At 43.0% G+C, this 72089-nt stretch overlaps 1 protein-coding gene across 2 annotated transcripts; it reads left to right on the top strand.

The window, feature by feature from the left end:
* The first annotated feature begins 21971 nt into the window (after nt 1-21971).
* LOC147859098 (5'-nucleotidase / magnesium ion binding protein) lies at nt 21972-45175 on the top strand. Of its 2 annotated transcripts, XM_087326532.1 has the most exons (11): nt 21972-22101; nt 22190-22250; nt 22356-22488; nt 24541-24664; nt 37192-37248; nt 37350-37446; nt 44249-44311; nt 44387-44456; nt 44544-44604; nt 44681-44733; nt 44888-45175. In XM_087326532.1, coding segments are annotated over exons 1-11 (828 nt in total). In that variant the 5' UTR covers nt 21972-21993; the 3' UTR covers nt 44889-45175. The 2 variants fall into 2 exon arrangements, with proteins under 2 accessions (XP_087182658.1, XP_087182657.1); XM_087326531.1 differs by having other exon boundaries at nt 44249-44456.
* The last annotated feature ends 26914 nt before the right edge of the window (nt 45176-72089 follow it).

The following is a 72089-nucleotide window of genomic DNA, read 5'->3' as shown; positions in this document are numbered from 1 at the left end:
GTGCCGTAAATTCACGTCGGATGCCGCGTTGTCGGCAGAATTTGACGAATTCTTCGGATTTAAACTCTCCCCCATTGTCTGTCCGAAAGCATTTCAGCTTTCGGTCGGTTTGATTTTCCACCATAGCGAGCCAATCGGTGAAGATCGAGAAGACCCGATCTTTGGTGCGAATTGGATAAGCCCACACCTTTCGAGTCGAATCGTCAATAAAAGTGACGAAGTAAGAGGCACCGCCGAGAGACTGATGCGGCATTGGGCCACAGACGTCCGAGTGGACCAAATCAAGAGGTCTCGTTTCTCTTGGTGCTGATGTCGGGTGTGATGCGGCTGCTTGTTTGCCATACTGGCAATGCTCGCAGAATTGATGGTCGGAGAAGGAGAGTTTGGGGATGTATCCGGCTCTAGATAGGTGCGTGATGCCGGCCTTGCTGAGGTGTCCTAATCTTCGGTGCCATAGTGATGACACAGGGATGTCCACCAAAAATAGGTTACCCTCTCTGAGCGTAACATGTAACGGATACAGGGAGTGTATCTTGGGTCCTCTAGCAAGCAAGAGGTTCCCCCTGTGGAGTGTCCACCCTCCCGAAGAAAAACCGGCACGAATGCCGTCTTCATCTAGTTGTCCGACTGAGATCAATGGCCTTGAGAGCTCGGGTACATGTCGGACATTGTGGAGTACAAGTGTAGAGCCACCTGCAAGGTTGAGCTCTACTGTGCCGATTCCGATGATGTCACAGTGTTGTGAGTTGCCGACTCGAACTGAGTCGGAGTGACGGATCGTATATTGCCGAAATTGGGATCGATGAGGAGTCACGTGAAATGACGCGCCCGAATCCAAGAGCCATGTGCTCGATTCTTCAGTCGTGAGCAGAACTTCGGATCCGACTGGATTTTCGATTGACAGTATATTCGGGTCGTCCGGTAGTACATCAGCCGAGAAGCTGACGTAATTGATCTCCTCATGCCGGCCACTCTTCTTGTTGTTCTTGTTCTTGAGTGCGCGGCAGTCGGCTTTGATGTGTCCGGGTTTCTTGCAATAGTTGCAGATTCGGTTATCCCGTGACTGGCTCCGTCTTCGCTGATTGTTCGGCGGCCGTGAGGAATCTCGTCCTCGTATGTTCGATCGGTCTGTCGAACCTTGTACTACGTAGGCGTCGTCTGTTGAGTCTTTGGCGAAAGACTTTCTCCGAGCTGCTTCGGTCAGAATTGCGCTCGTGATTTCGGAGTATTTGACAGCCGTGGTTGACGCGTTGCACACGGTTGTGACGAAAGTTTCCCATGATGAGGGAAGGCTGCTCATGAGTATCATTGCTCTGAGTTCATCCTCGATTGCCGTCCCCTGTGACGAGATTTGGGAGCTTATGCTTTCGTACTCATTGAGGTGTGCTTGAACCGAGTCGGATTCTTTCATCCGCAAGTTGTAGAGGCGCCGGATCAGAAACATCTTCGTTGCGGCGACCTTCTTTTCGTAAGTGTCCGACAGTGTTTTCCACAGTTCGAATGCTGTCGTACACGATTGCACCGTAAAGTATACCGATTCCGATAGGTGCATCCGAATCGTGGCGCGGACGATTCTGTCCAGCTTCTGCCACTCAATTGGTTTGTATCCTTCTGGAGGTTCTTCATTTTCGATGGGATCGATTTGCCCCTTGACTATGAGATAGTCCTGCATTTGTTCCTTCCAGAAGTTGAAGTTCGATCCATCGAACTTTCGTAGACTCATTTCTGACGAGCCGGATGTTGATGCCATCAAATTCGGTTTTGGTTGACGAAGCTCGGTTCGGAGTTGACTGGGAACCTTGTTGGAGTGCAGTCGGTTGGCTCACCCGATATCGTTCTAGTCGGATTTGAACCCGAGTCGGTTCGGCTTCGGATGTATTGTTGAACTTGCTCGAATTGACTCCGGTAACTTGAGGGACAGAACCGACTGGTCTTCCCGAATGTCGCCGAGTCGGAGCCTGGTTCGTTTCGGATATATATGCCGAATACCGATTATTAAAACCGATTATCTGAGCCGATTTTGCTTCGGTTGACTGCAGCGACGAGAGAGACGGATCCGACTGATCCTCCCGAATGTCGATCAGCCAGATGAAGCACGAATTTGGGTTGTTGTCAGAGTTGCACAAGGGGATTTCACCTCGAGCGGTTACGATCACGGGGAGCGGAGTACAACCTGCTGGCTTACTCCAAACAAAGATGATCTAACGCGATGAGATGCAAACCTGGTTTTTCTTCTTCTTCTCTCTTCTTCGAATGACGCAGGAAACCGAATGCAGAGACGACGGCCGACAGCGGATTGAGGGACCGACTACTGTGCAGGCTCTGATACCAGATGTTGGAAGCAATGTCGTCAGTGCGGAAGATCTTGAAGCACTCGATTCCTGTTTATTCCCTGCGTATGACAGAATGTAGGTCGTTGCACAGAGAGAGAGAGAGAGAGAGAGAGGCACAAAAGAACTCTTTATTTCATAAAGCAACAATACAACAACCAACCTCACAAAGAGGTTACAAGGTCACTATATATAGTGACCGACTTAGGGCAACTGCCCTTTATGCTAATTACATAAATGGCCAAAACGGGATGGTGTGAATACGTCCATTATACACAGGTATTCGACACTGACAATCCCATCAGCCATCCGGATCCGTACTTTTCCTATTCCAATAGTTTTGCATGGAGTATTATTCCCCATCAAAACTACTCCTCCATCAATAGACTCGTATGATGAAAACCAGTCTTGATTGGGACACATATGATAAGAACAACCAGTATCCATAATCCACACATCATTTAGCTTGATTGACTTTTCCGTCACAAGGAGCACATCAACATCGCCTCCCACTTCAGCAACAATAGCTTTACTTGCATCCTCATTTCTATCTTGTGGAGTATTCTTTTTTCTCTGCAACTTATCACAATTCTTGCGAACGTGGCCTGGTTCCTTACAGTGCCAACACACAACAGATCTACTTCTAGATTTAGATCTAGATTTAGGCCTATCTCTATTGTTCCCTTTTTGTTTAGATCTACCCCTTACATATAAACCCTGTGCCTAACTATCACTAGTTTGTCCAGTGATATCATGATCAATCTTTTCTTTAGTTTCCAAAGAAAATTTAACATCTTTTAGAGAAATAGTATTTTTCCCATACAACATAGTTTCTCTAAAATGTCTATATGAATGGGGTAATGAACACAACAACAACAATGCCTTATCTTCATCATCAATAGTAACATCGAGATTTTGCAAATCCATGATAATAGATTCAAACTCATCAATATGAAAATTGAGAGATGAGTCATCCGTAGTGAATACAAGCACTGTTTCTTATAAAGCTTGTTCGTCAAAGTCTTTTTCAAATAGAGAGACTCCAAATTTTCCCATAGTGCCTTCGATGTCTTCTCGGAGATTACCTCCCGCAAAATTTCATTTGCCAAAGATAGTTGAATAGCTGAGCAGGCCTTCTCGTCTATATCCTCCCACCTGGTGTCCGTCATACCGTCGGGCCTTACATCTAAAGCCTTCTGAACTCTATTCTGCACAAGGATCTAGTGCATCCTTACTTGCCAAAGAGAGAAGTTGATTTTTCGATTGAACTTCTCTACATCAAATTTTGTTGTCAACATCTTGACTTAACAAGAAAATACCAAAACTAATGTACTTACAACCAAGGCTCTGATACCAATTTGTTAGGTTGACACTCGGATCAAATAGTACATTAGATTAAATAGAAAACAATAATATGATAATATAGGAGCAGAGAAATAATGACACGAATATTTACGTGGTTCGACTAAATTAGCCTACGTCCATGGAAAGGAGAGAGATTCCACTATAAGAAAATGTAACAGAGAGTTTACAACAATTAGAGAAATTATTCTCTAATTAAATCCAACACCCAAGAGAATAACCTCACAATTCTCTCACAAGAATTCTCTAAAATGGTGTTTCCCAACTCTCTAATTCTCTCAAATGTCACAAGCCTACAACTCTTGGTGATCATTATTTTTAAATGACTAAGGCTGCCTTTATATATATAGCCCTCACTTCACTAACTTTTGCATGATAATGATGCATGCATGGGCCTTTATATAAACTTCATGCAGATGAGAGACGTGGCTTTTCATAAACCACAAAAAATAATTCAAGTCATTTAACAATAAAGAATAAGATGCGAGAGGATGATTCGATGGCACGGTCCACAAACGAGCACTGACAGAGGTGCCACCGCCTATAGACTCTAGTAGGGCTTATACATCAAAGATCACATTCCATGAGATTGGATAGCCATATCTCACTTGGCCTCAGTAGTTGTGTGTAGATCAACAGAGAGATTCGAGATCGGAAGCAAAATCCGAAACAAGGTATGGCAGTGTAAGAACAGTAGCTACAGTAAAAGGGCATGAAGAGGAGAGCCCCCTAGTATCATTGTGGCAACAGAGAGGATTAATAATGGCAATGGATTCAAGAAGTGGCAGTGATGGAAGGGGTGTTGTAGGGATTAAGAACGGATGTTTGACAGCGCTGCAGGGAGATGGAAACAGAGTCAACGTGCATTTGTGTTTCGATCCATGTCGATGCGAGGAGCAACAAGCTCTTCATCTCATCCGCCTATAGGGTATATTGTCATGGGATGTGCGATCTGTGGAGCGGCTTCTCTTGTTGGGCCACTAGTAGTAGCAGCCGCCATGGCTCCACCTCATGCTCCAACTTCTTCTACATTGCCCCACTACACATGTAGGTTTAGGAATCAATTGCGCCTAGAGGAAGCCAAATATTACAGCCATGACGTTCTTCCTACAGAAGAGGAAGTGTCATCATCCTCATAGGTGGGGGTGAAGAAGAACGCAGGCAGTCACGGATTTGATGGATCCTACAACAGTCTCAGTCCGAGTCGTATTAGAGAATGACCATCAGATTGAACCGTGGGTGCGGCATGCCATGGCATTTTCATTATCTCTTTCTCATCATTTGATGAAAAACAAAACTGAGAAGCTACATTCACTATTTCTTGTGAGTTTCTTCTTCTTCAGGAAGCAAACACAGACACATAAAGACAGACAATCACACAAAAGAAGGGGAGAGAGGGACTGAGAAAAAGGGGAGAGTGACTTCTTCTCAAGAGAATAATGTTGAGATCTCCATTACAGGTTGGCTCTCATACACACAGTCCATGCACAAATCCCTCTCTCTAACACAAATACAAACAGAAATACAGAGCGGAGTAGATAGAGATTAGTGATGGAGAGGGAGAGTGAGGGATAGACTTCCTCTGAAGGGAGGGTCAGCCATTCAGGCGTGCCAAAAGTGTTGATGGGTGGGGGGTGAAGCCTAGAATGGCTTCAGCCCCCTCCCAAAGGGGATTGCGTGTGAGGGAGAGAGAAAGAGAAAGAAAAATAAGAAATGACACAAAAATGAGAGGGGCAAAAACTATCTTACATTATGCCCCATGGGTGGGGTTTATATAGTACAAGAGGTAATTGTTACAAATAAAGAATGAGACAAGTAGGGAGTTACATTACTTACCCACTTTCTCACCTTTGTACACATGCACACGAATGTGCATGTGTTCATACACATACTCATCCTCATACACTCATTCATATTACACATACACATGAACCACATTATTGTTACGGGTAACACTTTCGCACATTTCTTTTTACATGATATCAGAGTGCAAGGGTTGAGAATCCTCTACAACCGACCGAAAAGCAAAGACTACATAGAGACATTCCTTCTTCCAGATAAACAAAAATATGGATAGAGGCATGGGCAACTCGCTTCCGACAGAGAAGATCAACAGAAGCAACTATGCATCTTGGTCGTACAAGATGCACCAATATCTCCTTGGACACGAATATTGGAGCTACGTCGAAGGAGCTAATGATGCAGCACCAGAGTCGACACACAAGGACTTTCCAGCATGGGAACATGCGGCCAATGTTTTGTATTGCTTTGCATCCTGTGTGAGTGATCAACTACTGAGCTACATCCGTGATGCCAAGACGCCGAAAGATGCATGGGCGAATCTAAAACGGATTTTCGCCACGAGCACGACGCCCAGAAAGTTGCAGCTCAAACAAGAGTTGAGCAATGTTCAACAAAAGGATTAGTCATGTTGAGAATCAAATCTCCAAATCTATGAGAAAGACTTACTTTGAAATACACAATACACACTGAAACAACAAATGCACAATACAAGGTGATTTATGTGGAAACCCTAAACAGGGAAAACCACGAGAACAAAGATTCCACTATACAGAGAGAGTACAGGATGAGATCAGAATACAACACTCTCCACTCAGAGTGTATTAGCCGCACAGGGCTCTTGGCGTCAAACCTCGCTCGGCTATGGCACCGCTCTCACTCTCTCCCTCGCTCACTCTCTCCTCACACACACTGTCTTCTCTACCACTAGCACCAACAAAGGCACACACTCTATATTGTTCAACAACACACCATGTTTGCCCTAAGTGTATTTATACTTATAGACTATATGGGCTATTTACAAATATAGCCACTACTACACATCACTACTATTATTATCTATAATAATAAGTAGCCATGAGCCGACTCTAGTGTCAACTGTCTAGTTGGTCCGACTAATCAGCTTGGTCTTCAACTTGGATCTCCTTCATGCCGGTTCTCGCAATCGACTCTTCGACAGCCGGCAGTTCTTGGTCGAACCAGTCGGCTCCTCCCACTAGAGGGACATATTCCCAATAAACTCCACCTTCACTCCAGTGGGTGGGAGTCGGTCAGTCCTGTCTTTTGTCGACAGACATTGAGTCTGTCCATTGGTAGGTTCTTTGGGAGCATGTCGGATCCATTGTTGTCGGTATGGATCTTCACGAAGGAAAACTTTCCTTCATCTACCTTCTCTCGCAACTAGTGATACCTTCTTTGTATATGCTTGGTCGGAGAGTGGTATGCAACGTTCTTTGCAAGATGTATGCCACTTTGATTATCACAGTGGAGCAAGCATTCTTCTTGCTTCATCCCGAGTTCACTGAGGAAACTCTTCATCCAAGTCAACTCCTTGCCGGCCTCTACCGATGCCATATATTCTGCCTCTGTAGTCAACCAGGTCACAGACCTTTGCAGTTGTGACTGCCACGACACTACTCTCCCTGCATAGGTCATCACGTACCCTGACGTGGATCGGTTCGAGTCTACATCCCCTGACATGTCCGAATCGGTAACACCTTCGAGCATGGGTTTTCCGACGCCATACCTTAGGCCTTTTAAGTACCTGAGTATCCACTTCACTGTTGCCTAGTGTTCTCGTCCTAAATTACTCATATATCAGCTTACTGTTCCCACAACAAATGCTATGTCTAGTCTCGTGTAGATCATAGCGTACATTAAACTGCCGACGATTGAGGCATATGGTACTTTCTTCATCTCAACCTTTTCTTTCTCCCTTCTCGGGCATTGGTTATCATTTGACTTGTAGTTGGTTGGTAACGTAGAGCCAACCGGCTTTACTTCCGACATGTTGAACCTCTTTATGACAACCACAACACTTTCTTAGTTCTATCTCGAACTATGTGCATCCCCAAGATCTGTTTAGCCGGTCCAAGATCTTTCATGGCAAACAATTTGCCTAGGGCTTTCTTCAAGCTCTCGATCTTCCTTGTGTCTTGACTGACTATCAACATGTCATCTACATATAATAAGTGAATCAAGAAATCACCGTCTTCATACCTTTTGACGAACACACAGTGATCAGCCTGTGTTTTCTGCAACCGATGTTCCGTCATGAAGGATTCAAACTTCTTGTACCATTGGCGTGGAGCTTGCTTCAGACCATACAAGCTTTTCTTCAGTTGACACACCAGGTTCTCTTTCCCTTACTCCCCAAAGCCTTTGGGTTGCGTCATGTAGATCTCTTCATCCAACTATTCGATCTCTAGGTCCATGTTGGCAGCTATGCTCAGAACAATTCGGATGGATGTCATCTTAACGACTAGTGCAAATATCTCGTCGAATTCGACACCCTTTTTCTGTTGGAACCCCTTCACCACTATGTGGGCTTTATACCTAGGCACGTTGTTGACTTCTCTAATCATCCCTTTATAGACCCACTTGTTCCTAAGTTCTCTCTTACCTTTCGGTAATTCTACCAAGTCGTAGGTGTAGTTTTCATGCAAGGAGTCCATCTCATTTTGCATTGCACTCAACCATATTTCTTCGTGCTTGTCAGCAATGTCTTCGCCATAACACGCTGGTTCACCTTCATTAGTCAAGTTGATGTATTGATTGGCATATGTTGTTGGTGCTCTTCTCTCTCTGAGAGGATATCTCTTTCCATTCGTCGTTGGTTGTGGCTCGAATGTCTCTGCCAACTCTTCTCTCGGCTCAGGTTCATTCATGCCGATCAGTTGTTGGATGTCCACTGACTCTGATTCGTATTCTTTGATCGACTTCAATAGGTCCGTCAATTCCAACTCATAGGTTGGTTGCTCTAAGTCGACGGACTCTAATTCAGCTCTTCCATCTAGCTATCTCCGATTAACCGACTGTGTCGGTTCAACTAGTCTTAGGGAATTGAAGAGTTTGGCAGAAATGGCTATAACCAAAGTCACAAGCACCGTCACAGACCATAACATCATACCTGAGAACCAATATACTGAAATCCATATACCAACTCAGCCCCACGGAACATATTGCGGATATTATGTAATGCAAACAATTTGTATGTTTGTCGAAGAGTTCACTTATGGCCTCAAATCACCAAACTTCCTAAGTATCTTATTATTTCCATTTTCTATAGTCGTCCTTGATTATTGGTTCTTATACATCCTATTTGGTAGGGGTCTAAGCATTGGTACGATGATGATGACGTCTACCTTCTACGCGTTATGATTGTTAAGTGGGCACGACGTGTTTTGGGTTTCTGAACTTGTAACCTGATCCTGTTTTTTGCCATCCTCTATATGGCTTGTACATGTTTATTATTGTTGAGATACAAGCTCAACATTGGGTGCGTAAACGGGTGCGTAACCTAGTGCGTAGACTGGTTGCGTAAAACCGTACGCACAAAGGCCGTAACGGTGCGTAAGCTGAGAGGTCGTTAGAGCGTTATTTCTTGTACGGAATAATTTTGGGAGTTAGTGTAGGAAGCTCATTAATGAGTATTGAAGTATGTGTTAGTACTCTAATAGTACTTCTGTCTGTCCATAAAGACTTGTATAAAAAGCGCCGATTGAGCACATCTTGTATAGAGTGATTGAGAGTTATTTTTGAATCTAAGTTTTTTGTGTTCTGCTCACTCTCTCTCTCATTCTTTGTCTCTCCTACATACATTGTGTCGTGTTCAAAGATTTCCATTAAACCTTCTCTTCGTCATCTATGTTACACGGTTGTGTCTGTTACACTTCCACACACACGCTATTCTTTTACATGGTATCAGAGCACAAGGGTAATCCTCTGCGGCCGACAAACAAACAAACATCACCGTGAAGAACTGAAGAGAAATAAGAATGGATAGAGAGATGGCTAGCTCACTTCCTACAGAGAAGCTGGACAGAAGCAACTATGCATCTTGGTCGTACAAGATGCACCAGTACCTGCTTGGGCATGACTACTGGAGTTATGTCGATGGAGCTAACGCACAACACCTGAATCGACACACAAAGACTGCCCGACCTGGGAACAAGCGGCAAGCAGAGTTCTATATTGCCTTGCGTCCTGTGTGAGCGACAAGCTCTTGAGCTACATTTGGGATGCCAAGACGCCAAAGGACTCGTGGACAAATCTCAAGAGGAATTTCGCCACAAGCACAACGGCCAAGAAGCTGCAACTCAGACGCAATGTCCGATGCAATGATCTATCTATGGCCGATTACATGGCCCGAATCAAGGAAATCTATGATTCTCTCACCTCCGTCAACATGAACGTCAAGGAAGATGAAATGGTGCACGTGTGCGTTGGAGGGTTAGCGTCCAAGTTCAGAGCTTTCCGAATGGCGGTCTGCACAAGGGAGAATACACCATTGTTCTTCGAGCTTCAATCAATGTTGCTCGTAGAGAAAAATCACGTGGGTGCGTCAACGAGTACGCATGCCAACAACAAAATGGTGTACACGGAGGACGATAGGCCCCATGGTCGTGGCGGTCGAAAAGAGTAGAACGTGCGGCATAATCAAAATGTCAGAAGCAATTCCGAACCCTCCAGAAGCAGTTCCGAACCCTCCAGAAGCAGGGGGAGTCATGGTGGCCCGGAAACTGGCAAGAGAAGGCCGCGACGGATTGCTGGTACTGTGGCAAGAAAGGCCACAAGGAGAGTGAGTGCTAGAAGAAACGAGCCGATTCCAACAAAGTTGGATCGAGCCGAAGAGACGCAGAGAGGCGTCATAGGTCGCACTACGCGGAAAGCTCCGAACGAGCCGGAAATGGATCGGGCCCAGCCTTTGTAATGAAGAACAAGGCTAATTTAATGGCCATGAACACCTTGAGGACAAACAAGGTGTGGTATGTTGACTCCAGAGCATCAAATCATATGACAAGTCGCGAGGAATGGTTCTCGTACTTGGAGAAACCGGAAAAGCAAGGAGTGGTCGAAACAGGAGACGACACTCTGCATACCATCGAACATGTCGGTGAAGTTCCCCTTAGTCATGTTGGACAAAAAGGGAAGCTCATGAACGTGCTACACGTCCCGACAATAACCAAGAACCTGGTGTCGGTCGGCCAGATCGTTGACCAGGGGATGCAAGTTCGATTCACGCATCACGGGTGCTTCATAGAAGAGGAAGGCAAGATAATCACGCAAGGGCACCGTGAAGGGAGGATGTTTATCCTCGAGACCAATGACGTAGGCACTGCTATGTTCGCGAAAGGAAAAAAGGTTGAATCAACTATCGACTTGTGGCACAAGCGGTTCGACCACGTCAATTTCTTGAAGCTTTGAGAAATGCAGACGAAAAACATCGTTTTCGGCATGCCGAAATTTAGTGGCCGAAAGGGCCAAGTTTGCGAAGCTTGCCAGTTGGGAAAGCATCACCGACTTCCATTCCCCAATGAGCGTAACCGGAGTCGAAATACGCTCAATGTGATCCATTCGGATGTATGGGGACTGGCACAAAACGTGAGTCTCAGTGGAAGCCGATATTTTGTGACTTTCATCGATAACTTCTCTCGACACACTTGGGCATGCTTGATAGGGAAAAAGAGCGAAGTCTTCACGTATTTCTTGAAGGTAAGGAGCCTTGCGGAAAGGGAAACTGGGCATAAGATCAAGTGCCTACAATCCAATGGCGGGAAGGAGTACTTCTCCGACCAGTTCGTGAGTTATCTACAAAAGGACGGAATTCAACGCGAATTCTCATGTAGATACACGCCGCAGCAGAACGGCGTGGCCGATCGGAAGAATCAAACAATCAAAGAGGCAACAAGGGAGATGCTTGAAGAGAAGCATCTACCGAAGCTCTATTGGGCTGAAGCAATCAGAACAACTGTCTACCTGCACAATTGGACTTCTGCCAATGGAGGAGTGTCGCCACATGAGCTGTACTTCGGCAAAAAGCCGAACTTGGCACACTTGAGGGTTTTCGGTAGCATCGTGTATGTGCATGTGCAGAAGGAGACAAGAGGAAGCTGAACGCCAAAGCCAAGAAGTGTATATTGGTTGGCTACTCGGACGAACAAAAGGGTTATAAGTGTTATAACCCCCGAACCAAACAAGTTCGCGTAAGTCGAGATGTTGTGTTCGACGAGTCCGCTTCGTGGTACTTGTCTTCGCCCCCAGTACCCAATGACTCCACTCTGAATTTTGAAGAAGACCTCTGAGAGGCTGAGATGCCTTCACGTGATGAGGAGATCGGAGCTCTGGGGGAGAGTCTGATATGATTTCAGCTAAGTGGACCAAGTGAGGAGTTGAGCCGAGATGGTCAACCGTGTGAAGAGCCGGTGAGTAGTGGAGACTCGGTCGTGTTGTCCCCACATAAGGAACCGAGGAGACGGTTTACGTACAGAGAGATGGGGAAGAAGAAGATGCAAGAGTATGAGTTCAGCAGTGCCAAGTCAGATTGGAGCGAATATGACTTCGGGCCAATTGAAAAGGAACCTCTACAGAAGAGGTCGAAGTCGGCCGAGAGGGCCACAAAATCGGCTAATCACGAATTACACTGATCTACCCGCCTAAAGAACTCCGTAAAGAGATCCGGGTCTAATGAGTACATGGCGCACCATTATGCGTACATGACACGAGTGGCGGAAGTGAGTGAGCCGGAGAGCTACGTGGAAGCGGCGAAAGACGCAAATTGACGTGTCGCGATCAAGGAAGAGATGCGCGCGTTATCGGACAACGAGACTTGGGACCTAGTTGACGCATCGAAGGGTGTGAAGCCGATTAGATGCAGACGGGTGTATAAGGTCAAGTACAACTGTAAAGAATCAAGAGATGGATTTTGTGCAGCGGAATAGATATGAACAATGTGTGTGTACGAGAGAGAGAGAGAGAGAAGGAGTAAGACACAGAGAATACGCAAGGTAAAGTATATTAACAAAGGAGAAAGACTCAATGTTATACAAGGTGGGAGGAGGGTGCTTTATATAGTCACCCTCTCTCTTCATTAACTACAAGACTCATGGAGCATGAGGAATGTGAAAGCTCATAAGTTATGTGTCATAGAATATGATTCTATGACTCATACAAAATGCTAGAATACAAAGTGGTGACATAATGGTGACTCTTGACCGTTGGAGTGTCTATTCACTCTCAAGGTGAGTTCACACAATAGACCAAGTTGAGCTTGATTCTCAACACGCCCCCTCAAGCTCAAGTCGGGTCAGTTTCAGATGGTATCCGAAATCCGCTTCGACTCGCGTTCCGGAGTCTGCGTCGACTCGCATTTATACGGAGTTGCGGAATCCGTGCTCCAGCTTGCATTGTGCGTAGTTGTGAAGTCTGTGCTTCAGCTTACGTCTTTCTTCGCGGCTTTGCGCGATAGATCGGTTCTTCGCAGCTTCGTTGTGCAGTTGCGAAATCCACGCGTTATTGTGTAGTGTCAGGGGTCGTCAATCCGATTCAGTACTCCCCCTCAAGCTTGGCAGGTCAGGGATCGTCAATCCGAGATCGGTCATGAATTGCCATAGCTTGTCGGCTCCTAAGGCTTTAGTGAAGATGTCGGTTGTTTGAAGATTGGTGCTAATGTGTTGTAGGTCGACATCGCCAACTAGAACGCCCTCTCGGATGAAGTGATAGTGCACTTCGATGTGCTTTGTCTGCCTGTGGAACACCGGGTTTTGAGCCAGATAGATATTGCTCATGTTGTCGCAGTAAAGGGAAGTCAGATCCTTTATGGGTACGCCCAAATCCTTGAGTATCCTTTTGAGCCATACGGCTTCGCATGCGGCCACTGTCATGCCCCTATATTCCGCCTCTGTGCTCAAAAGAGCGACGGTTGGTTGCTTTTTGCTGCTCCAAGATATTGTTCCGCTGCCGAGGGAAAAAACAAATCCAGAGGTTGATCTTCTATCGGCTTTGTAGCTGGCCCAATCGGCGTCTGTGTACCCCTCGAGTCGTATTGGCATCGCGGTCTTGTAGAGGATGCCGCAATCCATTGTGCCACTCACGTATCGTAGAACTCGCTTAGCGCAATCCAAGTGAGTATCACGCGATGTTTGCATGAATTGGCTAAGGAGACCAACCGGATAACTAAGATCGGGTCGAGTGATCGTGAGGTAGATGAGATTCCTAATGAGTTGTCGATACTGAGTCGGCTCACATGCTTTGGTACCGGAGTTCGCATCTAGTTTGAGATTGCGATCGAGCGGGGTTGACGCAGATTTGCACTCAGCCATCCCAAACTTGTATAACAAGTTGAGGATGTAGTGCCATTGAGAGATCATGATTCCGGTCGGAGTCCGAATTACCTTGATGCCAAGGAAGTAGTGGAGCTCCTTCATGTCCGTCATCTCGAACTTGTCGAAAAGGAGGGATTTGACCTTATTGATTTCGACGAGTTGCTCACCTCCAATGACTAGGTCATCCACATATAAGATGATGACGATTGGACTTGCGGAATCGCTTTGTATGTAGAGGGAGTTGTCCGATTTTGATATACGAAAGCCGGTTTGATGAAGATATTGCATTATCTTCGAATGCCAAGCACGTGGTGCTTGCTTGAGGCCGTAGAGTGGCTTCTTGAGTCAGCATACAGCTTTCGGATGGGTGCTCGAGTTTTAGCCGGGTGGTTGTATCATGTACACCTCCTCTTCTAATTCGCCTTGTAGAAAGGCGTTCTTGACATCCATTTGATGGAGGTGCCACCCTTTCGCCGCGGCAAGCGCAATTACGGTCCGTACCATCATCATCTTTGCCACTGGGGCAAAGGTCTCTTCATAGTCAACATCGTGTGTTTGTGCATAGCCTTTCGCGACGAGTCGCGCTTTGTAACAGTTGACAGAACCGTTAGCGTTGTACTTCACTTTGTAAATACATCTGCATCTGATCGCCTTTTTGTGTGGTGAGGTGGGAACGAGATCCCATGTCTCATTCTTGCGTAGTGCCTGCCTGCATCTCCTCATTCATGGCTTCGATCCATCGCGGATCCTTGGCCGCTTCGGAAAATATTTCTGGCTCATGTATTGTCGCCACCTTCATCATAAAGGCATAGTGATATGCCATGTAGTCATTGTAGCCGAAGCGGTTGACTGGATTCTTTTCACGGGTGGAGCGACGGAGCTTTTCATTTGCAGAGATGAGGGCTTTCTTAGCTCCGATTGGTACCTCAAAGCCACCGAACTCATTGTCGAGTGAGTGAGTCGACTCAGTGTCATCGAAGCGATCGTCTTCATATTCCGCCATTTTCGCCTTGCCTTTGTCCATCTTCGGGCTAAGTCGTGATGTGCTTTGATCGCTCAAAGGCTCTTGTGGTCCGCTCAGTCGGGTCGTGATCAGACTTTCTTTGAACATGCGTGTAAGGCGATCTTCATCCTCTATCTCTTGTTCAGCGGATTCCGGGTCGAGCAGAGTCGGAGTCAAAGTTGTCTCTGGTGCGTACCAGGATGCGGATCGTCAAAAACGACGTCCCGACTTACTCGAGATTTTCGAGTTGAGGGGTTGTAGCACTTGTACCCCTTTTGCTCCAGTCAGTATCCTACGAGGATACGTTTCTCTGACTTTGGGTCAAGCTTTTGACGCTTCTCGTCGGGGATGTGCACGTACGCTATCGCGCCGAATATCCGGGTGTGCGATAAGTCTAGCTTCTTTCCGAAGTATTTTTCGTGTGGAGTGACCTCGTGCACTCCGGATGTTGTGCACCGGTTCATTAGGTAGACGGCCATATTTGTAGCTTCGGCCCAATATGACTTGGGCATATGCTTCTCGTTCATCATGGCCCACGCTACTTCGAGGATGTGCCAATTTTTGCGCTCGGCTACTCCATTTTGTTGCGGAGTGTGTTGGCAAGTGAATTCTCGCCGAATTCCTTCCTTTTGGAGGTATGCCGTGAAGTCGTCCGAGAAGTACTCCTTGTCGCCATCCGATCGAAGGCATCGTACATGACGACCAATGGCTTTTTTGACTTTGTTTTTAAACCTTTGGAAGTGTCCAAACACTTCACTCTTTTTCCGCATCGGATAGAGCCACGTGTGCCTGGAGAAGTCGTCGATGAAGAGCACGTAATATCGGCATCCGCAGAATGTAGCCGTTTGCGCTGGTCCCCATACGTCGGAATGGACTACATCGAGTAGACCTTTGCTAACGTTCCGCTCTTTCGGGAATGGGTGTCGGTGTTGCTTGCCGAATTGGCACACTTCGCATACACCTTCAATCTCCTTCTCTTTGAATGTCGGGAGTCTGATGACAACTCCTTTTGATTTCATTGCTTTGAGTTTGTTGAGATTGATGTGACCGATTCTCTTGTGCCATAGCTCTATGTCGGAGTCGGCTTTCGTGCTTTTTGCGAACATGGCGGATTTCATCTCGTGTGAATTGAGAATGAACATCCGGCCCTCTCTTCTTCCACGCGCGATGATTCGGCCCTCTTTTTCGATGAAGCACCCTTCTTGGTCGAATTGTACTTGCATCCCTTGCTCAACCATTTGACCGACCAAGACCAAGTTCTTCGTGATGGTGGGAACATGCAAGACATTTTTAATGTATGTTTGCTTACCTCTTTCGCCGAACGGAACATTGTCGATGTGCCGAATGAGGTGCGTAGTGTCATCTCCGGTTTCGACATAACCAGGTCGCTCCGGCTCTCGAAGTTCGAGAAACCATTCTTTATGAGATGTCATATGGTTTGAGGTTCCGGAGTCAACAAACCATACGTCCTCCGAATTGAGGGCACTAGTTGAGGTAGAGGCCGACATACAGTTTGCTCTATGTTTCATCATGAACATTCCGCCACGGTTGGAGTTCTGTGCATACATTCCGCCACGATCTTCGTAGTCAGAGTTGTGCCCGTACATTCTGCTATACTCTTCGTAGTTGGAATTGTGCACGTAATTTGTGAGTTGTCGGCTTGTGGAAGTCGATTCACACATCTTCTTTCGGCACTCTTCTTCGTGGTGGCCGAACTTTCCACAATATCCGCATTCAGTTGTGTTTTGATGGCTCAGGCCGGAGCGGAAGCTCCCCCTTCTTGCGAAGGTTCCTCGTTGGCTTCCGTTTTGCGGCCAAATTTGGGAGTTGTTGTCATAGGTCATACCTTGTCCGCCTTGTCCTTGGCCGAATCGGCCTCTCGCTCGTTCGCGTCCTCTTCCTCCGTTCGAGTGCGTGTAGAGCATGTGGTCTTCCGACTCATTGCTCCTTGTACGCACGTGGTTTTCCTCGACCAATAGCATTGATTGGAGCTCGAAGAAGGAGGGAGATTTCTCCTTTTCTAGAACGGCGGTTCGCATTGCGCCGAACCGTGGTGCGAGGCCACCGAGGCATATTTACACCATCTCATCATCATCGATATTTACGCTTATCGAGCCGAGCGAGTCGCAAAGTTCCTTGATCTTCAAGGTGTATGTCGTGATGGACATGTCCCTTTGTTGAATGTTGTTCGACTCTTGGCGGAGTTGAAACCTTCTTGCGGTTGTGTTTGCCGTGAAAATCTTTCGTAGATTTTCCCATGCCTCCTTCGGCGTCTTGGCTTCGCGAATGTTGCCGAGCATGTGATCGTGAACACATGTCGCCAAGCAATACATCACGCGGCTTGCAGCTTGCTCCCATGTCACGTATCCGGGAGCCATTTCGACAGGTTGGTTTTCGTGCGCTCCTTTGATGTAGCTCCAATAGCTTTGTTCGACAAGGTATTGGTGCATCTTGTACTCCCAAGATGCGAAGTTGTTTCGATCCAACTTCTCGGTAAGGAGAGCGCTCCCCATTTGAGTATTCATTATGTCCATTCTTCTTCTTCTTCTTCTTCTTCTTCTTCTTCTTCTTCTTCTTCTCTCTTCGAATGCGAGCTATGTAGCGAAGCTACGATAGCGATGAGCCGGTTCTTCTTGAACGTCGGCGTAGAGCTCAACACACGCGGATGGGCTAGATGGAGCTACCAAACTGCTTTGATACCATGTAAAGAATCAAGAGATGGATTTTGTGCAGCGGAATAGACATGAATTGTGTGTGTGTACGAGAGAGAGAGTGTGTGTGAGAGAGACAAGGAGTAAGACACAGAGAATATGCAAGGTAAAGTATATTAACAAAGGAGAAAGACTCAATGTTATACAAGGTGGGAGGAGGGTGCTTTATATAGTCACCCTCTCTCTTCATTAACTACAAGACTCATGGAGCATGGGGAATGTGAAAGCTCATAAGTTATGTGTCATAGAATATGATTCTATGACTCATACTAAATGCTAGAATACAAAGTGGTGACATAATGGTGACTCTTGACCGTTGGAGTGTCTATTCACTCTCAAGGTGAGTTCACACACTAGACCAAGTTGAGCTTGATTCTCAACAACAAAACCAACGGCTCTGTCAACCGCTACAAGGTCCGATTAGTGGCGAAAGGCTGCGCACAAAAGCACGATGTGGATTACGACGAGACCTTCGCGCCAGTCGCAAAGATGACCATTGTGCGTGTTCTACTAGCCGTAGTAGCGACGAAGGGGTGGCATCTACATCAGATGGATGTGAAGAATGTGTTCCTACAAGGTGACCTTGAGGAGCAGGTGTACATGGTACAACCCCCCAGATTCTTATCCGAACAGAATACTTCGGCAATGTGCCGATTGAAGAAGTCGTTATACGGATTTAAACAAGCCCCGTGATCTTGGAATGCAAAGATTACACAATGGTTGCGTAAGGTGGGGTTTGCGCCATCGAAGTCAGACTCTTCATTGTTAGTTTGGCAAGGTCGATATGGACTAGTTTGTCTTTTACTTTATGTTGATGATTTAGTCATCGCCGGTGCCAACCTAGATGAAATCGGTCGCGCAAAGTCTCAGCTTGCGGCATCATTCAAGATGAAGGATCTTGGAGACCTTCATTACTTCCTTGGGATCGAAGTGATCCACACCCCCGAAGGCATATTGATCAACCAACGTCATTACGCGGTGAATATGCTCTTCAAGTTCGGGATGGCAGATTGTAAGCCCATCTCGACCCCTCTGGATAGAAACGTCAAGCTTCCCCGAGATTCGGAAAAGGCGTGCGACCTGATACGGTTCTGACAGATTGTCGGAAGCCTAATCTATTTGAGGATCACTCGGCCGGATCTCAGCTACCCGTCGGCCTAATTAGTCAATTTATGTCGCAGCCCACAACCGAACACTTACATTGCGCGCAAAGGATACTACGATATGTCAGTGGCACTAAAGACATGGCATTGCTATATCAGGTAGGTGTAGCCGAACAGTTAGTTGGCTACACGCATGCCGATTGGGCCGAAAATGCCAAAGATCGTAGATCCACATCTGGATACGCATTCTCAATGGGAAGTGTGGCGATCGCGTGGAGCAATAAGAAGTTGCCGATAGTAGCACTGTCGAGCACGGAGGCCGAATATCGAGGGGCGATTGTCGCTACGTGCAAAGTCATTTGGTTAAAATGGCTATTACGGGATCTACATGTGGAGGTGTCCGCTCCGACGATGATCTATTGTGACAACCTCAACAACATCCAACTTGTGAAAAACCCTGTATTTCACGCTCAGACCAAGCACATTGAGGTGCATTACCATTTTGTCCGTGAGTGTGTCCTTTCCGATGAAGTCGAACTAGCGTATGTTCCGACAGGTCGGTAGATTGCCGACATATTCACCAAGCCGCTAGGTCTCGACAAGTTATGACAATTCTCGGATGCACTTGGGTTGCACCACCTCGACACGCCGAACTTGAGGGGGACACTGGAACAGGAGCATGAGCTTGAAAGGAGAAGAAGTGATCATCGCGGCGGAATTGATCACCGCGATGCCGAGTCGGATGAAGAATTCGATTTCGGGTCAGTTGAAGAAGCCGAAGATGAGTACAGGGGCCGTAACCGTAGGGAAGAGCCGAAGACAACCGAAAAAGGGGGCAATAAGGCCAAGACCAAGACGTGGTCTGACATTGTCAAAGGCCTAAAGACTGAAGACGAACTGGGGAGAGCCAATTCAGACGTAAGCAAAAATGAATCGGAAGTGACCAATTCAATTGAAATGTTCAATTCGGACATGCTGAATCAACTAAGGGCCAAGCGGAGGAAAGGGCAACAAAAGAAGTGCCAACACCGCGACAACAAGGGAGCTAAGAAGGGCCACATGAGCAGACAAGCCAACCGGAAGGGTCGAGGCGCGCGGAATCGAACGGGTCAAGGAGCGCGTGCGAGGCGTGAAGCCACGAGAAGTCGGAACGAAGATCTGGAAGAGCAGGCGGAACCTCAAGTTGAGCTTGAGGGGGAGTGTTGAGATACAAGCTCAACATTGGGTGCGTAACCCAGTGCGTAGACTGGTTGCGTAAAACCGTACGCACAAAGGTCGTAATGGTGCGTAAGCTGAGAGGCCATTAGAGTGTTATTCCTCGTAAGGAATAAATTTGGGAGTTAGTGTAGGAAGCTCATTAATGAGCATTGAAGTATGTGTCAGTACTCTTACAATACTTTTTTCTGTCCATAAGGACTTGTATAAAAAGCGCCAATTGAGCGCATCTTGTATAGTGTTTGAGAGTTATTTTTGAATCTAAGTTTTTTGTGTTCTGCTCACTCTCTCTCTCATTCTCTGTCTCTCCTGCATACGTTGTGTCATGTTCAAAGCTTTCCATTAAACCTTCTCTTCGTCATCTGTGTTACACGGTTGTGTCTGTTACGCTTCCACACACACACAATTCTTTTACAATTATACCCCTCAGTATTATAATTGGGTTTTTTGTAATAGCCACACTTATATCTCGGAGACGTAATATTGGTCCATTTGTCAAAGCCATATGGCGTGTGTAAACAAACTTGTAGTTACTCTCGGTATTAAAGTCAATTGTCTTGCCATTTTGGGCAATATGAATGCCTTGTAGGTATTGTAAATTTCAGCATGTAATTTTGCCCACAATATATTGTATTTTACGTGTCAATACAAAGCAACACTTTTTGATCAATTCTTCTACATATTGTAGTTTTTGCTTCTTTCAATATTATGTTATAATTGCTCAAGTCCGTGAATCTTGGATTGTCACAAATGGTGAACACTCACAAACACGTTGTCGTCTTTTATTGTGTCAGTTCCATGCAAAAAAGTCATGGGTTGACAACTTATTGCCCAAAGTGAGTGCTGCCGAAAGAAACCCCTTGTATCAAAGGAAGTGCCAACTCATGCATTGCATTAGCGAATCATCCTTCAATGCTATGTGTGAGGAGGTAAGGCAAGAATACTCAGACAAACCTGACGTTTGGCAATATATTGAAGGTGGATAGTGTGGACAAACTTGTGTTTGGAGGAGTTTATGGATAGAGAACTAGAGTCAACACAAGAAGCAAAAGTCGAGATGAATGTAGAAATTGACGAAAGGGAAGAAATAAAGTTAGAAGCACATCAAACTATGGAAGCACTTCAACTTCTCAAGCAAGGGTGGAGAGCAATGAATAGTGCAACTCTTGAGCGTTGTCGGCAACTCATGGTAGATTTTCGAAAGGAATTGCTCTTATCTATGGGTGCATCAGCAAAAACCAATATGGCATCGGGAGGTTCAATACGTCGGAAGCAACAAATTGGTGCGAAAAGAGGAGCCATGCCCAACATTTCACAAGAACTTATTAGCAGCTCCCCAAACACGACTAGAACACACATTGGCAGACTACAAAGAGGTGCTCATCGTGCTAAGAGGCGGTTGCCAATATGTGACACTAAGAAGGTTCGGTGTTTGCATCGTGATGGTTTGACATTGACTTCAAGAGACTCCAATGCAAATTGCTGCAAAATTTGTGGGTGTATCTTGCCATGCTTTGAATAAGAGCCTTGATCTCATAGTTTTTATTCCATTACATCATGTGATTTTTATATGTAAAATCGTACAATTTTGTATTATAAAAATATATTTTTGAGTAATCTTAGCATCTTTTTTAAACAACGATCTCTTCAGAAATTTTAATCAGGTACCTGAGTTTGGTGCATGCACCTGGGTTAGGTTTGTGTACCTGTGTTAGGTTTAAGTTGTCAGGTTTTGTATTATAAAAATTAGGCTTGATATTTTTGAGTAATCTTAGCATCTTTTTTTAACAATGATCTCTTCAGACCTGGGTTAGGTTTGTGTACCCGGGTTAGGTTAGACCTGGGTTAGGTGTGACAGAGGCTTGTCAGACCCGGGTTAGATGTGACAAATCTGATTGTCAGACCTGGGTTAGGTTTTCGGCGTCCGCTTTTTGTGGATAGAGATCGAACGATGCAGATCACACGCGCCATTCAAAACGTGTCGTCTGTGTGCGCGATTTCCTCACCAGGCCTAATTATGATTTGGTTGCAAATAGAAACGAGCATATATGTATGCTATGTATGTAATAAATTATAATGTATGTATGTACGTATGTCATACGTACTCTATTCTACTGTGCTGTGCTGTGCTGCCTGCTGATAGCCATGGAAAGCTGTAGCAGCAGCAGCAGCAGCTTCATCCACCCCGAGCCTGCCAACCTCCAGTCCAAGGTCCATAGCATTTGCCATGGCGGTGGCTTCGCCAGGCTCCAGGTCCGTACAACACTTGTCATCCCGTAGAAATGACACGCACATAAGTCTCTGCTTCTCTCTCTCTCTTTTTCCTCCTACCTTTCTGCAGGTCATAGCTGATTTTGACATGACGCTCACCAAGTACAAGGTGAACGGAAGAAGAGGACCTAGTAAGATGTCTCTCCTCCCCACCCCCCCTGATATATCATTCCTTTTTTCACAATTGTTTCCTCATGAAGATGTGATAATACAAGGTGCTTGTGTGTTTGTGGTAGGCAGCCATTCGATTGTTAAGCAAAGTAACCCAGAGTACGATCTCAAACGGCAGGCGTTGTTCCAACATTATTATCCCTTGGAGATATCTCCAGATATCCCGCTTTGCAAGAAGTGCAAACTCATGGAAGAATGGTGAACTAATCTATCTGCATCATAACTTATTCGACTGGCTGGATTGTGTTTACTGTTGCAGAATCTTAACTTCTCTAAGGAATCATAGGAAATTCGGATGTGAACTGTTTATTTCAATCCCAGATCTTAAAATTTTATTAGACGGTATTTAAATACTTTAATTGCCGGTTTGAATCACAATTATGGTTCCATAATGCTTGAAAATGAACACTCGGAGCCTGAGTGCATCCAGCTTTATTATGAGTGAATCCATTATCCATACGCAAATCACTGTATGGAGAGTTATAAAGCAGGCAAAACTGTCACATCTTGAAAGTTTTTCTAGCCATCGATTAGGGTTGGATTTTGGCTTTAAAAGAAAATTTGGGATGCTGTCTCTTCCATCCAGCACTTCTCATCACCATATTCCTGATTTTGTTTCATTCTGTTTTTCATTCCGTTTACATCCAAAATCAGCCGATGATATATGCAAATTGTTTATTTGGATGGATCTCCATTGAAGGGCCCAGAGTCCAAGAAGAATCAAACTACCCATGATCCATCTAAAATGAAAAGAACAGCGGAATTGGAAGATGTAAAAGGTGCATCCCCTCTAATAAACAAATAATTATGAGGCATAGAAAATTGTGAGGGCTCTGAACTGAAATTGATCAACCTTAGGTGAGCCATTCGGTGAATCTGAACCTCAAGGGATACCGTAATTTCCCGGTGAATAAGTTGAAAGGTTGCAAAAAGGTTTGTTTTCTCTTCTAGATAAGCCATGAGTTACCGATTGAGAAGGCCAGAAATGGGCATCACAATGTCCATGCTATGACATAATTTGCTAATTAACTTATTTGGATTCTTTAATGGTGGTTTGCCATCAACCAGATTCCACCATGAGGCTATAATGATGGTGATATCATGACAGATACTATATATATTTCAGAACTTCTGATATGTTTGGGATTTAAACAGCTTTTTGCCTATATCTTGCAAAGGTGAATGGCACTGAATGGGAAAGGCTTGCTTAGGGGTTTCAACTGGCTCCTCTTCCATGGACTCTTGTGCACCTTCCCTTGTTATTTTGCCCATCTTTCGAGAGCATTCAGCCATATGAGATTATTGTACTGGAAAAATATCCCACGTTGAGGTATTCAAGCCATTCAGAATGATGCTTGCCCAAGGAGGACGAAAAAATGCAACGACAAATATTAATACAACTAAATCATTGTGCTGCAAAACTACCTCTCATTTGATTCTATAGCTTGAGCCATGCAAAGCATTTAGTGTGATTCTTACCAAGAAGGACTGAAAAATGCTGTAACAAAGGTTAATACAACTAAATTGCAGTGCTGCAAAAATACCCTAATTTGATTCTATAGCTTGAGGCATGCAAACCATTGGGTGTGATCCTTCCAAAAGAAGGAAAAATAAATTCTATGGGAAATATTAACACAACTAAGTCATTGTGCTGTAAAAATACCCTCCCTTGTTTGATCCTGTAACTTGAGGTATGCAAGCCATTCAGTGATTATTTATGTGGCACCCTTGCGAAAATAACCTTCATTTTATTTATGTGGTATACTAAAGCAATCACATCTTGTGTATCTATTCATAGTATTGTTGTTTGACAGTAAGAAAACCTTTCCTAACTGTAACGTGTCTTTGTCCAGTTGAAGCCCACATGACCAAGCGTAGACATTTCAATACAATCTCCAACCATGGGTTTCCATTTGACTGTTCTAAACCTTGAAACCACAAACCATTTATTGTCTCATTGACATTGGGTCTAAACCTTTGGTTTTATATAATGGCATTGGAGACCATATGAAGACTTAGTGAATTCACCATTCCCATGAGAAAGAGAGGAATTATTGATTGCTACTTCTTGGGATTCCCCCACACCTTATGGATTGTTCTGTTTTCATTCATTACGGATGTAAAATAATTGGTTGTGAATTTCAATGGTCTGCCATGGATAACATTTGAAATTGCTAGGGATAATAAAAATGCTGATACTGATTCTTTCATTGAGGAGATTTTTAAGTTCATCAAACTTTTGTACATTAGGTGGGAGAAGACACACATCTTACTTGTTGAAGGAGGTCTAACCCAGGAAGACATAATAGAATCTGTTGCTACTTCTGCAATTGAGTTTCGTGATGGAGTAGACGAACTATTCCAAATTTTGCAGGTTAAATATTTGCATCTTCCTCTTTTGATGAATTTTTGTGTGTGATTTCCTCTTCATATATTTTAATGTTTCTATAAGTTCGAATTGTTTGAATATTGTTTTGTCAAGAATGAAATCTGTGACTAAATTGGCAGTTTATGTTGGATTCTGCTGTTGCCATAGCATACAGGCATTAAAACCAGCAGAAAATGTGAACTGTTATGAACAGTAGTAAGATGCCAAAGAGGCTAGCATCAGCAGACAAAATAAACTAATTAACAATTGTATTTTCTATTAAGGGTCAAAGCATTTAAATATAAAAATGAGAGTAAAAAGTGCATATATAAAAGGGGATAAAAGTATGCTAAGCAGCATGGTGAGTTAAAGTAGTGGAGAGACGAAAACAGTGTAGTAAATGCTATAATGAAGTGGTAGGCTCAGAAAGTCAAATGGAATTAACACGGGAAGAAAGTACGTCTATAGAAAGGAAAATATGTAGAAAGAAAGAAAGAAAGATATATTAACGTCTTTTAAGAGGCCAAAATGGGCTATAAGACCAAATAAGAGATGACATCTTAAGTGTTGTCTCGTCTTGAGAACAAATCAAAATAAAATAAATATTACACAGTAAATATAAAAGTAAATAACATGAAAGGAAAATTAATGAGGGAATCTGGTTGTTGGCACATGTGAGGTCCTCAAATTAGGTATATTGTAGCTTTTGTCTTCAAAAGATCTCTATCATAGGTCGATCCAGAATGGAAATGTCTCCGAAGTGAGGGAAGCACCTACGATGGCGGGAGATAATGGATTTTATTTGTCGATGACAAGGGTGTCGAGCTCGTGGTCCATGGGGCCAAGGCCTACGTGCACAACAAATTACCATTGCCCGATCAATTGTAACCCCTTTGTTATGTCCTGGTCTGAAGCCCATTTGTGTATCCCGGGGTTGACTTCTAGCATTAGGAGTGATGGGGCTAAAGAAAGTTGTGATTGTTCTTTGTGGATGAGCTTGTGTGGCTGTATTCTTCAACAACTTTTCCCGATGTCTCTTCAGCTCTAGCAAGAAAAGTCCTAGGCATCGTTGGTCCTCATATTCCATTACCTTGCGTAGTGGGCCAAAGCCTTGTTTAAAGAGGCAATGGTATCTCCCTCTGATTTCATAAAAGACACTACAATGACAAACATAGTGTTCTTTAGATTCCACTCCTTGATGACACAATTGGCAAATTCTCTCTTCTAGAGGTAGTCGTGTATGCCTACCTCAATTTGTAGCTGATGTGATGAAGTTCGCAGCTGCCGTACCACACTATGCAGCGCATAGGATAGATGTATGTCCATATAAGGTGGCCTTATGACAAATCCATCCTCCGATGCATGTAAGAAGTGTGTCTTATAGTGGGCCATCTTTTTACCAAGTGGTATTTTGGGGCTGATCCATGTTATCTTGTTTTCTAAGTTAATAATATCAGTTCGGATCACTCTATTCTTTTCCACTTTGGTCATATTTAGATGGGGACAGTCCAAGCTATATTGGAAGGGGGGTAGTGCATTTATACTCATGCCATGTAACTCAAACCATTGCTGCATTTCAGCATACCAACAATGAGTGTCTCCATTTTCAGCCAGTTGTTTTGATGACATAAGTGCCAACCTTGGGTACCTTCGTTTAGGGAGCTCCTAAAGACGTTGGATAAATGTCACTGATCGGAACAACGCCCCGGTTATTATAGGTGCTGCTCCCATCTCTGCCCAGATTATATCGTGGGGCACTAATGCTTTGCTCCTTATCATGCTCCTTATATCGTAGAAAGAAAGAAAGAAAGAAAGAAAGAAATATTAACGTCTTTTAAGAGGGCAGAATGGCCAATAAGACCAAACAAGAGATTACATCTTAAGTGTTGTCTCGTCTTTGAGAACAACAAATCAAAATCAAAATAAATATTACTCAGTAAATATAAAAGTAAATAAGATAAAAAGAGACGAAGGAATCTGGTTTTCTGTGAATGTGAGATTCTCAAGTTAGATATATTGTAACTTTTGTCTTTGAAAGATCTCTAGCATAGTTCGATCCAGAATGGAGAGGTCTCTAGCATTAGTAAGAGAGACGATGTTCAAAGGAGAGATAAAATTTGGGGTTTTCACCCTTCAACACCTCTCAGCTACAAAATGGTGCTCCTTCATTGAAATAAGGAGCTGATTAATAGTGTCCCTAGCAAGTAGCTTGGTAAAGAGGTCCACCTCATTTCCTCAAGTTGAACAACGGTCAAATTTGATGATCTAATTAGCAAAAGTTCAATGTGCTTAATTCTACCTAGAGGGAGGAATTATGTGCTAGTGCATGAACACTTTGGTGATCGGTGAGAAGTTGAATAGGAGTGGCTTGTGGAATTCCAAGATGGTCAAATGATTTGTATTAGCTATATGCGTTCACATGTATCCAAATATACATGATATCCAAATATACACAACATAACAAAGGGGTTACAATAGGTCAGGCATAGCAATTTGTCGTACATGTAGGCCCTGACCCCATGGGCCACAATCTCACCAACGTTCTCATCAACAGATAAAGGCCATTATCTCCTGCCATCGTAGATGCTTCCCTCTCTTCAAAGACCTCTCCATTCTGCATTGACCTATGCTAGAGATCGAGTTCCATTCTCACAAATTTCTGTTAGAGACGCTTCATCTTGAGGCATCATGCATGGATGATGTATTTTCGAGTAGTTCTTCTAGCCAACGACCAACTATTATTCAAAATGTATTACGCGTACATCATCCTTCAACTAACCTACTCTTAGTTTCACGTATTACTGAACAAGGCCAAAATGGCCAATGTAAAGAATCTAACTCTCGTAGAGTTGGGGTATGCAGAAACGTAATGCATGTGTGAGAGTAGAGGGATAACAACTTATGCATTGAAGAGAAAACTATATTAAACAATTAAAGATCGTCAACTAAACACAATGAGCCAAGGGGGTTTTATATACAAGTCCTCAAGGGACTGCCACATTAAATGTGGTTGGTGGAATCTAATCAAGATATCCACTTTAGTACGATTCTGTTATAAGAATGCCACATTCACACTTGACAACTACATGAATTACAATAAAGTGTGCTCACTCTTTTTCAAACATTTTGCTTTTCTTCATAAGCACATGTTCACATGAGTTGAGCTTCATTCTCAACATGCCCCTTCAAGGTCAATTGTGTCCTCTTAAGCTTAGATGTCTTGGTGTAGTTGAAGACTCAAGTCGTAGTTGCTCAAATCGCTGGACCGTGATTTTCCCATTGCTCCTATGTACTCGATCTTGCAAATCCAAAATTTCGAGCTTGGCAAGGGTGTCGGCAGGGTCGGGCTTATCTCGAACTTGCCGGGTCCGACTAGATGTGCTTGGCTTACTTTGTCAATGCCGGTCTCAATCTTCCTCTTTTTTGGTGCTTCCTTTTTCCATCTGTTCCTTCGTCTTTGTACTTGTGAGAGTAGGAACCCTTCTGGAGTTCAAATGACCTCGGTGCCAAGAAAATAATGTTAAGTCATTCAGGTCCATCTCGAACTTCGTTGAAAGAAGCTTTTTAATCTTTTGTCTCGGCGAGGCTTTCTCCACCGATGACAAGGTCATTGACATACAAGATTAAGACGATGGGGCTGTTGTGATTGTTTTGGATATACAACGAATTATCAGATTCTGACATCCAAAAACCGATGTTGTGAAGATACAACGTGATCTTTGCATGTCATGTTCTTGGGGCTTGCTTTAGTCTGTAGAGCAGCTTCGTCAATCTGCAAACGGCATGTGGATGTTTGCTCAATTCGAAGCCGGGTGGTTTCACCATGTAAACTTTCTCCTCGAGGTCGCGTTCTTCATGTCCGCTTGATGCAAGTGCCAACCTTTCGCTGTTGTGAGTGCAATTACCGTTCTCAAGGTGGTCAGTTTTTCCACCGGGGCAAATGTTTCCTCATAGTCTATGCCATTGGTTTGTGCATACCCCTTGGCAACTAGCTGAGCCTTGAACTGATTGACCGTGCCATCCACATTATGCTTTATCTTGAACACCCAGTGACAACCAATTGGCTTCTTCTCGGTTTCAAAGGTTGGGACTAAATCCCAAGTATTGTTGTTGAACAACGCGTGCATCTCCTTCCTAATTGACTTGATTCACTAGGGATCTTTAGGCAGCTTCTTTTGTAAGTCTCGGGTTCTTGGTCGCCACAACCTTCATCATGAATGCATAGTGATGTGCCATGTACTCGTTGTACCCGAACCTTACTATTGGGTTCTCCCAAAAAGCTTTAAGTGCGAAAGGTTTGACTTTCTCCCAAAATACTTCTCATGAGGGGTGATGTCATGGACACCCTTGGTCATGTACCCATTGATGAGATACATGGCTGTAACTGCTACCTCTGGCCAATAGATCTTTGGCATGTTCTTCTCGTGCAACATAGTGCGGGCCATCTCAAGGATTGTGTGATTCTTATGCTCAACAACACTGTTTTGTTGTGGTGTGACCGGCAAGAGAATTCCTGGTGAATTCCCTTCTCTTCCAAAAAGGCCGTGAACTCGGTTGAGACGTATTCCTGGCATAGATTGACACATGTATGATATTCGTGATATTCTCCATGCGTGATATTCACAATATTCGAGAATAAGAAATGGCCCCAAGAATATATAAAACCATGTGACCGGCAAGAGAATTCTCGGTGAATCCCCTTCTCTTCCAAAAAGACCGTGAACTCGGTTGAGAAGTATTCCTGGCATAGATTGACACATGTATGATATTCGTGATATTCTCCATGCGTGATATTCACTATATTCGAGAATAAGAAATGGCCCCAAGAATATATAAAACCATGTGACCGGCAAGAGAATTCCCGGTGAATCCCCTTCTCTTCCAAAAAGGCCATGAAGTCGGTTGAGAAGTATTCCTGGCATAGATTGACACATGTATGATATTCGTGATATTCTCCATGCGTGATAATCACCATATTCGAGAATAAGAAATGGCCCCAAGAATATATAAAACCATTCGTTTTGCAAAATAAAATTACACAATAAAAATTTATTAATTCACTAATAAAAGAACAATCACTCATTAATAGATTATAAAAATATGATTAGTGTCAAATAAAAATATCCATAAAATTTGGGACACTAAAAAGGGGGAGTTTATGAACCTTTATTTTATTTTATTTATTTATTTTGGAATAAAAAACGAATATTTTTACATATATTATAGAAATATGATTAGTGTCAAGTCCCCTTTTTAATGCCAGATAAAAATATCCACAAAATTTAGGAGAGTAAAAAGGGGGGAGTTAATGAACCTCTTTTTAATTTTATCTTATTATTATTATTTTATTTTTTTATAAAAATAAAACAAAAACTTTTACATCTATCATAGAAATATGATTATATATACCCTTTTTATTGTTAAGTCTCCTTTTTTATATCTAGGAAACTAAAAAGGAGGGAGTTTATGAACTCAAAATGTTTTTAACGAATACTCTTTCATGAATTCATATTCGTATTCGTATACATTTGTGGAGAAGGCCCCGTGAATGCAAATATGTCAATATGATTCTTGTTTCTTGGCCACCATATAACCATAAGCATAAAATCTTGCGATTCATCTCGTTTGTTGGGGGATAAAGAAAGGCCCCAAGGACTCTCTTTTTTGTATATTTTTGACCCTTCCATGTGAAAGCTCCCTTCAATAGCTTTCTAGACACATATTTGCTATATTTTTTGGCCCCAATTTCGGGGGTTATAGGCATTTACATTATCTTTATAACTTTTGGTCATTGGCCATGTGTGAACATGCCAAAATGACCTAAACGTTTCTTGCGATTCGTCTCATTTGTTGGGGATAAAGACCCCAAGGACTCTCTTTTTTGTATATTTTTGACCCTTCCATTTGAAAGCTTCCTTCAAGAAGAAAGAAGAAGAAAGATATATTAACGTCTTCTAAGGCCAAATTTGGCCCATGAGACAATTGGTTTACAACAAAAATGAGTGTTTATCCAATCATCAAAACTAAAATAAAAGAAAATAGCTTAAGCTAAGAGAGTTCTAGTAGTGTACAAAACTTTGCACTAAGCCTAATCTCATTTCCACCCAAGTCTCTCAAAAAGAAGTGGGAGGTCAAAAGTTTTTGGTGTGGGTGTGACCCATGGTCCCGATGCATAGAGTGCCCTAGCCATGGCTTTTAGGCAGTGTAGTTCACGTTCCCTTATTTTCTTTATTGCTTCTACATCTCGTCGAGTTGCTTTGAAACCCGACATCCAAGGGCGTTTGGTTCTTCTTTGATTTTTTGCTTCATCAAGGAAAAGCCCGAGTGGTGCAGGTGTGTCGACATTCACTGTCTCCCCCTGTTCCTAAAAAACTTCATTTGTTACATGTTGGTAAACATTAGCACTATTATTATCAACGTTTTGTAACTTATTCTCTCTGTGTTGTTTTAATTCTAAGATGTATCTACCTAATTTCTTTATATCTAGTGTATCTAATAGTTTAGGGAGGGTGGGAGAGGAACCAAGTATGTCTTGGTATTTTGCCCTTATCTCGGCATAGGTGGGGCATTTGCATGTAAAATGGTACTCATCCTCTATCTCTATGTGGCATAACCTACATATCCTTTCCTCCCTAGGGACTCCATTAGTACGTCCATTCTCAATCTCAAGTTGGTGAGATGATATTCTAAGTTGACCAATGGCAACCCTTAGTGCATGTGGTAAGAATACATCTAGATATCTTGGTCGCGTGATAAAACCTAACTTAGAGAAGTGCATAAAGTGTTCCTTATAGTACGACATTTTAGATGGGAGTGGCTCTAGTTGGGTGATCCATTTATATCGAGTATAAATTTGCCATATTTCTTGGCGTATTACTTTATTACGGTCCTCATGAGAGATTAAAGTGTTATTAGTTGTGTGGTCGTACTTAAGGGGGGGGAGGTTATTAATGTCTAGACCGTTGGCAAGAAGCCAACTCACCATCATGCCATACCATGAGCTAGTATAGCCGGACTCATACAGTGCTCGAGAAGCCTTAAAGGCTTGATGGGATATTCTATCAAGTGGTTGGTTATGTATCCTGTGGATAAAGACTACAAGTTGAAAAAGTGCTTCTACTAACATAGGGGGTAGAGTGAACTCAACCCTAATAATGTCATATGGGACCGACGATTTGCTTCGGAGTTGGCGTGATAACATCATCACCAATGGTCTCTCTAATTGCGTCCACATGAAAGATGGTAGTCCTGGAGCCCAAACCGCTGATGCATAGATGAGAGAGGGAGTCACTGAGTCAAAGAGCCACCCTTTAGTTCGTGGCTCTTGGAAGTATGCTTGGTGGCATTGTCTCTCGAGGAGTGAGAGGGATGCATGTCCTCTTGTAAGTCTATCCTTCGCTGCTTGTGTCATCGAAAATTTACCTGAGCCGGCATTGAAAGTGACTCCGAGATAGACATATGATCCAACCACCTCAACTGGGCTATGGGAGATAGTTAGTTGACACTTAGCTCTAACTTGGGCCGACGTGTGGAAGATAAGGACTTTAGTTTTCCCTAGATTCACTACCAATCCTCGTTGTGTGCAAAAGTCATCTAAGGCATTAAAGTGCCTTTGTAGGTCGTGTTCGGATTCAGAGAGCAAAACTATGTCGTCTGCATAGAGCAAGATACGCACCTACGTATCCCCAAGGACTACTCCATTGCCTCCCTTACGAGCAATAAAATCTGTGATCTCATCAATGTAGATCCCAAAAAGAGTCGGAGATAAGGGGCAACCTTGTTTTACATCAATAGTGCTAGTGAAACTATCGGATATGCCACCTGGGCATCGAACACACTTGGACACTTGTTCATATAGTGCGTAGATGGCCCAAACCATGTCATCTAGACACATATTTACTATATTTTTTGGCCCCAATTTGGGGGATTATAGGCATTTACATTATCTTTATAACTTTTGGTCATTGACCATGTGTGAACATGCCCAAATGACCTAAAAATTACTTATCAATAAGAATTGGTCCAAAACCTCTCATAATGCCAAGAAATATCAAGGGGTTGACTAGTGGTCATGAGGTTGAAGACTATGTATGAGTCAACGATTGCAGTGAATCCAGTTCACCCGATGACAAGGCTCATCGTTGCATAGTTGATGCCAAGTTTGTAGTTGATCACATTTCCACATTCAATGGTCTACTCAATCAACTTCAAGATGTAGGATTGCAAATCTTCTTACTCATGACGTTGCCTGAAACATGGTGGGTGCTTGTTGTCTCACTCTTAAATAGCGCAAGCCTTACATTTGATAGAGTTAGAGGAGCAATCCTCAATGAAGAAATTCGTCGAAAAGCAAGTGGGGAGTCTTCTAGTTCTGCCAACATAACAAGAGGGAGAGCTGCAACAAAGAATGTGTCAATGCAAAGGTCTAGAAACAAAAGCAGGGGGAAAGAAATCACTTGTTTTCAGTGTGGCCGTAAAGGGCATAAAAAGCTTGATTGCAGATATTACAAAGCTGAATTAGAAAGAAAGAAGAACATAAGTGACAACAAGAAAACAGACAGCGTGAATGAAGCACATAACAGCTTAAAGGATAAGGACAACGAGAAGGCCAATGTGGCCTCTAGTGTCAACTTTGAGGAGACATCAGATGCATAAGATATTCTTTGTGCTACTATGGCAGCAGGTCATGCTGAATGATGCTTCTGGTTTTATTCATGCACAGGATATGCAGATTACAAAGAGCGACATAATTGATGCCTTGCTTACACTAAATGATGCTTTTTCATAAACTTGGATTGTGGAATCAGGTGCATCATTCCATGTTATAATATATCTAACTTGAGAATCTCACATGTGCCAAAAACCAGATTCCCTCATCTCTTTTTATTTTATTTACTATTATATTTACTGAAGAATATTTATTTTATTTTGATTTGTTGTTCTCAAAGACAAGACAACACTTAAAGATGTAATCTCTTGTTTGGTCTTATAGGCCATTTCTCTATCTCTCTTCATCATTTTGGGCTCCAGGGAGGGTAGATTATGTCTGTATCATTTGGAAGGGCTTGCGTTTAGCCAATATGGCTTTTCAATTTGCTTTTGTAGGTGATGGGGTCCAAGATGCGGGAGCTTTCTTGGTCGCCTTCGAACATCATGCATTGTCAATAGGGAAGATGACTGATTTTGAGAAGCTTCCTCTATTGGTGGCCACTTTTTATGGACGAGCAAGGGATTGGTAAGGTTGTAGTCCATGTTGCTGGGACCTATGTGCACGACAAATTGCAATTGCTCGATCTAAAGGCAGAGATATAGACACTAAAAATGATCATGGGGTGTAATACATAAGAGGGATTAAAGGAAACAGAAACAGTTCTGCAAAATAAAAGCCCTCTACCTTATATATATTTATTATAGAAGTGAACACACATACACGTACGAGTTATTTAAGATACATAAAATAGCAAATTGTCATGCACGTAGGACGTGTCCTAGTGGACCACGATCTCACCACCCTTGTCATTGGTAGAGAATGGCCATTATCTCCCACCATTGCAAGTGCTTCCCTTGCTTCGGAGACCTCTCCATTTTGGATCAACTTATGCTAGAGATCTTTCGAAGAAAAAAGTTACAATATATCTTTTTTTAGAATCTTACATGTGCCGAAAACAAGATTCTTTAGTCTATTTTTATCTTATTTGATTTTATATTTACTTGGTAATATTTATTTTATTTTCATTTGTTGTTCTTAAAGACGAGACTGCACGTCAGATGTAATCCCTTGTTTGGTCTTATAGGCCATTTTGTCATCTTAAAAGACATTAATCTCTCTCTCTCTCTCTCTCTCTCTCTCTCTCTCTCTCTTTACATACCTAGGAGTGACATTTACAGGACCTAGGTTCTCCTTACAGGAGGCCGCTTGTGCCTGACTTTCTCGTGGATATGCAGCCCTTGGTGCTCTCGAAAGACAATGTGCACATTTGCAGTTCCAAGAGCCACGGACTAAGCTATGGTTATTTGATACACTTGTCACACCAACTCTTCTCTATGGAGTAGAGACATGGGGACTGAGTCTTAACAAGGCAAGTCATTGGAAAGATTTAGAGAGACCTTTAGTGTCAATGATTGCTCGCATGATAAGGAGCAAAGCCTCGGTGCCCCACGATATAATCCGGACAGAGATGGGAGCAGCACCTATAATAACCGAGGCATTGTTCCGATCAGTGACATTTATCCAACGTCTTTGGGAGCTCCCTAAACGAAGGTACCCAAGGTTGGCACTTATGTCATCAAGACAACTGGCTGAAAATGGAGACACTCATTGTTGGTATGCTGAAATGCAGCAATGGTTCGAGTCACATGGCATGAGTATAAATGCACTACCCCCGTTCCAATATAGCTTGGACTGTCCCCATCTCAATATGACCAAAGTGGAAAAGAATAGAGTGATCCGAACTGATATTATTAACTTAGAAAACAAGATAACATGGATCAGCCCCAAAATACCACTTGGTACAAAGATGGCCCACTATAAGACACACTTCTTACATGCATCGGAGGATGGATTTGTCATAAGGCCACCTTATATGGACATACATCTATCCTATGTGCTGCGTAGTGTGGTACGGCAGCTGCGAACTTCATCACATTAGTTACAGATTGAGGTGGGCAGATATACACGACTACCTCTAGAAGAGAGAATTTGCCAATTGTGTCATCAAGGAGTGGAATCCGAAGAACACTATATTTGTCATTGTAGTGTCTTTTATAAAATTAGAGGGGGATACCATTGCCTCTTTAAACAAGGCTTTGGCCCACTATGCAAGGTAATGGAATATGAGGACCAACCGTGTCTAGGATTTTTCTTGCTAGAGCTGAAGAGACATCGGGAAAAGTTGTTGAAGAATACAACCACACAAGCTCATCCACAAAGAACAATCACAACTTTCTTTAGCCCCATCACTCCTACTAATGCTACAAGTCAATCAAGTGATACAAAAATGGGCGCCCAACTAGGATATAACAAAGGGGTTACATTTGATCGGGCAATAGCAATTTGCCATGCACATAGGCCCCGGCCCCATGGACCACGACCGCAACACCCTTGTCATCGACAGATAAAAGCCATTATCTCCTGCCATCACAGGTGCTTCCCCTGATTCAGAGACCTTTCTGTTCTCGACCGACCTATGCTAGAGATCTTTCGAAGACAAAAGTTAGAATATATATAACTTGAGAATCGCACATGTGCCGAAAACCAATTTTCCTCATCTCTTTTTATCTTCATGCTACACAGTCTTCATGCTACATTGTTACTTATTCACACAGAACGACTAAACTCACCTCACACAAAGGCACTAAACTGAGGAGTTGGTGTAAAGTCAAGTTAACATTTCAGAAAGGGGTATCACCCACATACATTCGGCATTCTGAGGAATAGAGAAAATCTAATTGTTTGAAAATGTATCAAGTGGAATTTCTTCCTCAACCCTTCTTGAAGAACATCATCTTCCTTGGTTCAAGTCCTTGGTGATCCCACTCAGCGTTGACACACACCTGTACATTATTTTCGCGACAAGGTTCATAGTGTGTTAAAGTAGTTGAGTGGAGAAAAAACAATTAAAATATAGAGAAATGTGTAGAGAAAATGTAAAAGGGAGACATTAATTTTGCGGTTGCCACCATAGAACAGATTTATCGCTTATATAAGGAAAGATAGGTGAGGAATTGCTTGTGAGAGCCTTTTAACTATTTTAACTTGAAATGGGGTTTTAAGACGTATACCTTATAATACAATAATTATAGTTTTAGACACTTGTAACACCAACTCGTCTCTATGCAATAGAAAATACCCTTGTTCACATTGCATAAATATAAATGCACTACCTTTGTTGCAATATTTTTGGATTGAACATAGAGGAAGTGAATTGATTGAGCCAAAATGACATCATTAAATTGGTAAGAAAATAGCCCATTCTCATTTACGTGGCTCCAGGTTGACTCTTGGTTAGGCTGTGACCCATAAGGCCCTCTTTTTACACTTGTTGCAGGATGGATTTTTCTTTCATGACTTCTTATATGGAAGTCCATCTATCTCAAGGACTCCATAGTGTGATAGGGCAGTTCAGGACTTGTCCATCTTGGATTGACCCATGTTGAAGATCTTTCAAAGGCAGAAGTCTCAGTTCATCTAAATTCAAAATTTTAAGTCCTTAACAAGATTCTCTGGTACTTAGGTAGTTCCACTAATTTAATTATATTTATTTTGATTTTTCGTTTTCAAAGTTGTGATAATATTTTAAGACATAATCTCTTGTTTGGTTTTATAAGTCATTTTGGCCTCTTAAGAGAAGTTAGTATATCTTTCATTCTTTCTATACTTTTTTAAATTCAATAGCTCGAGAAATGGATAAATCTAGTGATCTGCAGTAAATTTCATTATTCTATTTTATATTCCCTATGCTAGGTGAGAATATCCTTTACTAATGTTGTTTGAGAAATATGCTCATATTTTCTACAAAATTCAAATTATGTAGGAGAATGCTGTTCCTGTCTTGATATTTTCTGCTGGGATCTCTAATATTATTGAAGAGGTAAGCATAAGCTGTAAAGATGAAAAAGTCTGGTTCAAACAAATTTTATCTGGTTTACACATTGAACCCTGGTTCTGAAACACATTGTGTCTGGTTTATAGGTGATGAATCAAAAGCTCCGTTGCAAATATACGAACGTTAGGATTGTTTCTAATAGAATGGAGTTCAATGCGAATGGCGATTTGCAAGGCTTTATAGGTACCTAATATAGCACATTTTTAAAAAAAATGCAAAGTGATACCTTTTCAACATCCGTTTTCTCATGCTTCTATACATTTCCTGATAATTTCCTAGGAGATAAATTGTAATACCTCATTGACCACAGTTGTTTGATTGAAGAATCTTTTTTTTCCCCAGGGCTTGATTTTTCACCCCTGTTAATATTTCATTCAGGCGTTTCTGGATTTATCTTCCTCTGCCCTCTTGCAGCATTTCGTTACTACAAACCAGTCTGGACTCCGCTCCTTTAGTGTTTCAAGCTTCATCCAACATTCCCATCTGACTTCCTCATCATTATCTTTTCAAGCTCAACACTTGAATATATTGTGTCACAGTTTTCCTCACTAGGGTTCTGTACGCCTCCCTTGTAACCCACTGTAGAGTCTCATGACTTTCCCTATCATTATGGTTTCGGTCCCACCTATGCAAAGTTTCATGACTTTTTATATCACATCAGTTGCTCTGAACATCTTTGTCACATGGCATGAGTATAAATGCATTACCCCCGTTCCGATATAGCTTGGACTGTCCCCATCTAAATATGACCAAATTGGAAAAGAATAGAGTGATCTGAACTGATATTATTAACATGGAAAACAAGATAACATGGATCAGCCCCAAAATACCACTTGGTACAAAGATGGCCCACTATAAGACACAATTCTTACACACATCGGAGGATGGATTCATCATCAGGCCACCTTATATGGACATACATCTATCCTATGCGCTGCATAGTGTGATAGGGCATCTGCAAACTTCATCACATCAATTACTGATTGAGGTAGGTAGATATACACGACTACCTCTAGAAGAGAGAATTTGCCAATTGTGTCATCAAGGAGTGGAATCTGAAGAACACTATGTTTGTCATTGTAGTGTCTTTCATGAAATCAGAGGGAGATACCATTGCCTCTTTAAACAAGGCTTTGGCCGCTACGCAAGGTAATGGAATATGAGGACAAACGATGCCTAGAACTTTTCTTGCTAGAGCTCAAGAGACATTGGGAAAAATTGTTGAATACAGCCACACAAGCTCATCCACAAAGAATAATCACAACTTTCTTTAGCCCCATCACTCCTAGTGCTACAAGTCTATCACGGGATACACAAATGGGCTCCAAACCAGGACATAACAAAGGGGTTACAATTGATCGGGCAATGGTAATTTGCCGTGCACGTAGGCCTTGGCCCCATTGACCACAACCTCGACACCCTTGTCATCGATAGATAAAAGCCATTATCTCCTGCCATCGTAGGTGCTTCCCTCGCTTTGGAGACATTTCCATTTTGGATCGACCTATGCTAGAGAACTTTCGAAGACAAAAGCTACAATATATCTAACTTGAGACACTCACATGTGCCAAAAACCAGATTCCCTCGTTTCTTTTCTTTTCCCCTTATTTACTTTTATATTTACTATGTAATATTTATTTTATTTTGATTTGTTCTCAAAGACGAGACAAGACTTAAGATGTAATCTCTTGTTTGGTCTTATAGGCCATTTTGGCCTCTTAAAAGACGCTAATATATCTTTCTTTCTTCTTTCTTTCTTTCTTTCTTTCAGCGACAAACTTGTTTCCAGGCCATGCTGGCCTTGTAAAATTTCCCACCCATCGTGATCTTTTAATGTCTATGCTTCTCTGACACTTTGATGTTTGCTACACTTGCTTCCAGCCTTTTCTTGTTCATTCCTCTATCCACTTGCTTTGACAACATTTTGATGTATGTGCTCATGTATTGAATTTGGCGTTTTATCTTATGAACCATGTGCCCTATAGATTTTCCTCATCCTCAACATTTTTGTTTGAGGTTTCCTCCTTATCATATCTCATTTTTGTTTGAGGTTTCCTCCTCAACATTTTTGTTTGAGGTATCCCCTGATATTTCCAATTGGCCCCATGTGGAGGGAGAACTTGAAATTGATGTGTTGCTGGTAACCCCTACGCCACAAAGAAAATACAACATTTTCGATGGGAAACTGTGGCATATCCTAAAGTTACAAGACACAACATATTGTGTTCATGCGTAGCACAGAGAGAATTTAGGGGCTTTGTAGTTGTTGCATATGAAGCTGTGTGTCTGAAGTGGGTCCTGAATTATATCAAGGATAAATCAATGACCCAAAGTGAATCCTTTGTGACAATCTCAACAATTTACAATTGGCGTAAAATCCAGTATTTTATGCATGAACAAAGCACATTGAGGTGCTCTATCACTATATCCGCAAGCAGATTGTAGCTAGAGACATGGATCTCCAAGATATCCGCATTGATCATCAAACAACAAAAATATTTATTGAGAGATCTGGAGTAGACAAGTTGGGACAAGATATCTACATTGATTATCCGCTTGATTGGTCAATCTTGAAGGGAATTGCAAGAAACCCAAGCTAGGGATACTATTAACTATATGGCATAGTTGAGCTTGGAGAAGTGTGCAAGAAATCCAAGCTTGTCATACGAATAACTATATAGCATAATTTACCTTCAGAGGGCGTGCATAGAAGTCTAGCACAATAACACTTTATGTGCACATAGTTCTTAGAGAATGTGTGTGAAAGTTCACCCTAAGCGTAAGGGAATGTACCCTTTTTCTTCAATACAATGGATACTATCCTTTTTAACTCATTGTACTATCATGACAAATGGGTTAATGAATCTATGAGAATATAAATAGAGCATAGTATATAACCAATTTTCCTCCATGTAATCGTGCATCAACTCCCCAGTTTGCTCAATATAATATTGCCTAGTATATATGACAATGCCACCAAGTGTACTTCTAGGAGCCTTCTATGTATACTAAAGCTGGTAAAGGCATTTCTACAGAGGTTTTGGGAAAATAAATGTAGCTTAGAGATATGTGTATGGAGAGGTTTCGTTCGACGACACTCTTGGGGAAATGGAGTGTGTCATCGAATCAAACCTTCTTGGGATCAAGATAATTCTGGTCAACTTTGTCGGTTTATACACCGCTATTGACGATACGAGCAAAGTGTTGTGGCAGATGAGGTTGAATTAAACACAAAACAGTGGAGCTTGTGGCTACTCCTTTGCCCAAAGATAGTTAGCAGAGGATGAAAGAAGTAGCGTTGGATCCCTATCTCAGAGGTCCGAGAGGAATAGGTCACATCTTCACTAACAAAACGTGAGGGAAGGTCAGAGTTGGTGGGGGTGAGTTCCTACTTCTCAAAGAGGAGTCAAGATTTCGAGAAATTCTTGAATGACATGGAAAAGCTTTTGCTTTCTTCCCAGAAGAAATAGGATGTGTTGATCCTAACCTTGTTGAACTGATAGTCATATTCACAGTACCTCCTGTGCCCTGAAATTTAAAATCAGTCCCTGTTCCGAGGGCACATATCTCGAAGCTAATAGAACTTCTGAAAGAAAAAGTGAACATGGGAATTCTCAAGCCTCCAATACACCATATTCAAATAGATGGTTTACAGTTCTGAAGAATGGGACACTATGGTTCATCCAAGACCTCCAACTAGTAAATAAAGTTACTGTTGAGAATCAAGATCAACTTCTGTGAACATGTGCTTATGAAGAAAATGACGATGTGTGAAAAAGTGTGTGAGCACACTTTATTGTAATCCGTGTAGTTGAGTGTTAGTGTGGTCAAAGAATATTAGATATTCTTATGACAAAATCGTACTCAAGTGGATATCTTGGTTAGATTCCACCAACACATTTAATAGGGCAGTCCCTTGAGGACTTGTATGTAAAACCCCCTTTGGCCATTTAGTTTAGTTGATGATCTTTAGTTAATTAATATAGCTCTCTTAAGTGCATAAGTTGTCTTCCCCCTACTATGTCTTCTTATTTTCTGGTTATTCTCTCTAATCCTTCTCTTGCTTATACACTCACTCTCTCTCACACACACTATGCTTCTGAATACTCAACTATACTAGAGTTAGATTCTTTACAGTTACCATCCATAATGTTGGGATCTGTCCAAGTGTCGATGAATTTGCCGAAGCCTTTGCAAGAAGCTTGATTTACTCAACTGGAGATCTCTATTCAGGGTATGACCAATTCCAATTGGCCTTAGATCGCCTAGATATCGGCACAATGTGGACTCCCATTGGGTTAGTAAGGATGTGTACATTACCGCACGAGCAACTAACTCAGTGGCTGATATCATGAATGCGATGAACAAAATTCAAAGAGACTGCATTTCGGACATCACGAGGCCTTTCCATGATGATATTCCTATAAAAGGTTGTCTGGATTCAGAGATGGATGAGACCCGTGGACAGGATGTCTAGGCACTAACCAGATCAAAGATTGAGAGAGAGTATTACAGAGATTAGACAGTGCAGGCTTAACATTCACTGGAGATAAATCAACATTTGGGCAATGGGAAATAGTAGTGGTCGGGCATTGTTGTGGGCCATATGGCCGAAAGCCATCACCAAGGAAGGTAGATGCCATCCAAGAAATGAAAGAGGAATGCAAAACGCAGACAGAAGTATGAAGATTCTTGGGGGCATGTACATTCCACCACATTTGGATTCCACATTCTTGGGCACGATGGAGAGATCGAGGAGTCGATGGATTCCACATTCTTGGACACATTCTTCTTTAAGACGACCCCAGCGACTGGTGAGAGAGATAATGGAGTAACATCTTCGACATTTGAGGTAGATGAATATACAGGAGACTGGTTGCTCATAGGCTGGTTCTTGACTACACTAACATTGTATTTATTGTGGACAAACGAGGATGCTCAAAAGATTCGAAAGAAGGCATACATATATTTCTTGTGAGGACACCTTTGGAAGCACCCTAGAGATTCTGGTATTTGAGTATCATGAAAGTTCCTGGGCAGTACATAGAGGAATTTCGGTGACTTTCTCAGTATTAAAATGGAGGTACTGGTGCCCGGGAATGTATAAAGATGTTACACACTTTGTTGAGACATACAAAAACTGCAAAATGCACTCCAATGTATGACATAGAGAAGAGTTACACCCAACTTACCCTTTGGCGGTGCATTTCAAATGGATAGTTATGCTGATGGGAGTTTGTCACATGAAATACCTAGTACTTACATGGGAGAGTCTCACAAATCTGGTAGAGGGAAGGGCCTTAAGAATTAAAACCATAGTGGTGGTATACAAGTTTCTTTTAGAAGATGTTATGTGCCAATATAGGTGTCTGGGGAAGATAGTAGCAGACAAAGGGGAATTGAATGCCGATGAGGCTAGGGAACTTTTTGATTGTCTGGGAGTTAAGATTTCTGTCACAACTGCATATAACCTGAAGGCTAATGGGAAGATAAAACGAGGGCACAGTACCATAGTCAAGCAATTGTTAGGGCTTACGCTTGGAAGGTTGGAGATTGGCCTCAACTATTGCCTTATGCCTTTTGAGCAGATAAGACCACACATAGCTTTTTTTCCTCCCCCAAGAAAAATTCTGGTTTTTATCTTATTACCAAAATGATGGCTCGGTCCCATAGTCAATGGAATTGTTAGGACTTGCGTTGGGAAGGTTGGAGATTGGCCTCGTGTATGGCCTATGCCTTGTGACTGGATAGGACCACCCATAGCTCCTTTTCCCCTCCCAAGAAAAAATCTGGTTCTAATCTTATGACCTATGCTTGAGTGGTGTTAAACACTGTCACTTTCGGTTTATGCATGTTTATCAACAAACCTTTGTCTGTGTGAAATACAATGGGGCTGGATGCATGTATTTTTTGTAAATATTGATCGTTTTACACTTTGAGACTTAGGTATAATAAGCTGTTTAAGCGTACAATGCTGTTTATTATACTCAAAACCCAAAAGCAATTGCATATTCAAATCAAATGGCAATGCCTCATATGACAACATAAATAATGATAGCAAACAGATTGCAGTTAATCAATTAGATATCTGCCAGGAGAAATGACATCATCATGGCCATGGGTCTACTCAATCTCGGCTGACTCCTGCACAGGTCATATTTTGCCCTATCTTTTACTGCGTGAAAAATGCATCCATTCAAACTTTATTACTGAGAGTTTGCAATACCTACTAGTCTACATTTGGTTGATGATAAATCTTTTGTCCTTTCTAGGAAATTTGTTTCCCGTTCCATGAACCAAGAGAGTTAAAAGAAAACAGACTTTCTGTGAATCAGAGCAGTTCATAGGCTGGCTATAAAGGTAAATAGCATTAACCATAAATCACAGCCATCTGAACCAAAATTCTTCCATCAGAAAGCAGTCCCAAGATTAAATAGTCCTCTGCAGCATTTACCACATCCAAAGAATCACAAATAAAAAAATTTGTGATCGTGATCCAGTGATAACATGTATTAGATGTTGCAATATGCAACCACGCTCCACCTTGGCAGCACTTCAAGAAACGGGGTTTCACACTGCTTAATGAAATTTTTATGGACTTCCAGACCTTGTGTTGCATCATCATTTTAGTTGTACATCTCAATATCCTAGAGTTGTTTATGCATGTATTCCATTGCATGTAATGGGCAACGTGCGCTATAACCTAATATAGATCTTGCAGCAATTTTTCGTTAAGAATGAGGGATTTTGCCTCAAGATGATGTCGCATTGTGATACCCAACGGAAGAGAAGATGCAATTATCTGTTTGGAGCATAATGTTGCATGAACAGTTTATCATGTTACGTTTGGGCCAGGGTTACGCCTGTGGATGGCCCTTTAGGGATAATCTACTATTATTAATGCCTTTTGTACAGCTTCAACCCCTGATATACTGTAAAAGCAAAATATTTTCCTAATCCTTTGCATTTAATCTTTTTCTCATAGGCAAGACAATACATGTCCTAAACAAGAATGAGCATGCCCTTGGATTATCAAATCAAGCATCTGGTAATGCGGGGCCTGATGCTGTGGAAGACATTAACTTGTCTGATTTGAAAATCAGGAAAAATGTCCTGTTACTAGGTGATCACATTGGTGACCTTGGAATGTCAGATGGATTAGACTACGAGAATAGAATCTCAATCGGTTTCCTGTAAGTGATAGAAAACCAAATCCAATTTGCAGTTTGTTTGATTCAGTCTTTGAGATCTTCACGAACATCTGTTGGAATCTTATGCAGAAACGACCATGTGGATGCTTGGCTGGAGGAATACAAGAAGAGTTTTGATATTGTTTTAATGGTAAAGGAAAAATTCTAAACATTCCAGAGGCTGGATTCTGTTCTTTTTTACAGGATTAATTTGTTTCTTTTTCCAGAATGATGACACAATGAACTATGTCATCAGTTTAGTTCGGCAGTTGGCATCATGGTAAGTTCACTCCAATTTTCATCATAGAAGATATAGGAAGTCAATAAATTATTGGACTATAAATTTAATATTAATTGCCATTAAGCTCTTTATTTGAGAAAAGTATACCTTGATGTTTTCAGACGCTAACAATGGCAAGATGTCTCTATTCCAGATTAAATTTTGGCAGGCCATTCAAGGTTGGGTAGGTGAGTAAAGATACATATTGTTCTGGGAAAAATGCTCATCTTATTGCTTTTAATATCAGCCAAAAATACGAACTTGGTTATATTTTGAAGGCTATTCTTCAATTTTCAAGCACTTCACTCCATGTATCTTGTTGGATCCAGAATATTCGGAAAGAAAAACTCTGAAAATACCATGTATAGTTTTTTTTCTTTCAGGGTTGATCAATGGCATTCATAGAAATAAACAAAAAGGTTAGCCGAGTTCTTTCATAGAATTATTTGCTTGAATCAATTTATACTAGGTTTGATCAAAATCATTTTGCTTATTCTTTAATTTTCATTATTGTCTTTGTATTTTTGCTATAGCACCTAATGGACCTTTAAGGGAAACTTAGGATTGAGCTTAAACTGATTTTAGTCTTTTCGTCCAAAATTCTGAGGTTGATGAATGACTAGCCATGAGGAAGAGTGCAGCAAAGTTTGATACATAATGACAATTGCAAAATTGTGGGATAATGGATTTCTTGAAGCACAACTTTGCTTTGAGTTAGATCCACTAGTGTAGAGCAACCAATGAAACATATATGGGATGGGTTTAGAGGTAGCAAAAGCAATATTAACAAGTAGAGATTGTACCATTGATTGTTATGAGAAAAAAGAAAAAGAATGTCCATAGCAAAGGAGAGATCCCATCATGAACTGAACAGATGTTAATCAAGAACAAATGGCACACATGGGGTTTAGAGGTAGCAAAAGCAATATTAACAAGTAGAGATTGTACCATTGATTGTTATGAGAAAAAAGAAAAAGAATGTCCATACCAAAGGAGAGTCCCATCATGAACTGAACAGATGTTAATTAAGAACAAATGGCACACATGGGGTTTAGAGGTAACAAAAGGAATGATTAAAATAAGTAGGGATTGTACCATTGGTTGTTGAGAGAAAACAAAATGAATGTTCATAAGGAGTCGTCCTGATTGGAACTGAGCAAATGGTCAATTAAAAGTAGATATTTTATACTTGTGGAATCATATATTTGTAATTAAATGGAAAACTATTGAGTTCTACTTTTTATTTGAGCCCTCAATGGAAAACTAATGTAATTGTGTTTATGTAGCCAAATCTTATGAGAAAAAGAGAGGGAATGAAAAGAGATTTTATATGGTCAAGATGAGTTACAAACACATTTTTATAAATATTTGATGTGAACGAGTGTTGTCACTTAAATGACTATCTATCTATATTTTAGAGGTGCAGTTCTTTTTGCATGTGCATGACATGAGGAATCAGGATGAACCTATGTGCCTCATTTTCATACCTATCTCATCTTATACATGTTGTAAACATGTAACGTACATTTGAGGAATCAAGTGCATGATCTTGATATGTTCATGTTGCATGATGTATTTTTTGGGGTTTTGGTTTGTGTTGGTTGTCTTCACAGTTTCATGGGGAAAATCAAAGGTTGTAATGACTAATCGTTTTACAAAACTTTTGTTATCATGTCATATGTAACAACTAAATATGAACGAACACGGTAATGTATGTGTATTACAAATTAGACATGGTCATGCACGTATTCCTCATCCATTTTAGGGGGGCTAAAGGCTTGATCCTCTTCACATTAGGTCACCCTTACAAAACAACCATCCAATATCCTACACCTGTTACGTGATTATGGGAAAGCCGTGACACCATCATTATGAAAGGCATTTGTTTTGAAGTAACCATGTGACGGGCCTACTATGTAAAAGAGGGTTGATGTTAGATTGGACATGAGGTTGCTCATTATTGTGCATCATAGTCATGACGAGGCTTGAGGTTGGGTAACGTAAAAATGTAATTTTCTCTAACAACTATAAACCATGTTTAGACTTTAGGTAATAGTGTACTTGGGGGTTCCAATATAAGAATTAAAGATTAGAAACCACATTGGTGGTAGCTTATACCTCATATTTTGGTCCTTTGGCAAGTTGAATTTGAGGTGGTGGTGGAACAACCCGGTTTGGGATAGAACTTGATGTTCGTGGCTTTGACAATGAAACATGAAATACTAGACTAAGATGCATATGTGAAGGTAGTTCTAAACGAAATGCAAATTTGTTGACTTGCCCAAAGAAATGAACCTAGACGTTGGAATTCCAACTTGTCAAATCGCCTAATAGTCATACATGATCACTATCTTTTGAGCATGAAGCAAATGGTCAAATTTTTTGGCTTGAATGTGTACGAATTGATCTAGATAATCCTCAACAGTAGGATTGTTTGAGACTTTTGGATATTCAAGCATCATCTAATGAGGATGGCATCCTATGTTTGCAAATAATGAAGTGTATCCAATGGATTGAATTATTGTAAGAAACTCTACCGTATGTAAGAAATCCATCCAATCATCTTTTTGATAGTTTAGAAAGTAACGGTGACATTGCTCTAATGTTTGGTTTGTGCCTTCAATTTGACCATTGATTTGAGGATGAAAACTTGAGGAGAGTTTATGATAAACTCCGGGAATCTCAAGCACACGATCACTAATGATTTCATCTAGAAGGCAATGATGCTTGAAAACTTCTTGCATAAGAAATGTCTTTTCCTAACTAGTAAAAGTTGTTCTAAATGGAAGAAAATGTGTCATCTTCATAAAATGATCAACCACTATAAGAATAACATCATAACCTTTTGAAGGTGGGAGATCTATGATGAAATCCATAGAAATGGATTTCTATAGACCTACTGGAATGGGCAATGATTGCAACAAACCATATGGTTGATGTCCATTAATCTTTGATCGAAAACATAGATCACATGTAGAAACATAGTCCATAACAAATTGATGAACCTTCGATCACCAGTGGTTTCGAGTAACTAGCTCCAATGTTTTCACACCTCCAAAATGTCCAAGCAATGGTGAATCATGGCAGTACTACAAGCCTTGGGGTCGAGAAGTTCATTGGGAATGTAAATGCAATTGTTTCGAAAAAGCAATCCATCATGCCAACTAAAGTTCCCATAATCTATATGAGAAAACTTGGAGCGTCTACAAGACGCACGATTTGGAACGATGTGCTCCAAAATATCTTGTGCAAAATCAACAAATAGAATCAAGAAATCTTGAAGCTAAAGGTGTCTCAAAAATATTTGTTACCATTAATCGTAGACAGCTTGGGCTCAAAAAGACTTGTTCTTGATGATCATAAGTTAGGTCCCCTAGTTTTAGCATAGAATTAGAGCATTGCAAGAAGGCATCAACTTTAACTTGTTGTATTCATGGTCGATATGTTATCATGAGGTTGAACCATGGCAGAAATTGTGTACACTGATCTTGTCGTCAATAGGACTCAGGCATTTTGAATCTATGTGAGGTTCTTTTGATCATCGTAGGTTCAAACTTTTTTGAATGAAATGCAATTGGATGCAATTTCTCATCATGCGCCATTGTAATGTTCATTGTTTTAGACGTGCTTATTTGGGGGCTATCATACTATAATATCTGAGTCGTTGGCTTTATTGGATTGACCTAATGTGTGTCATAGGGTACCCCCCACATGATTGGTCAGGTAGATGTCATTACATGGCCTAGGTCCTATAAATAGGGGAGACTATCCTTAGTTAAGGGGGAGGCCCCATGAGTCGTTCAGACGAAGCTCTCTTTGATGTGAACTAGTCATCTACCAAGGTCCTGACATGGAGATCCTGGCTGGTATGGGACAGATCAAGATTCCTCGTCTACGCTGTCGACTCTTGCGCGGGGGCGGATGGGTGGTATCACGTATTTTCAGTATGATTGTGTCATTTATATCTTTATTTTAGGATTAATGATCTTGGTTATTACATATGGTATCAGAGCGGTTTTAATCCTAAAATAATAATGTTTGATTGGATTCGCGTTATGTGCTTTAGGACGAGAAAATATGTTTTTTTTTATTTTTACGTACTAATGTATGTTAAATGATGGATTGGGGAAGTGTCGAAAACGTCACTTCCGTGTGGGAGTGATATGTTGATGTGCGGTATATTGTAGGGGGTTATGTATAATGAATATATTAAGGTTACCTTATCACAACAAGATTTGTGTGATGGGTTGGTTAGTATATTCTTGTTCTAACCTTAAAAGTAAAGGCTATGAGTTCAATCCACTGATGCGCATATAAATAAATATAATCAACGGGTTAAAAAAGTTTTATAAAAGTGTTGTTATTATTATATGTTTGTTTTAATACGTTTAGATATTTAATATATAATTATTCAAATAAATTCACCATAAATATATTTATATTTTATTTTTCGTATACCCCTCTTGATCTAATGGCTATGCCCATGAAGCGGCCTTATGTGTGGAAATCGTAACTCTAGAGGTCGGGCACCTAATATACCATAGGTGATGCTTGATTGTCGAATTTTCGAGGAAATAATTGATGATCATCATATATATGGATAATGATCATTCATAATCAATTTAATTAAAATTGGCCGATAGAACTAGGGTGATGATCGTTGATTGGCGATAATCAATTGATCATCGACCTTAAGGTTTATTCGAATGGCCATAATCATCCATTACCAAGGGTGCATTTTGATTACGTGATGATGGATGGATAAACAATAGATCATTAGCGTTTATGGATGGATTATATGGGTGATATATGGTTGATTATGAGGATGATTATAGGATTATAGGAATAAGATCATCATCAATTATTAATCGATGTAAAGGAGAGAGATAAAGGGAAAAAATTAGTTCTCTAAGAGGGAAGCATGACTCTGAGATGGATGGGAAGAATAGGGGAATGATGATTGAAGGGATGTTTTGATCATCACTCCTGTTTGTTAGCAGTGATTCTCGTGGAAATCACAAGCTATTCCCATCGACGTCCAAAAAGGGGGGATGTTTATTCGTAAAACCTAAACTAGGAATTTTCTTTAACTAAAAAAGGAGAATTTCCTAGTTTGGAAGAATTTGAGGGATTATCTTGAGAAAGGTGGTGACCGACTACACATCACCGACTTCCTAAAAAGGGGGGTCTAATTTCCTAATGCCTAATCTAGGAATCAAAATAGATAAAAAGGGGATAATTTCCTAAATGGGATATATCATAGAGGGGGTCTTTTATCCTCACCGACTTGAATTTAAAAAGGTATATAAGTATTACCTCTCATGATAATATATCATATTTTACTCCCTCACCCAAATTCTAAAGTCTTATAATACTTTAGTACTTTAGTATACTTATTTCCTTCCTCTCTCAACTCTCCTTATTTTTCATGGCTTCCTCCTCTCGTAATTCCGCACATCACACATCTCCCAACCATCGTATTTTTTTAACACATCCCACATCTCCCACCCGTCAAGGTCATCCAATTTCTCCTATGCGAGATGAGGACGACCGACCAATATCTCCGGTCTGTGACGAAGATATTAACGACGATATCGAATTTGTCATGAGGGATGATTTTCGTAAAACACAAGATGATATTGTCAAGTCAATGACAATGGTCACAACTGCGTCCTCCTCCAAACTTGAAGGGCTTCTTGATGCCAATAGGCATCAGTTTGAAAACCTTCAACAACAAATTTTGGAGCTAAAGGCACACACTTCCACATCAAGCAATACAAAGAAGCCTTCATTTACTCCTCAACAGTTCTCGGGAAAGGATAAGCAACACAACCACGAGTTTGTGAGTAGTTGGATAAACCGATGGAATGCTCACTTTCGTCTTGAGAATATTCAGAATGACTCTGAAAAGATCGATATGGCGGTTCGTGAGGTAATCGGTGCCGCAAACTCATGGTGGGAGCAGTTGGATAGAAAACTGGGAACGTGGGAGGTATTTGAAAAGACTCTCAGGATGGAATTTGTCCGTCCCAAGACAACTTCTCAAGTGATACAAGATATGTGTCACTTATCTGATAAGGGTAGGACTATTGACCAATTCATTCAGTATTTCCGCGACATGATAACAAAGCATGGACTTTTGTCGGCATCTAATGAGGAAATACTGATAGGATTATATATTAATAGTTTCCATAATAAAGATTTTCATTATGAGATCCACGCTCATCAACCCAAGACCTTGGGAGAAGCGATGGAACGTGCCCGCATTCTGTTTGACACAAAAGCTCGTTACCAACCAAAAGAGTCGGAAGGAGAAAGCGGTAAACGTAGATACCAACCTTCTCCGATAGGTCAAGGCGACAATGTGAAAAGGCGGGTAATAATCTGCAACTTTTCTAAGAAGCATGGGCAAAAGCCAACGAGTGTAGGCGGAGAAAGGAGAGCGGTAAGTCCAACAATCCGCAAAGAAAGCCATCAACTTCCAATAATCCAAGTATGTTCTTGAATTATTTGAATTCCATTAGTTCTATTGCATTACAAAAAAATATTCTTGGACTGCACGATTTACTTAAAACTTATGGGACTATCCACAATCATAGTGTAACTATACTATTTGACTGTGGTAGCACTCATAATTTTCTTGACTCTAATATGGTGCAGATGTTACGAATAAAAACAACCAAAAGTGACCACGACTACAAAGTCCTTACTGCGGGAGGCCATGTTCAAAGGCATTCATTAATTGCACATGGTGTACCCCTAGTAATAAATAACGACATTGAAAAGTTGACTTTTCATGTAATGCGTTTGCGAACGGTAGATGTAGTTCTTGGTTACATATGGTTTTATAATAGACATAGTCTTTATATTGATTGGCCGAATCATACTATTTCTTTTGAAGGAAATAACAACCAACAAGTTTTTATTCATGGGATTGCGATAAACAATTTAATGTCTGGTAATCATCTTTATGCTTATGATTGAAACGTTGATGCACAATTTTATGCGTGTATATTAGAGCCCAATGATTCTCTGTATCAATTTATAGATAAGAGTTCATTGGATGATTTTGAGAAAGATGCTCCACGTGACATCTTGTTGAATTTTAAGGAGATATTCCCGAATAAATTACCTCAAGGACTACCTCCTTCTCGGTCTATAGATAATAAGATAAACTTGGTTCCAGGCGCTAAACCTGTGAGCATACCCCCATATCGGTTGAGTCGAACTGAAGAGTATGAAATTGCCCGACAAATCAAGGAGTACTTGAGGATGGGACACATCCAGTATAGTAAATCGCCATGGGGAGCTCCTGTCATCTTAGCCAAGAAGAAGGATGGAACTTGGCGAATGTGTGTGAATTACAAAGGTTTGAATAAACTCACCATTTGCAATTCATACCGTTTGCCTCGTTCTGATGACTTGATAGATAGACTCCAAAGTGCAAGATATTTTACTAAGATAGACTTGCGCACTGGCTATCATCAGATTAGGGTTTCGGAAGAAGATGTTTCCAAAACAGTTTTCCGAACCTGTTATGGTCATTATGAGTTTCGGGTTCTACCATTTGGGTTGACCGATGCTCCAACCACATTCCAACAATTGATGAATGATATATTCAGAGATCAGGTTGGTGATTTCGTGGTCGTATTCCTTGATGACATCATGGTATATAGTAATATATTTGACGATCATGTGCGTCATGTCCGAATAGTTTTGGACAAGCTTCGTGAATACAAGCTATTTGCCAAACTATCTAAATGTGATTTCTTTCAAAAGGAAATCATGTATATTGGACACCACATATCTAGGTCGGGTGTGTCTATCGATAAATCTAAGATAGAAGCGGTATTAAATTGGCCACGACCTTCAAATGTTAAGGAGCTACGATCTTTCTTAGGATTTGTTGGATTTCTAAGAAGATCTCTTCAAAACTATTCATCCTACACTACACCATTTACGGACCTGTTGAAGGGTATTGCAAGAAAGTCCACTAAACCTATTGAGTGGAATGCCTCTCTTGAAGAAACCTTCAATAAGTTGAAGTCGTTAATTGTGAATGCACCTACTTTAGCTATACCTGATCCTAATCAAACATTTGAAGTTGAGACGGATGCAAGTGATTATGCTATTGGGGCTGCATTATTTCAAATTGGGAGACCGATTGCTTTTGAAAGAAAAAAATTGGATTCGGCCCAAAGAAATTACTTGGTTCAAGAAAAAGAATTATTTGCTATCATTTACACCTTCAAGAAATGGCGGCATTATTTGTATGGTAGTAAATTTGTTGTTTTAACGGATCGCAAATCCTTGCAATACTTCCTCTCTCAAAAGAATTTTGAGGGTCGAAAGGCAAGATGGGCAGAGTTGATGCAAGACTTTGATTTCAAAATTAGATATCGAAAAGGGGCTTTGAATTCCATTGCAGATGCCCTGAGTCATATTCCAGGAATTAATGCCCTAAGTTTCGTGGAATTTAACAACGACTTATTTGATTTGATCCGGGGTAAACAAAAATACCTTGATGATAGAACATTTTCGAAGTTCTGGAAGAGAGCTGAAACAGGTATTGACGTCGATATTGGAACCACATCTACCCCGAAGAACCTTTACTATGTTGCGAATGGGTTATTGTACCGCAATAGTAAGGTTTGCATACCACATGTAAAGGACATCAAGAATAAAATTCTATATGAATGTCATGATGCCCCTTCTGCTGGACATGTAAAGGACATCCAGGTGTGCAAAGAACATTAGCTTTGATTAAAGCTAGGTTTTTTTGGCCAAAAATGAAACCTGAGGTAGAGTCCTATATTATTCGTTGTCCACATTGTCAAGTCATTAAGGCCGAGCGACAGAAAAAAGTTGGCTTATCGCAACCTCTTGATATTCCAGTTGAAAAGTGGCAAAGTATATGCATGGATTTCATAGTTGGATTACCTCATTCCATGGAGGGAAATATTGCCATTTGGGTGGTTGTTGATCGGCTTACCAAGATGGCAAGATTCATTCCAACGAAATCCACAATTACTGCAAAGAAATTGGCTATTAACTTTATTAAACATCTTTATAGCTTATATGGTCTATCGATGGAGATTGTAAGTGATCGAGACTCCAAGTTTACAAGTACATTTTGGCCAGAAGTTATGCAGAAATTGCAAACAACTTTGAGTCTTAGTTCTTCTGATCATCCTTAGTCAGATGGGCAGACTGAGAGAGTGAATCAGATATTAGAGGATATGTTGAGAGCATATGTAGCGCAAAAACCCTCATTATGGGAGACTTACCTTCCTATGGTGGAATTTGCCTACAACAACGCTAAGCATACATCAACAAAATACAGCCCGTTCATGTTGATGTATGGTTATACGCCACATCCTCCTATTGATGTTTCGTTTGATTCGCATACTCTGGATAGTACAAAGGATTTTCTCTCTGATATGCTTGAAGCACGTAAATTGGCAAAAATAAACCTTAAGATGGCACGAGACAGAAATGTCTTTTATGTGAATCATGATAGAAAACCGAGGGAATTTCACGTAGGACAACAAGTTTTTCTACGGGTTCCTAAGGACTCAGAAACATTGAGAACAGGACCGTGTGCAAAATTAGCCCCACGGTATTGTGGACCATATAAAGTTTTAAAACGTATAGGTCCCAATGCTTATCATTTGGATTTGCCTTCCAATGTTATGGTTCATCCTGTATTCCACGTGGGTCGATTAAAGGAGGCGATTGGTTATGATGATAATGTTGTAACACTGTCTAATTTATCGACATTGGAGGATGATCATTTTGCTCCACATGAACCCGAGAAAATCCTTGACCATAGGTCTAGAAACCTAAGGTCAAAGGTTGTTCATCGCTATAAGGTTAAGTGGAAGGATAGATTGGAAGAAGACTGCATGTGGGAAACTGAAGAGACATTACGCAAACATTTTCCTAACTTCCCATTGCAAGAGTGAAATTAAACGGAGGGGGGGAGTATGTAATGTTCATTGTTTTAGACGTGCCTATTTGGGGGCTATCATACTGTAATATCTGAGTCGTCGGCTTTATTGGATTGACCTAATGTGTGTCATAAGGTACCCCGCACATGATTGGTCAGGTAGATGTCATTACATGGCCTAGGTCCTATAAATAGGGGAGACTCTCCTTAGTTAAGGGGGAGGCCCCATGAGTGGTTCAGACGAAGCTCTCTTTGATGTGGACTGGTCATCTACCAAGGTCTTGACGTGGAGATCTTGGTTGGTATGGGAGAAATTGGAATTCCTTGTTTGCGCTGTCGACTTTGGCGCGGGGGTGGATGGCTGGTAACGCGTATTTTCAGTATGATTGTGTCATTTTTATCTTTATTTTAGGATTAATGATCTTGGTTATTACAACTATTTGTGATAAAAACTTTCGTACTACAAAATCAGATGCATATGCTTCTATGCTTTATGACTTTCGTAGGTCAACATGGACCATGTAGAAAGAATAGCTTGCGGAAGCAAGTAGAAAACCGAACACCGAGAATATGCAGGTTTAATGGAGAGCTTGTATATGCACAGTACGCGGGAGAGACAGAGAGACAGAGAACACACAAAAAAACTCAATTCAAAATAATACTCAATCTGTACATAGAATGTGCTCAGTGAGCACTTTTATACAAGTCCATACGGATTGACAGAAGTACTAACACGTACTTCAATGCTCATAAGTGAGCTCTACACTAACTCTTAAAATATATCCCTACGCGGAATATCTTCCCAACGGCCTCACGGTTTTCGTACCGCTACGGCTTCTCGTTGCGTGCTAGTCTGCGCACTGGTTTACGCATCCGGTTTTCGCACCGGTCTGGCCTAACCGATCGATCCCAACCGATCCGGTTCTTAGCTTGTACAGCCGATCCGGCCAACGTTGAGCTTGTATCTCAACACTCCCCCTCAAGCTCAACTTAAGGTTCCATTTGCTCTTTCGGATCTACGCTCTGGTTCCTTCTGGCTTCACGCTCCTCGACCTGTTCGATTCCGCGCGCCTCGACCCTTCCGGTCGGCTTGTCTGCTTACACGGCCCTTCTCAGTTTCCTTGTTGTTGCGGTGTTGGTGCTTCTTCTGGTGCCTTCTCTTCCGCTTGGCCTCGGTTGACTCAGCGTATCCGAATCAAACATCCGAACTGACTCGGCTTCCTCCGATCGGTTTTCACTTTCGTCCGAGTTGGCTGTCTCCAACTCGTCTTCGATCTTCTCGCCTTTGGTTGGCTTCGGCTCTTTCGCGGGTCCGCCCTCGACTTCTTCAGCCGATCCGAAATCGAAATCGTCATCCGACTCGGCGTCGTGGTCTTCGTCATCCGGAACTTCTCTCCCTCTTCCGTGGTCATTCGGGACGTCTCTCCCCCTCAAGTTTGACACGTCGAGGTGACGCAATCCAAGCGCACCCGAGAATTGCCGCAACTTGTCTAGACCAAGAGGCTTGGTGAAGATGTCGGCGTTTTGGCGATCCGTCGGAACATACTGAAGTTTGACTTCACCGGAGGACACGCTCACGGACGAAATGGTAGTGCACTTCAATGTGCTTAGTCCGGGCGTGGAAGACGGGGTTCTTAGCTAGCTGGATGCTGTTGAGGTTGTCGTAGTAGATTGGCGTTGGATCAGATACCTCCACCTGCAGATCCTTAAGTAGCCACTTCAACCATATGGCTTCGCATGTCGCGACAACCACTCCTCTATACTCGGCTTCGGTGCTCGACAACGCAACTGTCGGTTGCTTCTTGCTACTCCACGTGATCGCGGCACTCCCGAGAGAGAACGCGAAACCAAATGTGGATTGGCGATCGTCGACGTTTCCGGCCCAGTCAGCATCGGTGTAACCGACCAACTACGCGGCAATATCAACCCGATATAGTACCGCCTGGTCCTTAGTGCCATTGAAGTACCCGAGTACGTGTTGTGCGCACTGAAGGTGCTCCTTGGTCGGTCACGCCATGACTTGACTGATCACCCTGACCGGGTAGCTGAGATCTGGTCGGGTGATGGTCAAGTATATAAGGCTTCCGACTATCTGTAGGAACCTCGTCGGGTCGCATACCCTTCTGGAATCGGGGCGAAGCTTGACGGTTCTATCCAGAGGAGTTGAGACGGACTTACACTTAGCCATCCCGAATTTGAAGAGCATATTCAGCACGTAATAACGTTGGCCGATCAAGATGCCTTCGGGGGTACGGATCAATTCGATCCCGAAGAAGTAATGAAGGTCCCCTAGATCCTTCATGTCGAATGATGCCGCAAGCTGGAGCCTAACGCGGTCTATCTCACCTAGGTCGGCGCCGGTGATGACCAAGTCATCAACATAAAGTAAAATACTAACCGGCCCGAGTTGACCTTTACGGATGAACAACGAGGAGTTCGATTTTGACGTCACAAAGGCCATCCGACGCAATCATTGCGTGATCTTCGCGTTCCAGGCACGCGGGGCTTGCTTTAGTCCGTAAAGGGACTTCTTCAATCGGCACACCGCCGAAGTGTTCGTTCCGGAGTGAAAGCCGGGGGGCTGTACCATGTACACCTGTTCCTCAAGCTCACCTTGCAGGAACACATTTCTTACATCCATCTGATGTAAATGCCACCCCTTTGCCGCTGCGACCGCAAGCAAGACATGGACGGTCGTCATCTTCGTGACCGGCGCAAATGTCTCATCGTAGTCGATGCCGTGTTTTTGCGTGTAGCCATTCGCTACTAACTGGGCCTTGTATCGGTTGACCGAGCCGTCAATGTTGTACTTGACTTTTTACACCCACCTGCATCCGATCGGCTTCACACCCTTCGGTGCGTCAACCAAGTCCCAGATTTCATTCTCCGCTAATGCGCGCATCTCTTCCTCCATTGCGGCACGCCAATTCCCGTCCTTCACTGCTTCTGCGTAGCTCTCTCGCTCACACACTTCCGCTACACGTGTCCTGTACGCATAGTGATGTGCCATGTACTTGGTTTTTCCTCTCGGCCACGCCGTTTTGCTCCGGCGTGTATCTACAAATGAATTCGCGCCTAATTCCCATATGTTGCAGATAGCCGTTGAATTGACCGGAAAAGTATTCTTTTCCGTCATCTGACTACAAGCACTTGATCTTTCGTCTTGTTTCTGTTTCCACGAACCCTTTGAGGTTTCGGAAACAGTCGAAGACTTCACTCTTCTTCTCGATGAGGTAGATCCACGTGTGCTACGTATAGTCGTCGATGAAGGAGACAAAATATCGACTCCTGCCAACACTGACGTTCTATGCCGGCCCCCATACATCGAAATGTATCAAGTCGAGCTTGTTCTGGCTCCGGTTATGCTCGTTAGAGAAGGGAAGTCGGTGTTGCTTCCCTAGCTGGCAGGCTTCACAAATTTGTGCCTTCCGGCCACTAAATTTGGGCAGTCCGAACAACACTTGCTTTGATTGCAGGTCTTGAAGCCATTGATAGTTGATGTGGCCTATCCGCTTGTGCCATAACTCGATATCCGACTCAACTTTTTGTCCTTTCGCAAACATTGCGGTGCCACCGTCACTAGAGTCGAGGATAAACATCCTCTCGTCTCTACGCCCTTGCGCAATAACTCAACCTTCTTCCTCGATGAAGCACCCGAGATGCGTGAACCGGACTTGCATCCCCTGGTCGACGATCTGCCCGACCGACACCAGATTCTTCGTGATGGTCACGACATGTAACACGTTCATAAGTTTCCCTTTCTGCCCGACATGGCTCAAGGGAACTTCACCGACATTCGCGATCGGATGCGGAGTGTTGTCTCTGGTTGCAACTACTCTCGGTTGCATCGGTTTTTCTAGGTACGAGAACCACTCCTTGTGGCACGTCATGTGGTTTGACGCGCCAGAGTCGACGTACCACACCTCATCCGACTTCGGGTTGATCTTCTTAATCAAGTTGGCTTCGTGTCTCGTCATGAAGGCAGACCCTTTTCCGGCTTTTCCGGACCCTGCGGCGTAGTGCGATCACTGCTGATTTTCTTTGTCAGTTTGTTTGGAGCCTGATCTGGATCCGGTCCTCTTTGAATCAGCACTCTTCTTCCAACACTTGCTCTCCTTGTGGCCTTTCTTGCCACAATACTAGCATTCCGCAATGGATTTCCCTTGCCGGTTCTCGTCGCCTCGACTCCCCCTATTTCCGGAGGGTCTGGAATTGTTGTCGGCATCACTTTGGTGCCTTCGTCCTTGATCCCGTCGGCCGCCTCCATTGCGCACTGACTCGCCTCGTCCGCCACGACCACGGGTCCTATCTCCCTTCGTGTACAACATCTTGCTGTCGGCATGCGTGCTCTTCGGCGCACCCGCGTGGTTCTCCTCTATAAGGAGCATCGACTATAAGTTGGAAAACGACGGCGTATTCTCCCATGTACACACAGCAGTTCGGAATGCTCCGAACTTTGATGCTAGTCCCCTGACACAGATCTGCACCATCTAGCCTTCCTCGACGTTCACATCGATGGAGGCTAAAGAGTCACATATATCTTTGATCTTCGAGGTGTAATCGGGCACTGACAAGTCGCGTTATCATAGGTTGCTCAGCTCCTGTCGGAGTTGAAGCTTCCTGGTTGTAGTGCTTGCAGCGAAAATCTTCTTCAAATTTCCCCAAGCATCTTTCGGCATTTTCCCATCATGAATGTAGCTTAGGAGTTGTTCGCCCACACAAGACGCGAAGCAGTACAATACTCTACTCGCCGACTATTCCCACGCCAAGAAATCTCTGTGTGTCGATTCGAGTGTTGTGTCATTTGCTCCGTTGACATAGCTCCAGTAACCATGCCCAAGCAGGTACTGGTGCATCTTGTAGGACCAAGATGCGTAGTTGTTTCTATCGAGCTTCTCTGTCGGAAGTGAGCTAGCCATGCCTCTATCCATCGGTTTTACCTGTTCTTCTTGGTTGGTTTTTTCTTTTCAAGCTATGTCGGCTGCTGAGGTTCTCAACCCTCGTGCTGTGATACCATGTAGAAAGAATAGCTTGCAGAAGCAAGTAGAAAACCGAACACCGAGAATATGCAGGTTTAATGGAGAGCTTGTATATGCACAATACGCGGGAGAGAGAGAGAGAGAGAGAGAGAGAGAGAGAGAGAGAGAACACATAGAAAAACTCAATTCAAAATAATACTCAACCTGTACATAGAATGTGCTCAGTGAGCACTTTTATACAAGTCCATACGGACTGACAGAAGTACTGACACATACTTCAATGCTCATAAGTGAGCTCTACACTAACTCCCAAAATATATCCCTATGTGGAATATCTTCCCAACGGCCTCACGGTTTTCGTACCGCTACGGCTTCTCGTTGCATGCCGGTTTACGCATCCGGTTTTCGCACCGGTCCGGCCTAACCGATCGATCCCAACTGATCCGGTTCTCGGCTTGTACAACTGATCTGGCCAATGTTGAGCTTGTATCTCAACAGAACAAAATTAGAGTAGATGTAAATGCTTGCTTGAAGTTATCAAAATTGCACTTGACGTCTATGCAAATGATCGATTCTTCTGTGTTAGTTTTGTTAGGGGTAAGAGAACTTGTGAGTACACTTGATGAATTTGTGGTAGAAATTTGCAAATCCCAAGAAACATTGCACATTTTGAGCTAAACATGGCATCTTCCAATCTAGAACCATTTGTACTTTCTTTGGGTCCATAGAAATACAAGAGAGTTGGTATCCTAGAAACTCTACATGATTGCCGTCAAAACAACACTTTAGTTTGACACAAAGACCATATTCCTATAATAGTTGTAGAACTTGTTGAACATGGGTATTGTGCTCCTATGTCCTCACATAGAGTAATAATATATCATCCAAATAAACTATTGTGAAGATATCAAGGAATCTCAAAAGATATCATTTGCCATATGTTGAAAGTCTGTAGGGGCCCTTGAGTAGATTAATATGTCATCCAAATAAAGTATTGTGAAGATATCAAAGAAATCTCAAAAAATATCATTTGCCATATGTTGAAAGAGTGTATGGGCATTTGTAAGATCGAACATCCTTACTGTGTACTCAAAGTGACCATATCGCGTGCAAAAAACAACTTTCCATTCACCACAAGGGAGAATGCAAACAAGATTGTAAGATCCTTCTAAGTCTAGCCTTGTGACGTATTTGAACTCGCGGATATGCTCCAAAAAGTTAAAAATCAATGGAGGTTTTGAACCATTCTGGTTCAACACCCTTTGTCATCTTTATCTCAAGGTAATATAAATTCTTGTCTTCTTGTTCTATTATTGTCTAATTTTTTTATTACTATCTTCTTTTCTCGAAATCAACATCCTTTTCGAAGCTTCGGTCGTGACAGTTAATATACATCATGATCAGTTGAGAAATACATAAAACAAGATAATATAAAAATGGCTCAAGATAGAGCACATGTTTATGGCGACCAAATAAACATTCAATTGTGTACAAAAGGTGTTTCTACACGTGTCTCCCAATTCTATAACATTATTTACCAGCGCACTAAATTAGCCTCATGGTTTTATGATCCTTTCACAATCCTTAAATGCATTGGTTCATTAGTCTATCAATTCTAAGATTTTCAAGAAATGATTTGACTACTTCAAGACTATGATCTTGTGGTGAGTGCCCACTAATACTAGGTATTACTCAAAATCCATAGCAGTGGTATGGGAGGTTGTTTAGGGCTCAGGTCCATCTCAATTCCGCCGCTCAAGAGGACACTAGAAAAAGGGAGGATATAGTAAATCTTAAAACTTCTAGCCAAATGGCCATGTGAAAAGGGCCCAACGCCATTGTAAAAAGTAATAAAAGTGACTTTTTGGTGACTTTTGTAATTCTTCTTCCTTAGGGTTTTCACCTTTTACATTGTTTGACTACAACTCAAATGACTTCGAAACTATTAAAGAACATAAGGATATACATGATGAGGTTATAAGTAAAGAAGATATTTTAGATGTGTTTAATTGTTCAGTAAAAATACATAATGATATGAAAAAATTGGCGAAGGAAGGCAAAATCACACAAGAAAAAAGATAGAGAAGAAAATGACACACTTAAGGCTGAAATAGAGCAACTCAAAGTGGAAAACATCAACCGTAAGAAAGAGTTCAATGACCTTGAGATATCTAGGGAAGATGGTGAAATATCCTCCATAGAGGATATTAAAGAAGAAATAAAAAAGGTTAAAGAAGTAAAAAATGTCATGGAATTAACTGTTAGGATCAGAACCGGCCACAACCGATTTCTCGTTCGTATATTCGGGTGCAAAGAGTCGACTAGTATAGTTCATAGACAGAAAATAGAAAACGAAAACTCAAAGAGACACAAGATATTTAACGTGGAAAACCCGAAAGGGAAAAACCACGGGGGTCCACAAACCCCACGAAACAAATCACTAAGTGTGCGGAGAGGAGTATAAGGAGACTCGGAGGCAACAACCTCGGGCTCGTCTTCGTCTAACAGACGACAACAGAGTTACTACTCTCACTCACTCACTCTCTCTATCTCTTCCTCTTACTAGTTACAGAGGCAACTGCACACATTAACTATACAATAATAATGATTATCGCTCTACACATAAACTTTGCCCTAGTTGCATTTATACTTATACAACTTTCGGGCTATTTACAAATATAGCCCACATGGGGCACATTTAGACTATTTACTAATATAGTCTCCCAAATCAGTTATATAATCGATTTTTGACTTTTCGATTTCGGCCTCGGTCGAATTACCCATGTGTCTTTGATTCGGTTCATTCTCTTCTTCCCATCTAGAGGGACCTGTTTTCCCAAAATTAACTAAAACGGGTGGGGTAGATGTGATAAAACGAAACATTTAAAAGGAAATAAAAGATGAAAATACTATAAACACTACCCTTGAGGAAGAGAAAATGCGTCAGGCCTGATGCCTAAGTTGATGTGTCACTAGACTCAAGGAAGGTGCATCGCCCGACGAAGATGCACAAACACTTGGGAAAATGTAGGGTACACAGAGGCCCTTAGTCATGTAAAGCGATCATTATTCAAACACGGTATCCACGTTTTATAATGGTAATCAAACTTGCTAGGAAAGATCTATGGGGCTATCACCTTCTTTGGCCAGATCTTCCAACCTTTTCAGAATTCCTTGAGGAAGGGTTTCTACTAATCACCAAAACCTAGAGGGCTGGAGGTGACACCATTAGGAAGAGAGCCTTAGTCCTTCAATTTAAAGACTTCGAATCTAGTATCACATTTTTTAAGAAGAGACCAATTCTTCGAAGATTAGGCGAGGACCCTATCTACCTAGATGAAGACCTCACCAAGATGCAAATTGAGCACCGTATATTTTTTATCATGCAAGCTCGTATAGATAGGCATCGTGCCTTTTACCGAGATGGACGAATGATACTAAATGATCGTGCTACCATATGACGATGCATGGCCCATGTGACAGAAAATAAAATTAGGATGCCTTTATGGAATTGTAACGACACACTTTGGACACACCTTGATTGACTAGAGGAGATTTTAAAGGTATCAGATATACTTTTCTTAGTAGAAACACATTAGAGCCCAAATAGAGGACTCCCACGAGTTGAAGGTTTTCAGTGGGAGTATATATTTAGACAAACCTCACGTCGACACACTACTAGAGGATCCGGAGGTGTTGCAATATTGTTTTCGAGAGAGCTACATAATAAGATAGAAATACTAAGGATAAACCTAAAGGCTCATTTTATGTGGGTGAAAGTCCTCACTAGCAAGGATCAAGAAATATTTATCACCATTTGCTACTTTTCCCCGTAAGGATCCCATTGTAATATGGCTGGAGAAGAAAGATTAGTTGATGAAAGAGTGCCAAATGGGCCTTCTCCATACGAACCTTTATCACATGACATAATTTGATATTCTTCTCAAGGGGAAGTCTTCCTTGTAGGAGATTTCAATGCGAGAACTCAATCTCGACAATGTACAATATTTCAGATGGATAAAAACCTAGAAATAGTGAATGTCGATCCCTTAGCCATAGGCATCACACATAGATCAAAAGACCAAGGTGCAGATGCCACAAGCTTTGGCCATCATTTGCTTGAACTTGGAAGTCAACATCAAATGTGTTGAGATGTCAAGCTCAGTTAGGTTGAGTTTCGTTAGTATTGAAGGATTCTAATAGTTTGATTTCAGTGCTCATGAATGAGTTGATGTACTTGTGTCAACTCACTCCTTGATGAGAGGCAAAAGGGCTTTGTATAAACGATGCTCTATGAGCAAAGTTGTAAGGGTCGACTATTTTGTTAATGAAAGGGTGAGTCTTCTATGTGGTGGATACTCTGTGTATTGCCTTCATCTTTGTGTTATCTCCATCTCTATTTTCTGTCTCTGTGTTTTCTATCTTTGAGTTTATCGTTCTAATCGGCCAAGCCAACGTGTCAACTTCCACAATTTTTTCACTGATCATATACAATGGTTTAGCCAAGTGGACAGGCTCGGAAGAGCTCACATGTTTCCCACATGGAGGAGGGGAAAACACAATTGATTATATAATAGAACACCTTGAATATACCCACATGATTAACTCCTTTCGGGTGGCCCCATGCCCTATTGGTGCGGACCATATCTCCAACGCCACCAACTCTAGTCAACCAAGCCATCACACCACAATACATTTCACACATGAGCTCTCTAACATCTACTCATGACATGTTCAAGTCCATGTTTCCTCTCTAAATACCATTGTTTGATGGAGAAAGCCTCCCAATAAATGTCTCCACTGTGCAAAAGGAATCAACTATAACTAATAGTTCCTTGTCATGTACCTCATAGTTGATCTGGACAGTATCAAATTTATACGAATTGAAAGACATTCGGTGTAGCTTCCCATCATCACCTTTTTGTGACAAAATGCTATGAAATGGAAAATCTAATGCATCCACTTCAATAATAAATGGTTTTTGTGTATCAACATGAGCTAAAATAGGAGTGGATGTAAATAATTGCCTTCTTGAGATCTAGGAAAACATTATCTGTATCCAGTCCAAACAAATGATTTATTTTTCTTTGTGAGTTGTATGAGATGTAGAATAAGTTTTGAGTAATCATGTTTGAACTTGCGATAGAAGATTTTGAATCCTAGAAAACATTGCACATCTAGCACATATCATGGAGTCTACCAATCCACAATTTGGACTTTAGTTGGATCTGTAAAAAGTAGCGTGCGGAAGCAAGTATGAAGACCAAACAGAAGGAAGAAAACTCAGGTTTAATGGAGAGCTTGAGCTTACGCAGTATACGTGGGAGAGAGAGAGAGAGAGAGTGAGAGAGAGAGAGAACACACGAACTATATTCAACAAAAGTACTCAATCTCTATTCACGATTCTATACATATGTGTGTTCAATGAACACTTTTATACAAGTCCTAGAAGGACTGAATGAAGTACTGACAGTACTTCAATGCTCATTAAGAGCTCCTACACTAACTCCCAAATATATTCCTCACGGAATATCTTTCCTAACGGCCTCCCGGTTTACGCACCGATCCAGCCCTACCTACGCACCGGTCTGCGTACCGGTTTACGCATTCGGCCTAACCGATCGGTCCCAACCGATCCGGTCCTCGGCTTCTTCAGCCGATCCGGCCGATGTTGAGCTTGTCTCTCAACACTCCCCCTCAAGCTCAACTTGAGGTTCTTCGGGATCTTTGGGCTCACAACTCCAGTTCCTCCTGGCTTCACGCCTCGCTCGCGCTCCTCGACCTGTTCGACTCCGCGCGCTTCGACCCTTCCGGTCGGCTTGTCTGCTCATGTAGCCCTTATCAGCTCTTCTGTTGTTGCGGTGTTGACGCTTCTCCTGCTTCCTTTTCTTCCACTTGGGCCTCGGTTGATTCAGCGTATCTGAAACAAACATCCGAATCGACTCGGCTACCTCCGATCGGTTTTCTCTCTCGTCCGAGTTGGCTGTCTCCAACTTGTCTTCGGTCTTCTCGCCCTCAATGGCGTCATCTTCCCCATGCGTGGTTGGCTTCGGCTCTCTCCTTCGGCTGCTCCCCTTCTGTCCGCTTCCAGACTTTTCCGCGGGTCTGCCCTCGGCTTCTTAAGCCGATCTGAAGTCGAACTCGACAATCGAGTCAACCGACTCGGTGGTGTCGCGGTCTCCGCTCCTTTCTTGCTACCTTGCTTGGTCGTTCGGGACTGTTCTCCACCTCAAGTTTGGCACGTCGAGGTGACGCAACCCAAGCGCACCTGAGAATTTCCGCAACTTGTCCAGACCAAGAGGCTGGTGAAGATGTCGGCAGTCTGCCGATCCGTCAGAACGTACTGAAGTTCGACTTCACCGGAAAGGACACGCTCACGGACGAAATGGTAGTGCACCTCAATGTGCTTGGTCCGTGCGTGAAAAATGGGGTTTTTCGCGAGCTGGATGCTGCTGAGGTTGTCGTAGTAGATCGTCATCGGATCTGACACCTCCTCTTGCAGGTCCCTAAGTAGCCGCTTCAACCATATGGCTTCGCATGTCGCGACAGCCGCTCCTCGGTACTCAGCTTCGGTGCTCGACAGTGCAACTGTCGGCTGCTTCTTACTGCTCCACGCAATCGCGGCACTCCCGAGGGAGAACGTGTATCCGGACGTGGATCGGCGATCGGCGGCGTTGTCAGCCCAATCAGCATCGGTGTAGCCGACTAACTACACGGCTGCACCGGTCCGATATAGCAGTCCCCGGTCCTTAGTGCCATTGACATACCGAAGTATGCGTTGCGCACAATGAAGGTGCTCCTCGGTAGGTCGCGCCATGAACTGACTGATCACTCCGACCGGATAACTGAGGTCGGGTCGGGTGATGGTCAAGTATATGAGGCTTCCGACAATTTGTCAGAACCTCGTCGGGTCGCATACCTTTCCCGTATCGGGACGAAGCTTGACGGTTCTGTCCAGAGGAGTCGAGACGGACTTACAGTCGGCCATCCCGAATTTGAAGAGCATATTCAGCGTGTAATGACGTTGGCTGATTAGTATGCCTTCGGGGGTGCGGATCACTTCGATCACGAGGAAGTAACGAAGGTCCCCTAGATTCTTCATGTCGAACGATGCCGCAAGCTGGAGCTTCACGCGTTTGATTTCACCGAGGTCGGCGGCGGTGATGACCAAGTCATCAACATATAGTAAAATACTAACCGGTCCGAGTCGACCTTTCCGGATGAACAGGGAAGAGTCCGATTTTGACGTGACGAAGCCCATCCGACGTAGTTGTTGCGTGATCTTCGCGTTCCAGGCACGCGGGGCTTGCTTCAGTCCGTAAAGGGACTTCTTCAGTCGGCATACTGCCGAGGAGTTCGTTGCAGAGTGAAATCCGGGGGGTTGTACCATGTACACCTGTTCCTCAAGGTCACCTTGCAGGAACGCATTCTTTACATCCATCTGATGTAAGTGCCACCCTTTCATGGTAGCTACTACGAGCAAAACACGTCTCATCATAGTCGATGCCGTGTTTCTGCGCGTAGCCCTTTGCCACTAGCCGAGCCTTGTACCGGTTGACGGAGCCATCGGTGTTGTACTTGACTTTGTACACCCACCTACACCCGATCGGCTTCACACCCTTCGGTGCGTCAACCAGGTCCCAGGTCTCGTTCTTCGCCAATTCGCGTCCTTCGCCGCTTCTGCGTAGCTCTCCGGCTCACGCACTTCTGCTATACGGGTCATGTACGCATAATGACGCGCCATGTACTCGTTGTATCCGAACCGCAAAACAGGGTTCTTCTGGCGGGTAGATCAGCGTAATCTCACATTAGCCGATGTCGAGGCCTTCTCGGTTGACGCGGACTTCACCTTTAAAGACCCGTCACTGGTTCCCTCAGAGTCGGACTCGCGTCGGTCTGACTCGTTCCCATCCGTGCCGGAATCTGACACCATCTTCTTCCCTTTCTCTTTGCGCGTAAGTCGTCTCCTCGGCTTCCTACGCGGGAAATGCACGGCCTAGTCTCCACTACTCGCCGGCTCTTCATCGGACTGATCGTACCGACTCAGTCGTCCAATCGGTCCACTTAAACGGAGTGAAATCGGACTCTCTTCGCGGGTCTCGATTTCGGGCTCATCTGGAGGCATCTCAGCCTCACTAACCTCATTGTCAGAGCTCAGATTGGAGTCGGGGTTCGGAGTCAGGGTCTGGTACCAGGACGCGGACTCGTCAAACACAACGTCGCGGCTAACACGCGCTTGTTTGGTGCGAGGGTTATAGCACTTATAACCCTTTTGCTCGTCCGAGTAACCGACCAAGATGCATTTCTCGGCCTTTGCGTCCAACTTCCTCCTTTTCTCCTTCGGTACATGCACATACGCAATGTTACCGAACACCCTCAAGTGTCGCAAGTTCGGCTTCGTTCCGAAATATAGCTCGTGCCCCGACACCTGACGGGAACTGGTCGTTCCTTATGCGCAACACTCGGCCACAACCAAGCTTAGAATGATACACAAAAAACAGGTAATAAGACGCGACACAAAGAAGAGGAAAAATTACACAAGAGGTTTACGTGGAAAACCCCAAACTAGGGGAAAAAACCACGACAGCCCACAGGCTGCAAACTGTCACTATGTAAGAATGTACAAAACAGTGAGTTCACGGAGGCAACGACCTCGGACTCACGATCTTCGCCACAGGCGGCGGATACAACAGAGGCAGCGACCTCTTTCTCTCTCTCTCTCTATACAACGTTGCGTACTCTCCTCTTCTTCTTGCACCAACGAGAAAATGACAACCACAACTAAAAGTTTGCCCTAAGTCATATTTATACTAATATGACTTTTCGGCTATTTACAAATATAGCCTCGATGGGCTCTCAGAAACATATTTACAAATATGTCTCTTCCTCCGGTTCTCACCGGTTCTGCACCATCCGGCTCTCCGTAGCCGGGTACTCCTCATCCGGTTCACACCGGGCCTGCACCATCCGGCTCTCCGTAGCTGGGTACTCCTCATCCGGTTCACACTGGGCCTGCACCATTCGGCTCTCCGTAGCCGGGTACTCCTCATCCGGTTCACACCGGGCCTGCACCATCCGATTTCCCATCCGGAGGGACCTGTTTCCCAACAAACTCCCCCTTCACTCCGGCATGGGGTGTCTTACCAGTTCGATCCTCTTTCGGCATGCGTCCAGCTTGTCGGGTGTCGGCACTTTGGTCAGCATATCTGACCCGTTCTCGGCCGTGTGGATCTTTGTCAGTGCGAACTCCTAGTCATCTACTCTTTCCCGGATCCAGTGATACCTCCGCTGGATATGCTTCGTCCGGGAATGGTAGGCCGAATTTTTGGCAAGGTGGATGGCACTTTGACTTTCACAATAGAGTCGGTATTCCTCTTGCTGTTTATCGAGCTCTCCGATGAAGTCCTTCATCCATAAAATTTCCTTGCCGGCTTCCACAGTTGCCATGTACTCCGCCTCCGTGGTTGACAATGCAACCGTCTTCTACAGCCTCGACTGCCATGAAACAGCTCCCCCTGCATATGTCATTACATACCCGGATGTAGACCGGTTGGTATCCACATCAGCCGACATGTCCGAATCGGTGAAACCGTCCAGTTGAGGTTTTCCGGAGCTGAATCGGAGACACATATTTGAAGTGCCCTTCAAATACCGGAGTATCCATTTGACCGCGTTCCAGTGCTCCTTGCCGGGATTGCTCATAAACCGGCTCACCACTTCGACTGCGTATCCTATGTCCGGTCGGGTACACACCATTGCATACATCAAGCTCCCGACGGCAGAGGCATATGGAATCTTCATCATATCCGCCTTCTCTGCTTTCTTCTTCGGGCTTTGCTTACCGGATAGCCTGCAGTTTGCCGGAAGTGTCGATCCGACCGGTTTCGCTTCTGACATGTTGAACCGGTGAAGCACCTTTGTCACATACTTCTCCTGTGACAGCCATAATTGCTTCGCTGACCGGTTCTGGATGATGTGCATCCCCAACATCTGTCTTGCCGGACCCAAGTCTTTCATTGAGAAGGTCCGGTTGAGAGCCTTCTTCAGCGTCCGTATTTTGACTTGGTCACGTCCGACGATCAACATGTCATCCACGTACAGAAGGAGTATCAAGAAGTCGCTTCCTTCCAACTTCTTCACAAACCCGCAGTGATCGGCCTGCGTCTTGTGGTAACCTTGATCAGTCATGAAGGAGTCGAACTTCCGGTACCATTGTCGGGGAGCCTGCTTCAGTCCATACAGGCTCTTCTTCAACCGGCATACCAGGTGCTCTTTCCCTTTCTCCATGAATCCTTCCGGTTGCTGCATGTAGATCTCCTCTTCGAGGTCGCCGTGAAGGAATGCCGTCTTCACGTCCAGCTGCTCTACCTCGAGGTCCATGCTTGCTGCTATACTCAGCACCGTCCGGATGGAGGTCATCTTTACTACCAGGGCAAATATCTCGTCAAAGTCCACACCCTTCTTCTGCTGGAACCCCTTCACCACGATCCTGGCTTTGTATCTCGGGGGGTTGCCGGCATCTCCCGGTTTCAACTTGTACACCCACTTGTTTCGGAGTGCCCGGTTTCCTTTCGGCAACTCCACCAATTCGTATGTATGGTTCTCATGCAGGGAATCCATCTCATCCGGCATGGCACTTAACCATTTTCGGCCGTGGGTGTCATCCTTCGCTTCTTTGAAGCTTTCCGGCTCCCCTTCATCGGTCAGCAAAACATGCTCTGCATCCGGAAATCTCCGGGGGGCCCTTCTCTTTCTGAGAGGATATCTCCATCTCTGGGCTTCGGTGACCGGCTCATCCATTTGCTCTTCATCCGAATCTGATTCGGGGTCTTGGCCGGTTCCAGTCTCAGCTTCCTCTACTTCTTCTGCCGGTTCGGTATCCTCACCGTAACCGGCTGGTTCCTCGAGTGCTAACCGGTCTCTTGCTGGTTGGGTCTGCTCATCGCAGAGTCTATCCTTTTCGGTCGACTCGGAGTTCATTATCTTCTTCTCCGACTCCCAGTCGGCGAGCGTCTTGTTCTCAATGAAGATAATATCTCGACTCCGGAATACCTTCTTGTCGACCAGGTCCCACACTCGGTAGCCGAACTCATCATCACCGTAACCGAGGAATATGCATGGCTGGGTCTTTGGATCTAACTTTCCTCTCCGGTCCGTAGCTACATGCACGTACGCGAGACACCCGAACACCTTCAGATGCCGGTAGGAGACCTCCTTACCGGTCCACACTCTCTGTGGCGTGTCTCCGTCCAAGGGTACTGAGGGTGATCTATTTATCACATATGTCGCCGTCGACAGTGCCTTAGCCCAAAACTTCTTGGGTAGATTTGCATGCGCTAGCATACTCCGGACCCTCTCCATTATGGTCCGGTTCATCCTCTCGGCCAGTCCGTTTAGTTCCGGCGTCTTTGGCACGGTAAATTCGAGCCGGATTCCCTTCGAGCGACAGTACTCCTCGAACTGCCCCCGGTACTCTCCTCCGTTATCTACTTGAACCGCCTTCAGCTTCCGGCCGGTTTCTCTTTCCACTCTCGCGTGGAGCTCTTTGAAGACGGATAGCACCTGATCCTTCGTCTTCAGCGGTGTGGCCCACAGCTTCCGGCTATGGTCATCTATGAACGTCACGAAGTACTGCGCTCCAGCATGTGACTTCGTGTCTACTTGACACACATCTGTATGCACCAACTCCAGTGGTGCATTACGTCTCATCGGTGGCCTTGGTCGGAAGGAGGTCCGGTTCTGCTTACCGGCCAGACAATTAGTGCACTTCTCTAAGTGCACATTGTTCACTAGAATGAGGTTGTCGTCTGCAAGCCTCTTCATCCCCTTCTCGCTCATATGACACAGCCTCTTGTGCCACAGCTCACCGGCGGTGTCGGAAGCCACGTTCACTTCTTCCGGACATAACCGGGCATTCATCAAGTACAGTGTGTTTACCTTCTGGGCCCGAGCCACAATCAGGCTCCCTTTGCTGAACTTCATGACACCGTTCCGGATGCTACCCGTGTAGCCTTCATCATCTAGCCAACCGGCTGATATCAGGTTCAGACGAACTTCCGGAACGTGTCGGACATCCTTCAGCAGCAACTTGCATCCGGTTGGTGTTGTCAGCTACACGTCTCCCATGCCGACAATTCGGCATGTCCCTTCATTCCCCATCCGGACACAGCCGTGATCACTAGCTGAGTAGGATGAGAAGCATTTCCGGTCCGGGGTAAGGTGGAACGACGCTCCGGAGTCTACCACCCAGGTCATCTCGTCGCCGGCAAGGTTTATCTCACACTCCTCGGTGATGAGCATCAACTCTTCTTCACTTGCCGCGATTGCCGTTGTTCCCTTCCGGTTCGGTCCCCACCGGTCTTTACCGTTCCGGTCCGGGGTTTGCTTCGAATCGGTACCGTCGGTTTCCTTGTCTTTACGGAAATGCC

The sequence above is a fragment of the Azolla caroliniana genome, unplaced genomic scaffold (assembly GCF_043228905.1).
Source record: "Azolla caroliniana isolate FFs.n. ecotype wild unplaced genomic scaffold, voAzoCaro1.0.p SCAF_10, whole genome shotgun sequence".
Classification (NCBI taxonomy): Eukaryota; Viridiplantae; Streptophyta; class Polypodiopsida; order Salviniales; family Salviniaceae; genus Azolla; species Azolla caroliniana.
The sequence above is the reverse complement of the archived record's forward strand: the minus strand, read 5'-3'. Positions and strand labels throughout refer to the sequence as shown.

What these genes read in the sequence shown, in the direction of transcription:
- LOC147859098 (XM_087326531.1), top strand. Translation starts at nt 21,994, where the DNA reads ATGGAAAGCTGTAGCAGCAGCAGCAGCAGCTTCATCCACCCCGAGCCT. An exon ending in GTGGCTTCGCCAGGCTCCAG is followed by an intron (nt 22,102 to 22,189) that starts GTCCGTACAACA and finishes ACCTTTCTGCAG; the next exon opens with GTCATAGCTGATTTTGACAT. An exon ending in GTTTTGATATTGTTTTAATG is followed by an intron (nt 44,605 to 44,680) that starts GTAAAGGAAAAA and finishes TTCTTTTTCCAG; the next exon opens with AATGATGACACAATGAACTA.